The 71,563-nt window shown below is 46.7% G+C and overlaps 3 protein-coding genes across 18 annotated transcripts; 1 reads left to right on the forward strand and 2 right to left on the reverse strand.

Moving 5' to 3' along the window:
• Positions 1-19,581: 19,581 nt before the first annotated feature.
• LOC125552888 (stomatal closure-related actin-binding protein 1) lies at positions 19,582-29,399 on the reverse strand. Of its 5 annotated transcripts, none has more exons than XM_087519019.1 (9): positions 28,931-29,399; positions 28,556-28,745; positions 28,116-28,178; positions 27,234-27,540; positions 27,016-27,144; positions 26,721-26,813; positions 26,034-26,174; positions 25,278-25,332; positions 19,582-19,873 (listed from the first exon to the last, which is right to left on the reverse strand). In XM_087519019.1, exons 4-8 carry the CDS (start codon positions 27,279-27,281, stop codon positions 25,318-25,320), a joined length of 426 nt encoding a protein of 141 aa, XP_087375145.1. In that variant the 5' UTR covers positions 27,282-27,540; positions 28,116-28,178; positions 28,556-28,745; positions 28,931-29,399; the 3' UTR covers positions 19,582-19,873; positions 25,278-25,317. The 5 variants fall into 5 exon arrangements, with proteins under 5 accessions (XP_087375145.1, XP_048572555.1, XP_087375144.1 ...); XM_048716598.2 differs by lacking the exon at positions 19,582-19,873 and adding an exon at positions 22,189-23,179; XM_087519018.1 differs by lacking the exon at positions 19,582-19,873 and adding an exon at positions 22,189-23,706.
• Positions 29,400-31,472: 2,073 nt separating this feature from the next.
• On the forward strand, positions 31,473-34,541 carry LOC125527670 (uncharacterized). The gene is made up of 12 exons (XM_087519843.1): positions 31,473-31,547; positions 31,629-31,796; positions 31,908-32,056; positions 32,146-32,331; positions 32,453-32,794; positions 32,872-32,947; positions 33,025-33,287; positions 33,357-33,543; positions 33,619-33,738; positions 33,804-34,056; positions 34,132-34,208; positions 34,285-34,541. The coding sequence occupies exons 6-12, from the start codon at positions 32,891-32,893 to the stop codon at positions 34,396-34,398; spliced, it is 1,071 nt and encodes a 356-aa protein (XP_087375969.1). The 5' UTR covers positions 31,473-31,547; positions 31,629-31,796; positions 31,908-32,056; positions 32,146-32,331; positions 32,453-32,794; positions 32,872-32,890; the 3' UTR covers positions 34,399-34,541.
• A 5,313-nt stretch (positions 34,542-39,854) lies between these two features.
• LOC125552889 (uncharacterized) lies at positions 39,855-54,136 on the reverse strand. Of its 12 annotated transcripts, XR_015601652.1 has the most exons (8): positions 53,787-54,133; positions 50,048-50,173; positions 49,746-49,931; positions 49,586-49,657; positions 41,483-41,651; positions 41,191-41,298; positions 40,495-40,513; positions 39,855-40,212 (listed from the first exon to the last, which is right to left on the reverse strand). XR_015601652.1 is itself a non-coding variant. In XM_087519020.1 (7 exons), exons 3-6 carry the CDS (start codon positions 49,845-49,847, stop codon positions 40,506-40,508), a joined length of 351 nt encoding a protein of 116 aa, XP_087375146.1. In that variant the 5' UTR covers positions 49,848-49,931; positions 50,048-50,173; positions 53,787-54,133; the 3' UTR covers positions 39,855-40,212; positions 40,495-40,505. The 12 variants fall into 12 exon arrangements, 4 of the variants coding, with proteins under 4 accessions (XP_087375146.1, XP_048572559.2, XP_048572558.2 ...); XR_015601653.1 differs by lacking the exon at positions 41,191-41,298 and having other exon boundaries at positions 40,455-40,513; XR_015601651.1 differs by having other exon boundaries at positions 39,855-40,513.
• Positions 54,137-71,563: the final 17,427 nt, after the last annotated feature.

The raw sequence follows: 71,563 nt of genomic DNA on the forward strand, positions 1-71,563 counted from the left end.
ACTCGTTGTCCCGAGGCTCTTGTTGCTTGCGTTTGATCCACACTGGAGAAAACAAACAGGAGGCGGCGGCGCCTGCGAGCGGGCCAATAGAGGAGAGGGTTGTTGTCGCCCCCCAGTGTTGCGAACTGCTGCAAGCCGCGGACCGTGGAGGAAGCTGGCGGCGCTGCCGTGAGCTGTGCTGCTGCAAGGCTGATGACAAGCTGGCTTGCACGACGACGCGGCGCTGCAGGACCGAAGGAGGACGAATCCCATACAAAAATGATGAACGAATAAAATCTTCTCTATGTGAGGAGATTGAACCCCACGTGCATACCAGTTTTTATTACTCATTATTAGGAGAAAGGTGACCCTGCCGGAGTCCCTGTCGGACACCCCATGGGTGCACGAAGTAGTTTGTGTTAGAGATGGTTTCGGGTGCAGGAAGGATTAGATCAAAAAGTGGAAAGGTTGGACAAAAGAAGAGGAAGGAGAACAAGTTGGATCAAAGATGAGGAAGGAAACCTGATTTGTTGTGGAACTGCATCGATGTGCTATCGGGGACGTCTCGTGCAGAAAGAAAGAAGCAAAGTAGAGGGGAAGTAGCAGATCGATCGATGATAGAAGAAGGAGACTCGGTCTGGTGACGTATCAAGTTTTTTATAGGAGAAGGAAGGCCCAGCCCAATTTGGAAAGCGACCGACGGCCCAACAATCTTTAACGCAATCAATCTTTCCCTAATAATAAATCAGCCTTTAGTACCACCTCGTGTATATGTTTTAAATTCAAACTGAAAGCGTAAATTCACGGGAAGAAGCGTATTGTGATGGTGAACCCACGGAGTCAATCCGTGCTTTATTATTAGGGAAAGATTAGGGGCCCATGTTCCACAGGGCATCATTTCAGCCCAATGCAATTTTCGACATGTTAAAAGCCTAGTTTGTAAATTGGGCCTCCTCTGGCCCAGAGCACTTTCGGCCTCTTACTGGCCCGTAAAGTAAAAGGGCCGAGACAAAATTGACATGTATTTCGGCCTGCTAGAGGCCCGCGGGCCATTTCCATTTATACGGCCCTTGTAGGATTTTGGGTTCCGACAAAACCCTTGAGGTTCGAACACTGAGATGCACACAAAGATCTCTCCCCCTCTCTAGCTCGCACACTCTACGATCTCACGGCCTAGCTCGACGAATCCAAAGAACACAAGACACAAGATTTATACTAGTTCGGGCCACCATTGTGGTGTAATACCCTACTCCAGTGTGGTGTGGTGGATTGCCTCTTGGGATGAGGATGAACAGTTACAAGGGAAGAACAGCCTCGCGAGGAGAGGTGTTCTTGTGCTTGGATAGCTAGTGTGGTTTGGGATGATCCGAGTCTGATGAGGATCAGATCCCCCCCTACGGTGGCGGCTAGTCCTATTTATAGAAGCCCTGGTCCTCTTCCCAAATATTGAGCGGGTAGGGATCCCACAACGTCCAAATTCGAAGGGAGAGAACTAGTACAAGCTATCCTGATAAAAGTAGTCTTCGCCTGCCAAAGGCTCTGGTGGTGATGCCGTCTTGGGCTCCACGGTGACCTCCGTCCTGCCGTCCTGCTAGTGTTGGTCTTGTTGCACCGATATGGAAACCTTTTCCTGATGCCTCGGGACTCCTCGTCTGCGCTTGCCCCTTTAGCACCAAAGAGGAAACGAGGACACTGCGCGCTAGCGCCCGCCTGGCTCCAGTCGTCATGGCTTGTGTCACAGAAACCTCGTAAGGTATCCCTTGCCTTGATCTCTCCGCCCTTTGCGAGCCAGACTGGTGAGGCCGCCCCTGAGGAGGTCTTGCATCATCCGCCTCGCGAGGCTTGGACCCTCGCGATGGTCTTGAATGTTTGCTGGTGAAGATGGGCCGTACAGGGCCGCTGGTGGAGCCACGCTGCGGGTCGCAGGCAGGCAAGTCTGGGGACCCCCGTTCCCAGAACACCGACAGTAGCCCCCGGGTCCAAGGCGCGCTCGGGCTTGGCTTTGAGGCGAAGCCAAAGGGAAAGCGTGGAGCGCCCCAGGCCCCATCAGCCTGCGGCCATAGTTGGCGAGTGGCGACTGATTGGACGTGTGCGTCTCCGCTTCCGCATGCTGCCTCGGCAACTGCCCGTCTGACAAAAAGGCCGGTGCGAAATCTCCTCTCTCGCTCCTCGCTTCCGAAATCTCCAGTTCTGCTCCGATCCCCTTCCGAGCTTCCGACCAATGGCGCCCGAAAATCCCAAGGTCGATTCGTCGCCTGCCTGGTACGAGCCGGCTCTGGAGGCGCCCAATGTCTCGGTGAAGAACCTCGCTGCCACGCGCCTGCTGACAGCGAGGGAGAACAACGAGAAGGGGAAGACCGAGCTCCGGCCTGGCTCCGCCGTGCCCGAGGCATCGAAGAGCTCCATCTACCCGTTCTTCATGAGCAGCGTCGTCGCCGGCCTCGTTCCCCCCTTCTCCGACTTCTTCTACGCAGTCCTCCAACACTATGGGTTACATGCTCTCCACCTCCATCCCAACTCTGTTCTTCTCTTGTCAATCTTTGCCTTCTACTGCAAGGCGTATGTTGGGGTGATGCCATCCATGGCACTGCTGCGCCATTTCTTCTTCCTACGAATCAACGACGGCCACACCACAGGGTGCGCAAACTTCGTCGCAGCTGGCAAGGCCAACACAATCTCGAAGGCCGAAGCAAGTGGGTTATGATGGATGCCAGGTGCGTCCACCCACGGCTGAAGCTGCCAACGGAGATGCCCTAGTCTGACGAGGGGTGGTCTCGTGCGAAGCTTACTGACGACCGGGCGAAGGCGGTGCTAGAGAAGATGACCGTCGACCTGAGGCCGGGCAGCGCGAAGGCGGCGAAGCTGACGGGGGCCATGCTCCTGAGGGAGTTCCTAACGCTGCGAGTGGATCCTCTCCAGGCGCAGTCGCACCCCTAGTTGACACTCGGGGATGGAGTGGACAAGCTTTGCCTGAGCCCAGAGGCTTTGTTTGAAGGGGAGCAGGCCGTGGCTCTCCGCCTCTTGGTCGGGGACGACCAAGAGTATCCGCCGAGTGCCCACGCTCCTTTGTTCCTTCTAAAGGACAGGGCGGTGATCGCGGCCGCCATGCCCACCTTTGACGAGCGCGGCCTAGTGCCGTCGGCGCCCTCTGAAATCTCGATGGTGATGGCGACGGTGGACGTGTCTTCTGGCGATTCCCGCAGGTATGGGGAAAAGGAGGAGGATGACGAGCGTGACTCAGAGGCAGCCCCCGAGGGGATGGGGGAGACCTCCCCTTGCCCAAGGCCGACATCCTCCGCCTCCTGCCTGACAACGATAGCGAGGCCGACATCCTCCCGGAGAGGGGGGAGCCGCCCATGGTTCCGACGAAGTGCAGGTCGGCGCTGCTCTCCCGGGACAACGCTCCTGCCTGACCGCCGCCTGGAGCTGCTTCCGGTCCAGCTACTGCCCCTGCTTCTGCTCCTGGAGCCGGCGCGCCCGTGCCTCGGGCTGCGAAGCTCTCCGGCTTTAAGCTTGCGAAGCAGAGGGACTATGCCGCGGTGGACCAGTAAGTGTTCTCGTCCTACCTTGTTCTTGCTTCTGCTGCTTGTTTCTAACTCTTCTTCTTCGTCGTGCAACTAGGCCGACGCTTGTGGCAAAGAGGAGAAGGGAGGGCGGGGCGGCACTACTCGAGCCCAGATCGCCTCCTGCGGCCGCACCCCTCTCCATGAGTAAAGGCGGTGACGGCGCTCGTGCCTCTCCAGCCCGATCATCTTTGTGAGGCGGGGTGGATTGGAACATCCTCGGGAGGAGTCAGCCCCCGTGGTCCCGCTGACACCGGAGTTGCCAGCGTCCGGCTCGGGCGTTGGGGTCCCCGAGGCTCAGGAGGCTCAGGCCATGGTGATGACGACGCCTCCTCCTCCTCCTGCCGCATTGCTGTCCCCGGGTTCTTTTGCTTCTCCTGATGTCCTAGAGCAGGCTCTTTCTGCTATGGCCCTGCTGCGAGAAGATCTTCAGGGCACCGACCATCGCTTGGTGACCGGACGCCTGGAGCTGGTCTCTGGCTGGCTGCACTCCGACGCATCTGTCCGGGCGACACTGAGCCAAGCTGTTGTCGACTCCAAGAAGGACAGGAAGGACGTCGCCCAGACTATGGCCGCCCATGAGGTGGCGTTGAAGGACGTCGAGGCCGCCCAGGACCGCTGCCGGTCACTGGCGGCCGAGCTTGAGACTGTGCGGAGGGAGCGCGTGAAGGAAGCCCGAGGCCACAAGGTGGAGGAGGAGAAGATGAAAGCCCGAGAGGACGTCGTTAAGAATCACGATGCCGAACTAGAGCAGTTGAAGAAGGCACAGGCCACAGAGCGCGGCCGGCTGGAGGAGTTGGAGCAGAAGCTGAAGGCTGAGGAGGCCGAGCTTGACGCCAAGGCAAGGGTCCTGGCTGAGGACCGCTGTCGGTGTCAAAACCGGCAGATCTCGGGTAGGGGGTCCCGAACTGTGCGTCTAGGCCGGATGGTAACAGGAGGCAAGGAACACGGTGTTTTACCTAGGTTCGGGCCCTCTTGATGGAGGTAAAACCCTACGTCCTGCTTGATTAATATTGATGATATGGGTAGTACAAGAGTAGATCTACCACGAGATCAAGGAGGCTAAACCCTAAAAGCTAGTCTATGGTATGATTGTTGTATGATGAAGTTGTCCTACGGACTAAAACCCTCCGGTTTATATAGACACCGGAGAGGGTTAGGGTTACACAAAGTCGGTTACAATGGTAGGAGATCTTGAATATCCGCATCGCCAAGCTTGCCTTCCACGCCAAGGAAAGTCCCATCCGGACACGGGACGAAGTCTTAAATCTTGTATCTTCATAGTCCTGGAGTCCGGCTGAAGGTATAGTTCGGCTACCCGAACACCCCCTAATCCAGGACTCCCTGAGTAGCCCCTGAACCAGGCTTCAATGACGACGAGTCCAACGCGCAGATTGTCTTCGGCATTGCAAGGCGGGTTCCTCCTCCAAATCCTTCATAAAAGTTTGTAAACACCAAGAGTAGTGTCCGGCTCTGCAAAATAAGTTTCCACATATTGCCACAGAGAGAATAATATTAACACAAATCTAATCCGCTGATGTATTCCGCAGCGTGACATCACACTACGGCCAAGCCTTTATTCGAATCATTTTCACTTTTCCACCTCAGCGTGTTTTGCGAGGCGGTTTCCTTGGCACGTCTTGTCAAAGCAGAGATTGTGTCCCCTTCATTTATGGGATTCTCATCAATACGGACGTGGGTAACCCAATCGTGCCCGTTAGCATGTCTTCTCGATTAAAGGCGAGTCCCAAACGGTTACGGGGAGGGCTCCTGGTATTCAACCTCTTATAAAGAGAACAAGGCCTTACTCCATTTCTCCAATCTCAAAACAAGTTCGCCCATCGCCTCGAGTTCCAACACCCTAGGCTCCAGATTCCAGGCGCTTCGGACCTTCGACAATGTCCGGTTCCGACCTTCAAGGCCGATGGATGACGGAGGAGGACGTGCTAAAGTTGAGAGAGGCTAAGTTCTTGACTGCCGAAATTTTGCATAGGTTGCCTGCTCAAAGGCAGGCTATTCCCAGTCCCCAGCCCGGTGAGAGCGTAGTGTTCATGTCTCACTTCCTTCGGGGGTTAGGCTTCCCGATGGATCCCTTCGTGAGGGGGCTGATGTTCTATTATGGGCTGGAATTTCATGACTTAGCTCCGGAGTCCATCCTCCACATTTCCTCATTCATCGTTGTGTGCAAAGCGTTCCTCCGTGTTACTCCTCACTTCGGATTATGGCTCAAGACTTTTGGAGTGGAGCCGAAGATGATCGAGGGACGGCACGCAGAGTGCGGAGGCGCTGTCATAAGTAAGAATGCTGATGCTCCATGGCCCGAGGGCTCCTTTTAAGAGGAGCTCGGCTTGTGGCAACGAGAGTGGTTCTATATCACCGCTCCCAGGAGCGCCAAGTGGGTGGCGCCTCCTGCCTTTCGCTTGGGTCCCCCACCACGGCTGGCGTCATGGGTCAACAAAGGATTAGATTGGGGGTTATCCAAAGACGTGCCCTTGTTGCAGGGCCGCATTAGGGATCTCTTAGAAAGAGACCTCAACCTGGTCAAGGTGACGCAGGTCATGTTGATTCGCCGAACACTGCCCGGCAAACATCGCTCCCTTCATCTATGGGAGTTTAATCCGGAGGGACCACGAGCTCTCCAGCATTTTATGGGCGCAACGCCCGTGGAGATGTATAAAATGTTCTTCGGATCACAAGCAATGTGTCCGGATTTGACCGAGGACGCAGGTTTAAGCTGCAATCGCCCGGATACTCAAGTAAGTAACCTTGTGCCCGGACTCGCTATCCATAAAATTGTCATAAATTCGCCCCTAAAAAGAGTTGTCCTTTTAAACAGGAGTGGATAGCGAAGGCAAAACTGATCAGGTGTCCGGCTCCCCTTCCTGAGACCAGGCCGGATCCCGTGCTAGTCAGGATGTTGAAGATCGTGCCTTTGGAGGGAAGTGAGGGGAGGACAAGGAAACTACGGCCTCCTCGAAGGAGGCTGCTCCGAAGGGAAGAACCAACAATTCCTCTCCTAAGGGGAAGAACAGGGCCGCCTCTGACGACCCAGAGACCATGGCCTCAAAGCGGGGGGGAAGTCCTCGTCAGAGGGTCCGACGCCGGGGAGATCCTCGGCCGAACTACGCCCTCAAAGGGATCAGCCCTCCAGCGAGCCGTAAGTAGAGAAAGATTTTTCCTTTAGAGGGATGAGAGAAATCCTTGCTTTTTATCTGAGAAGATTAACCAAAATTTTACTTTGTAGCTCGGACCTCAGCCCTTCTCAGCAGAGCTCGTCTTCGGGGGATCTTCTTCCGGAGATGATGGAGAGTGGAACGCCTCCCCCTGCCGTACCGCCTGGCGAGGAGGGCGACCCTGAGGTGTCGTCGCGGAGGGTTTCTCCGAATCCGGCAGGGGTGGAAGGTAGCCATATGTCCCCCCAAGGTTCTCCGTGTCCGGCCTTCGATGGAGGTCATAGGACGAGTCCGGCACCGTCCGATGCACGGTCGGAGGAGCTGATGATTCTGCTGGGGCGAGCTTCTATCTCAGAGGAGCAACGTGCATTGATGGGTACGGTGATTGGAAGGATTTCGTCCGCAGAAAGCGGATTGCATGAGGCCGTCAGAAATTTGCTGACGGGTTTTGAGGTACGTTTGATAATGTACTTCTTTGTCGGTTGTGCATAAACAAGATGCGCCCTGTGTAGATAGTAGCCCCTGAGACTCTGTGCGTTGTCAAAATTGACAGCGCACAGAGGATCATAATCCCAGGTCTAAAATGTCGTATTTGTATACAGGTGGCGAAGTGTCCGGAATCGAGCCGAACTGATGATTTTGCCAAACTAAAGCGGCAACTTGACGTGGCAGATGCCGACATCGCGCTCGTCAACGAGCGGCTTGATGAGGCTCAAGGTATGCAATTCCTCGGGCGGCATCTGGTAAGAGGAGCTTTATGCCAGTATCTTACAATGTGTGTGCTTGACGCAGATGGTGCGGCCGTCGTGGAGAGTCTTCGCGCAGAACTTGCCCGAGCTAAGGAACAAGCCAGGAAAAGTGATGCGGCTGCCGAGAAGGCCCTTGAAGAGCTGAGAACCGAACAGGCTGCTCACTGCCGAAGCAAGAAGGAGATGGCCATGATGGCCGTGAAGTTAAGAAGTGCTGCTGACCGTTGCAAGTTTCTTGAGAAAGAAGACCGGGCGAGACAGGCGGACTTAGAGAAGGCCGTTACTGATGCCAAGGACGCTCGCTCTGCGATGAGAGCTGCGAAGGAGGAGCTGCGTCAGGCCGGATAGATTGCGGCTGGAAAGCCCTTTATGCTGTGGAGGAAGTTTTGCAATCTGAAGTTTGCTCCGTTGGACCGGATGTGGAGTGCAGAGGACACCTATCTGGATTTGGCAGTGAGTGCTGCTGATGCGACCGAATACTTTCGAGATCAAGAAGATTGCGAAGTGGAAAGGCTTTTCTGGTCGCAGTTCCAGAATCCAGAGCATCCACTGGCAGTGGACGATCGTCTGGCTCAATGGGCCAAACTAAATAGATTGTTCGGACTCGCCATGAAGTACATCATGGGTCATCTGTGGCCGGGGAGATCGGAGCCGAATAGTTATTTCAGCTTGGTGCAGCAATTCCTTGACGCGATGCCATGTATCAATGCGATGAAGAGGTCAGCATGCATAGAGGGCGCATGGATGGCTCTTGCCCGTGTCAAGACATACTGGGCAGAGATGGAGACCACCGTTGTTGCATCCCGAGATTCGGACAAAAGCCGAGTACCCTCCAAGCACTATTTTCAGGAAGTCCTTGAAGGCGCTCGTGTAATAGAGACGCAGTGCTCGAAGGATGCTATGTTCTGATAGCATATGTAATTATAAAGCAATATTTTGATGAATTGTAGTAGCCTTTTATACTTGTGCCTTCAAGTATTTGGAACACCTCCTGTGCGGCCGTTTTAAGATATATATATACAAAATCTGAAAGATTGCAGTCGTTGGCTTCAGCCCCCACGCACATAGTGCGGGGGTGCTCGCAGAAGGCGCATTTTCACACTTAATCCAACGTCTTGGTCCTACAAAGGAGGTGATAGCGCAGCGAGCTAGGCAACCGGACTATAATGCTTTAACACTTTCACTTAGCCATAGGAGCTTGACAATGGGACTATTTAGGTAGCCCCTGGTGGCGACTGCGCTCGCCCGAATTCGGGGCGCGTATGTGCATGGCCGGGAAACGGCCCTTCGTTAATGCGGAGGAATCCTACAGATTCCGGAGAGTCATTGAGTGGTTGACCAGTCTCACGCCATATCATGACAGTCGGTTTTCGGCTTTCTCTACTGAGGTGCTCGCCTGGCCGAACCAGGGCACAATCGCAGTAGTTCTCCTGGTGCCGCCTTAGCCGATAGAGCGGAACGTAAGGCGGCCGAACACAGGAGCCGGGCAACCCAACATTTGACCAAAATCATGACTCGGAGCTGATGCATATAAGGCCAAACTCGTGACGCCGAACACTCCCTAAGGTATTCGGTCTTTATGAGAGCGGGCGGGGTAACGCTCTGGGGTATAAGCCCCTAGTGTCCAGGTACGCGCAAGAATTCTGAAGTGGCCACATGCCAATACGCCAGCCTCCTCCTTGGTCATAGAACCAGGGGATGTGTATCAACAAGAGACAGTAAAAAAGGTTTACGCAGGGTCTTAATCTGAAAAGAATCCTTGGAACGGGTCCCTACTGCACGTCTGCGCCTATGTCTCCGTTGTGCCGTATCCTGGACGGGCGCAGCATGACGTTCATCTGTAAAAAGAGAGCAACTAAGTTGAAAAAGGGGCGTGCCGAACAAAAGTTATATGAAATAACCAAAGTGTAAAGTAAAATATGAAAAATTGAGCTTTATTGTCTCTTATTTTATACGTGTGAAGCCCCTAGTGCAGGGGTATATGGCCACTAAGCCTTTATCAACGATACTTTTGTGCCGGACTCGTCTATCCGTGTCCATGGTCTTAATGACCTGTTCCGATGTTCTGGCTGGTGAAGCCATTGTATTGTGGGGCTGTTAAAGCGGCCGCACAGTCCTCCGCTTGGGGGAGGTGTTCTCACTGCTTCCCCTTTAAGGAGATGATGCCGCGTGGACCGGGCATCTTAAGCATAAGAGATGCATAATGCGGTATTGTGTTAAAGCGGGCGAAAGCTTCGCGTCCCAGTAGTGCTTGATAGCGACTTGAGAATGGGACGATGTGGAAAGTCAGCTTTTCGCGACGGAAGTTATCGGCAGAGCCAAAAATAACCTCGAGCCGGAGAAAACCCATGCAATGGGTGTCCGGACCTGGCGTTACTCCTTGAAAGGAGGTTTTGCTGTGGTGAATTCTTTTTGGGTCTATCCCCATGTGGCGGATTGAGTCCTGATATATCAGGTTGAGTCCGCTGCCACCGTCCATAAGGACATTTGAAAACTGGAGTCCGCCAATTATTGGATCGAGTACCAGGGCAGTCCAGCCTGGGTTCCTGACACTTCTAGAATAATCCAGATGATCGAAGATGATTGGTTTTGACAACTAGTGGCGGGATTCCTTTGGGATAGGCCATGGGGCGCGTACCTTTATGGGCGCCGCACGTTTTGTTATGTGGAGTAAGTTTACTGTTTTTACTTCTTGTGGGAAATTCTTTTGTTTCCTGGTACTCTGCTTTTGGGGTTCATCCTCGTCTTCGCTTGGTGTGTCGAGCCCCTTGTGTTCAGCATTGAGTCTGCCGGATTGTTTGAAAACCCAACAATCTCTGTGGGTATGGTTAGCAGGCTTTCCGGGAGTGTTGTGTATTTGACATATCCTATCCAAGATTTTTTTAGGTTGGATAGGTCGTCCCTGTTATCTTGGAGGGGCGGCTTTTTCTGATTCTGTCATGAGCTTTTGAATCCAGCGTTGACTGCCATGCTCTTCGGACTTTTTTCCTTAGTCCGGCGATGGTCCTTATTGCGTCGCGGATTTCCGTTTCCATCCCTAGTTTCGGATGTACTTGGGTCACTGGTGCTGCATCTTGCCAACCAGCTGTCCTCTCCTGCGCAAAAGCGGGTCATGAGGCTTGTTAGTGCGGCCATTGTTCTTGGCTTTTCTTAGCCGAGGTGTCTGGCGAGCCATTCGTCTCGGACATTATGCCTAAAAGCCGCTAAGGCTTCAGCGTCCGGACAGTCGACTATCTGATTCTTTTTAGTAAGAAATCTATTCCAGAATTGCCGAGCTGACTCTCCAGGCTGTTGAGTTATGTGACTAAGATCATCTGCATCCGGAGGGCGGACATATGTCCCTTGAAAATTTGCTCGGAAAGCGTCCTCGAGCTCTTCCCAACTTCCGATTGTGTTTTCAGGAAGGCTTTTGAGCCAATGCCAGGCTGGCCCTTTAAGCTTGAGGGGTAAATATTTTATGGCGTGGAGGTCATCTCCTCTAGCCATATGTATGTGGAGGATATAATCCTCGATCCAGACTCCAGGGTCTGTTGTTCCATCATATGCCTCTATGTTTACCGGTTTGAATCCCACTGGAAATTCATAATCCAGGACCTCATCGGTGAAACATAGGGGGTGTGCGGCACCCCTGTATTTGGGTGTGCCGGATTCTGATAATGGCTTTACTGCATTACTTACGAGAGCTTGCTTTCTTGGCCCGTAAATGGACCTGGCTAGGCCATGATGCGAATCCTTAAGTGGGTCGCATGCCGGCTTAAGTGCAGCACTGCTTGCCGCTTTATGCTGGCCATGGGTCGTCTATCCGGCCATGTGGCTTTCTCATTTTTGGAATGCGAGGGCTCTAAGGCCTCCTCGTCGAATTCAGGCAGTAGCTTTCTCTTCGGATAGCTTTTAGTGCGGCGACTGTCGCCGTATTTGTCTGCGGTATTGATTATTTTACTCCATCTGATCCTGAGTGCATCTTCCGCAGTTTTTAGCTTCCGCTTCTGCTTTTTCAGGCTGCGTGCGGTTGCAACGAGCCGTTTGTGGAGGTTCTTCTGCTTCGTGGGCTTGTCCGGCATAGGGTCGTCCGGAATGCCATTTTTGCCGGGGGAGGGATGTTCGGTTTCTCTATCCGGGTTGTCCTGTTGGGACGGTTGCTCTAAGGCATGCTCGTCGTCTACCGGCTCATCCTGCTCTATGGCTGGGTCTTTATCGAGGCGGGGCTTGGGTCGGCGTTTACGCCGACGCTTTGATTGTTTTTCGAGAGATAGATCCCTCTTTCCATCCCCGTTTTCCTTGTTGTTGCTTCCTTTAGGGGTATCCACCATGTACACATCGTGAGATGAGGTGGCTGTCCAATGCCCTATAGGCGTTGGTTCTTGGTTGTCTCCTGCATCGTCGTCCATACTATCGATGTCTCCGGAGTCGAAATCGAGCATGTCGGTTAAGTCGTCGACAGTGGCTACGAAGTGGGTGGTGGGTGGGTTTTGAATTTCTTCATCGTCCGAATCCCATCCTTGCTGACCGTAGTCCGGCCAGGGCTCTCCTGATAAAGAGAGAGACTTTAGCGAATTCAGGATGTCGCCGAAGGGCGAGTGCTGAAAGATGTCTGCGGCGGTGAACTCCATTATCGGCGCCCAATCGGATTCGATCGGCAGGGGCGCGGGGGCTCGGAGTTCGGAAAGGAATCCGGCTCCTTGGAGTCACGGGCCATGCGAAGTGCGGGGCTGGAGTTCGGCTCGATCACCTCTGAGATCGCAGCCCCTGAGGCAGCGTCCAACCGCTGATCCTCGATCGGCGCAGTAGGCTCCGAATCAATGGTCGGAACCAATGCATGTGCGGCCTCCAAGGCGCTGTTCGGCGGCAGAGCTATATCATGCCCATCGAGACAGTGCGGCGCGCTTGGCTGTGGCTCGAATCCGTCGAAGATCAAGTCCCCGCGGATGTCAGCCGTGTAGTTTAGGCTTCCAAACCTGACCTGATGGCCAGGGGCGTAGCTTTCGATCTGCTCAAGGTGGCCAAGCGACTTGGCCCGCGGTGCGAAGCCGCCGAAGAAGAAGATCTGTCCGGGGAGAAAAGTCTCACCCTGGACTGCATCGTTGTTGATGATCGAAGGAGCCATCGGGCCTAAAGGCGACGACACAGAGGAACTCTCAATGAAAGCACCAATGTCGGTGTCAAAACCGGCGGATCTCGGGTAGGGGGTCCCGGACTGTGCGTCTAGGCCGGATGGTAACAGGAGGCAAGGAACATGGTGTTTTACCCAGGTTCGGGCCCTCTTGATGGAGGTAAAACCCTACGTCCTGCTTGATTAATATTGATGATATGGGTAGTACAAGAGTAGATCTACCACGAGATCAAGGAGGCTAAACCCTAAAAGCTAGCCTATGGTACGATTGTTGTATGATGAAGTTGTCCTACGGACTAAAACCCTCCGGTTTATATAGACACCGGAGAGGGTTAGGGTTACACAAAGTCGGTTACAATGGTAGGAGATCTTGAATATCCGCATCGCCAAGCTTGCCTTCCATGCCAAGGAAAGTCCCGTCCGGACACGGGACGAAGTCTTCAATCTTGTATCTTCATAGTCCTGGAGTCCGGCTGAAGGTATAGTTCGGCTACCCGAACACCCCCTAATCCAGGACTCCCTCAACCGCGCGGCCTTCAAGCTCCTTGAAGAGAGGGCTCGGATGGTGTTGAAGTCTCTCTACGAGAAGGGCTTGGACGAGCCGCTGGTTGCCGACGACGAGGGCCCCAACCAGCCGGTTCCTTATCTGGTTGATGCGCTGGAGGACATTGTGAGCGACATCGGCCCCATGGCGGAGGAAGAAGCCCGCGTTCTCTCCTCAGCCGCACTGACGCACGTCTTCAACCAAATCCACCGTCACGATCCTGTCGCCCGCCTTGACGAGCTGCTGGAGCCTGTGGAAGACGAGCATTACGTGGCTGCTGCTACAGCTGTGAAGGGTCGGGTGGAGGACCTCCTGAAGAGGTTCTGCGCCTTCACTCCTACGCCCCCGACCAGCGGTGCTACCGATCCTGCAACTCCGGCTGGTGGTGCAGATGAAGGCGACGCCGTTGGAGAAGAAGCATCCCTTGCAAGCGACAGTGGCGTCCAGGGATGACGAGACAACTTGTTGGCGGCTCCTTTCCTATTTTAGTTTCTGCAACATGCACCATGCCTCGTGGAGGCGTTAAACTCGCGTTTGATTTCAGGGGAACAATATGTCCTGTAATATTTGCTTTGGAATTCTGCGATTTCCTTTCTATTTGCTTTATGTTCTTCATCGGCAGGGCCCGACCCCGCGCATACCTCAGCCGCCGTCGGGCCGTCCGAATCGCCAGGACGGACCAAGGAGTGAGGGGCTACATGATAAGTTAGGCTCCTGAGTCGCGATGCTCAGGAGTCCCCCTTGACGCGCAAATAGCTTATAGAAAGGAGATCTGGGAGTAGGTCTAGTGTTCTGCGTCGGCAGGGCCTGACCCCGCGCATACCTCAGCCGCCATTGGGCCGACTGGATCACCAGGACGGACCAAGGAGTGAGGGGCTACGTGGTCAGTTAGGCTCCTGAGTCGCGATGCTCAGGAGTCCCCCTTGACATTCAAACGATCTTCGTACCTTAGCTCCGCTTAGGAGGGCACGCGACGACCAGGTCCTAGGGACCTGGCAGGGTGGCGTACGCTTGGGCGTGACCTGAGTGCAGCCCCCGTGCCCAGCCCCCTCGCGTGACTCTCCCGAGGGGAGGTGTTGCGACGAGGCCAGACACCGAGCCCGGAGGCTCCCTGAGGTTGATACGGCCGTGAGGCCGCCCTCAGTTGTTTATCACCTACGCAAAGCATAGCGCTTCTGTACTTGCACGGGCATAGCCGCTCCTCGGTAGTGTCGACTGCCAGCGCGGAGCATGTTGCTTCCACTGGCACGTGGAAGGGGACTCCCTACTGCGGAGAGCCCCCGGGGCGTGTACAGCCCCGCCCTGGCACGTGGCTTGCATGGCAGGTCTAGACAAGGTGTGTCTGGGCACTCATGAGCCAGCGCAGGACTCACGAGGCCCTACCTCAAGGTGGGTTGCGCCTGGTCTTGGTTCTTGATGGCTGTGGCGTTCCTGCGAGATGGTTAGACAACCTGCGCCAAATGAATTTCCTGAGGCTATCGCACGAGAAAGCCAAGCACCAACGACCCCAGGAGGTGACATGAACGGGGCCGGCCCGCCAGACAGAGCTCAGCCGTTGGATTTATCAACGCCGCTGGGACGAGCCCGAGCACAGACGTCGTGCCTAGCCCTCTTATGTGAAGGATCCTGAAGAAAGACGATCGACGCGCGGCTCCCATGGTGGGTGACAATCAAACAAGTGATATCCGTAGACAGATTACGCATGAAAAGCGACTAGCTTAGGTAAATGCGAGAACGATACATGCCACTGGGTCGGACCCGAGCGGCCTGGGGTTAATGAAGACCGAGGGGCGCCCCCAGCAGGGTGAACTAAAGATGCACGCGGATACATGCCACAGGGACAAACCCACGCGGCCTGGGGATGATGCAACCCAGGGGGTGCTCCCAGCTGAATGAACTTGGAAAAATGTCACCTGGTTTGGTTGTCGAAGGAGTGTTGGGGTAGCTGAAGACACGTAGCGAAGAAGTCGCTTCTCATGAGCTGTCGAGACCCTGAGCCTCGGGAGGCTCTAGAGGCTCGGGTGGCCTCCTGAGGACCGTCTCCATCTCCGCCAGGACTGCGTGGTGCCTGGCCTCCTGATCTGCCAGGGTGATCCGCAAGTTGCGCTTGAAGGAGGCCGCTATGCTCGCCAGGACGAACGGCATGCGAACGTAGCTGTGAGGTGGACCCTCACACCGTCCAACACACGAAGGTCAGAAACGCTCCTGAGATGCGGCCCCATTGAGCCTTGCGATGTCGATGCATACGCGCAGCTCACCACCCTCTCCTGGGTGGAGAGCAGCACCAGGTGGGCGGCGGTCACCGCGTATTGCTCTCGCTTCCTGAAGCTCCTGAGATGCCTTGGTGATGAACTCCTGAGCATCGGGCGCTCCTCGCCCGGTGTCCTCCTGAGGGAAACGTGTCGCGAAGCACGCCTCCACGTGGTGCCCAAGCGCCTCCCTCGTGATGTTGGCCAGGTCCGAGTCCCTCCAGAAGAGAGCCCCCGAGCCCTGCCCGAGGAGGGCGCCAGGAACGCCTCCCTATGCGAGGGAGGGAGGCGCCCCAGGCGCTGGCGCAGATCCTGAAGTGGCGCCGCTGGAGGTGCCACTCCCGTGAGGCCCAGTGCGGAGTAGCTGCTTCTTCTTCTTAGGGTTGGCCTCAGGGGGGTACTGCGCACCCGCGCTGTCAGGGTCTTCGATTGATGCAGCTTGGAAGGCGCGCTCGAGGGAGCACACCGCATCTCTTCCCTTGCAAGGGACTGTGATGATTCCGCCGCTTCCTGGCATCTTGAGGATGTTGTAGCCATGGTGGGTGACTGCCATGAATTTGGCCAATGCTGGGTACCCGAGGATGGCATTGTACGATAGTCGGATGTGGGCGACATTGAAGTCGAGGAGCTCGGTGTGGTAGTTATCTCGCTGACCGAAGGTGACAGGGAGGCAAACTTTCCCTATCGGGGTGGTGGAGCTGTCTGTCACTCCTGAGAAAGGCCTGGTGGGCTGGAGCTGATCGTATGGCACTTGAAGGCTGTCGAACACCTCGACGGACAGGACACTCAGCCCTGTGCCGCCGCCGATAAGGGTCTTTGTGACTTGGACATTGCTGATGACAGGTGAACAGAGCATCGGGAGGACGCCAGCGGTTGCCGCGCACTTGAGCTGGTCCACCGAGCTAAAGGTGATGGCGTACTTGGACCACCTGAGCAGGCGCGTGGCCTCGAACTTGGGGAGGGCTGCATTCACTTCACGAGAGAACTGCTTGAAGATGCGCTGGGAGGCTGAGGCCTGAGCGCCACCCAAGATGCAGGCGATGGCGCGCGGCTCCTGGAAGCCCCCAGCCCCTTCGTCTTGCTGGTGGTCGTCGTTCCTTCTTGGCGGCGGCACTGGAGGGAGACCAGGGTTGCCCTGAGGACGGTCCTCGCGAGGCTGGTCCCTCCAGGCGCCCTCACGAGGCTGGTCCTGCCAACGATCCTCGTGAGGCTGGTCGCGCCACTCCTGGCGGGGCCCACGGTCGTCCCAACATCCTCCACCTCGTCCACCTCCTCGGTCGTAGCCCCGATCGTTGCGCTCGGGGCGTCGACCGAAGCGTCCATCTCGAATGGCCCTGAGCACTTGACAATCGTTGGTGTTGTGCGTGCGCACATTGTGGAAGGCGCAGAAGGTACGGCTGCCCTTGGACGACTCGGGAATATCTCGACCGCGCTTGGTGTCTGGTTCCGCCGCGAGTACGGCCACTCCTTTGCGCTTCACGTCCTTGACCTTGGCCTTCTTCTCCTCTGGATCCGCAGCAGGGAGCTCAAGGAGGGAGAGACGCCCCTCCTCAGCTCTTGCACACTTGGTTGCTATGTTGAACAGCTCAAAGGTCATGCACAACTCCTCATGGATGGCGAGCTCCTCCTTCATCTTGATGTCGTGGACGCCATCGGAAAACGCCGAGATGATGGCCTCGTCCGTCACCTTGGGGATCTTGATACGCGCGCTGTTGAAGCGCTGGATGTACTTCTGCAGGGTTTCTCCCGGTTGTTGCTTGATGTGGTGCAGGTCACCCGCGCCCGGAGGGCGGTCGCGAGTGCCCTAGAAGTTGGCGATGAAGTGGTTGCGCATCTCATCCTAGGAGGAAATCGAGCCTGGGGGCAGGTTCAGGAGCCATGAGCGAGCTCCGTCCTTTAGAGCCATGGGAAACCAGTTCGTCGTGACCTTTTCGTCGCCGTTGACCGCCTCGATGCTCAGCTCGTAGAGCTGCAATAACTCCGCAGGGTCGGGGTGCCGTCGTAGCGAGGAGGCAGATCCGGCTTGAACTTGCCCGGCCGGACGACGCTACACAACTCCGGAGTGAAGGCGTGGTAGCCTGCCATGGCCATCGGGGCCCGTCGTGGAGGCGGAGCTTGACCTTGGCGTCCCTGTGCCACCACGGCAAGTGGCACATGGCCCTGCCGCAACAAGCGATCTCCACGTGGTGGTGCTGGAAGCGGTGGAGCGTTTTCTTACGGACGGAGAACCTCCCGGCAACTTCTTTCTTCGTGTGCGGGCACACGGCGCGGTGGATCATGCCGCCGGGCCACGCATCTTGGAGCGAGGACTCCATCTTGACGTGGGAGAGGCTGAGGTGCTCCATGAGCCGTGCGCCTCGGCGCGAAGGCGCCATCTTGGTGCTGAGGGGGCGGAGGCGCTCCGTGAGCCACATCGCCCACAGCCGGGGGCGGGCGAGGCAGCGAGAGGGATGGTGCAGGAGAGCCCCCCGCGGCGCTGACGAGCTCGGCGATGCAGTCCAACCAGTCCTCGTAGAGGTCGTCAACCAGGCGGTAGCGCAGGAGCTTGCGTGCCATGAGCAGCGCGGCCGGCGCGGCCGTGGGGGCGCGGTGAGCGTGAGATGATGAGACGGCCGGAGTCAGCGATGGGGTGATGGTGCGACCGTCTCGCCGCATAGAGGGGTGCAGTGAAGAGGCCTGCTGCTCATTTGCCGCCGGGCTAGTGGTGGCATTGGCGGCGGGTGACGGAGAGCGACGGGGAGGTCCGCCGACAGGGGCTGTCTGAGCGGCACGGGTGGCGAGAGCGGCCCGGCGCTCAGCGCGGGCCCGACGAGCGTCGGCCATGAACTTGGTGGAGTGGTGAAGCGCGGATCGATGAAGAAGAAAGCTTCAGCACACCCCTACCTGGCGCGCCAAATGTCAGATTTCGGGTTCCGGCAAAACCCTTGAGGTTCGAACACTAGGGTGCGCACAAAGATCTCTCCCCCTCTCTAGCTCGCACACTCTACGATCTCACGGCCTAGTTCGACGAACCCAAAGAATACGAGACACAAGATTTATACTGGTTCGGGACACCGTTGTGGTGTAATACCCTACTCCAGTGTGGTGTGGTGGATTGTCTCTTGGGCTGAGGATGAATAGTTACAAGGGAAGAACAGCCTCGCGAGGAGATGTGTTCTTGTGCTTGGAGAGCTATTGTGGTTTGGGATGATCCGGGTCTGATCAGGATCAGATCCCCCCTATGGTGATGGCTAGTCCTATTTATAGAGGCCTTGGTCCTCTTGCCAAATATTGAGCGGGAAGGGATCCCACAACGGCCAAGTTCGAAGGGAGACAACTAGTACAAGCTATCCTGACAAAAATAGTCTTCGCCTGCCAAAGGCTCTGGTTGTGACACCGTCTTGGGCTCCACAGTGACCTCTGTCCTGCCGTCCTGATGGCCTTGGTCTTTTTGCACCGATATGGAAACGTTTGCCTGATGCCTCGGAACTCCTCCTCTACGCTTGCCCCTTTAACACTAAAGAGGAAACGAGGACACTGCGCGCGCTGGCACCCGCCTGGCTCCAGTCGTCATGGCTTGCATCATAGAAACCTCCTGAGATGTCCCTTGCCTTGATCTCTCCGCCCCTCGCGAGCCAGCCTGGTGAGGCCGCCGCTGAGGAGGTCTTGCATCGTCCGCCTCACGAGGGTCTTGAATGTTTGCTGGTGAAGATGGGTCGTACAGGGCCGCTGGTGGAGCCATGCTACGGGCTGCAGGAAGATAAGTCTGGGGAGCCCCGTTCTCAGAACACCGACAGCCCTATCGAGCTTTTGGCCTGTTAACGGTCTGCTAAGAGCCGTTGTTACGGTGGGCCACATCATTATCCACTTAATATTATTTTGACCAGCACAATTAACGCCCGCTTTGACTACGCATGTTTGTTTGTTTGTATGGCGTCCAGGAAATGTTTGGGCGTGTTGGCCCCCGTTTAAACGATATATCATATTCAAGAATCATCCTGCTCTATGCTATCACCTCTAAAAACATACACTATACAATAAAAAGACTAAGGCATAGAAACGTAGAATAATCCTACACTATACAATAAAGAAATTACAACCGGATGTACCCATTGGGCATTATAGTTATGCACCAGTGATAATAAAGCGTACACAAACAACAAATTACATACATTGAACAAATAAAGCTCATACATCATGGACACGCATCAACAAAATTTACCATTTGAACTATAATCTATTCAGAAAATAGGGTTGGCCGGATTCAAATAGCACAAATTACAGTCTGCAAAATCTCCAATTCCTTCATGGTTACCTCAGTGTCTTTTTCATTTTTTTGACTCCCGCATCTAATACCTGCAAGTCTAGTCTCAACTTGTTGATTGTACGTTGAGAATCATGTGCACGTTGTCTTGCCACCTCTAGTTGATGCTCGAGAACATCAGCACATTCCAATTCCAATCCATAATCAATCGGTAACGGCCATGCCGCACTGCTTGCAGATCTTTGTGTTGATGCCACTTCATCCTGAAATGTTTCTATAAGTACACATGACTAGGGCAAAATATAGTTACAATAGTGAAGCGAGCAAGACAGATTATTTCGTACGTGGAAAAACAGGACTAACAATAATGTTACACGTCATGAAGCATAAGCATGTGATATTTTAAAAATTATAAAAATGGTAGTCTCTGCAGCCCGCATACAGAAATCTCACTTAGCTCACCAGAGGAGCATGATGTTGGGGCCGAATTCAAAACACAGACAGGTTACAATTTTAGACAACACGTTGTGTATAAGTAAGCAAGCAGTTGGCCATTCTGTAGCTCAATTAAAGTCTTAGGGAGCATAATGAACATCACAGGGATTCATACAAACCTACTACAGCAAGCAAAATTATGCAATCATTAGCCTATCACTACTGCAGGATGCTGCTAATGCGACACTGCGATTAGAGACCCTTCGACGAAACTGTGTGCGATGCCATAATCACAAACGATGGTGTAAAAACCCCGTCAAAAAAGTGCAAAATATTTGCGATAGAGGATGCATCAAACATGGTTCAGATTTTAGTTGCGTGTGCGATGCAGGGCATACGGTTCAGCTCAATTAACTATTTGCGATGAGAAGAAATAAAAGAAACGGGCAGCCAGATGAAGGTGTGTGCGATATATAGCATACGGTTCACTCGGATGAACTGTTTGTGATTACGCAACACAAAAGAAATGGTCAGCCAGATCAAGGTGTGTGCGATATACGGCATGCGGTTCACTCGGATGAACTATTTGCATTGAGACACGGGAACAGAAACAGTTCAACTTAACAAGATGTGTGTGATACGCGGAAAACAGGTCTGTAATCAGAAACGTCTGTGAAGACCGATAACAACACAGACGATTACTATTAACAAGCCGTTTGTGTTGTGAGAAAATGATTACTGGTATACAATTGTGAGTGATTGATGAAAACATCACCGACGGGTTCCATTGTTTAGTCCGTATGCGATGTGATTTTCTTTGTCCGCACAACATCTACGCTCTGTCTACAGAGCATCAACATATCTTTCCCTAATAATAAAGCGATTATTGCTTCTGCCTGTTAGCTCATCGTCGTGGCACTTCTACAAAAAAGTCCCTGATGTTTTTGGTAATTAAACCCGTGGTCCTTTTATTAAAGTGAAAAAACGTTTGGTTTTACAATTTTGTGCAAGAATCCCAGTAGTTTCCTGTATTCAACCCGTGGTCCTTTTAAAGTGAGAAAAGGTTCGACTGCGCGAGGAAGACGGACGGATCTAGGCGTAGCGTCGAGGGATTGGGCAGCTGGTGGATCTGGCGGCTGGTGCGGCGGTTTGCTCCAGTGGTGTCGGCGTCCCGCTCATCCAAAGAACGAGAGAGACAAGGCATGAGGAAGAGAGGGAGAGAGGAAGAAAGGAGAAGGAGAAGGATAAGGGCACAAGGTGAGGGAGGGCGGTCGCTGGTGCTGGCGCCTCCGGTGACCGGTCAGCGGGCAGGGCGGCGAGCTCCTGTTGAGGCAGCGGGGCTTGGTGCGGGCCGGTTCCTCTGGATCGATCCTTGCCTCCCCCGAGGTGTGCGGTTGCGGGCTTGGATCAGGGGTGATCCAGATGGAGAGCTGGGTGGCGGCGACCTCTCCTTCCCCAACTAATCAAATGCAGGATTGCAGGTCAAGAACAAATCAGCCAAGGATCTGTCGACGTAGCTGCCGCCCAGCACCGGCTGTCCCGCCCGACCACGCGACAGATCAAGGGACGCGAGCGAGTATGGTTCAGCTCGAGCACGCGACAGATCAAGGGACGCCTAGGAGGATGAGTTCCGTGGTTCATCAAGAGCCGGCAAGGGCAGAACGTACTCGCACATGCCCCGCTATTCCAGACCAGAGGCCTCTACATCCACCAGTAAGGATGGCAATGGGTCGGGTTTGGATCGGGTTGAACAATATCATATCCATATCGACATCCGTGAAGACAGTATTTGTCCGCCTATGAAAAAATCCATGGACGAAAAATTGTGTCCATGTCCAAACCCGATGGATATCCATACCAGTTGAATACCCATCTGGTCCTTTCAAGACATATACATAAGACATAACACAATATGCACATAAGTTGTTGCACCCATGTGTTAATGCATGTGTGAAAAAGCAAAGATGGAGGGGTCGAGGGGATATGGAGCTGCGTTGTGGCAGGACAGTGGTGCCGGCTGTTGCATTGCTCCACCATACATGAAGGTAGCGGCTGACAGCGTCGGCCGTCTCTAGGGATGCAGGAGGACTAAGAAGAGGAGACAGGGCTGATACTTAATGATGAGTCATTTAACGACAAGATAAAAGGATGAGAAGGGGCGCAGAAGTAATATTACGGTGGGGAATGAGTGTCAACTAATAAAAGTTATGGTGAAGATTGTGCAATTTGTTTTGCATGTTTTAGATAATAATGGTAAAATCTTCTACTCGTAAGGGAACAGTTGGTAGTCTCGCTTCCAGGTTTTTTTTAGTCCCACCTCCCATGGTTTATTTTGGTACCTCCTCCCACCTCTGACTAAGCCACCACAAACCAAAAAAACCTCCTGAAGCCCGAACCCGCACCTATCCACATGTGACCCTCAATAGACGTACGAAGGTTAACCTGCGACAAAAAAACTTACGACGGTTAACCAGCGACAGAAAAACCATGCGGACGCACGTAGGAGCGACGAGTCCTGTTATCGAGCGAGGTCTTCCTTTGTGGCCGCCCTACATCCCTGCGCCGCCGCGCTTCAGTCGCTGCCCTCCATCGTCGCCGCCCTCCGTCATGGTCGAGGTCGCCACCCCCGCTTCACTCGCCGTCCTCCATCCGCGTCGATCCTGGACAAGGTCGCCGCGGCCCTCCATCACTTCGCCGCCGCGCTGAACACCTCGACGATCCGGCGCTGGTCCTGGATCAGGTCGCCGCCGCCCTCCATCACTTCGCCGCCGCGCTGAACTCCTCGCCCTTGATCCAGGATCCGGCGCTGATCCTAGACGGGTATACGCGGACACGTCCAGGATCCGGCCAGAACACGTCCTGGATCCGAAAAATAGGTATACAGACCATCTCATACGTCAATCGCATCTCATACATCTCAAATGCCATACAATCGCATCTCATACATCTCACAGCCCATACATCCATCGCATGTCATACAGCCATGGCAAGTGCTTTCACAGGGATGGATCCGCCTGCGAGATTGATTTCTGTTGCACACAGTTTAGGTTTTTTTTCATGTTAAAAATAGACTCAAGTACACATGTTTACAGTTGGCAATTGGCATTTTTTTGTACCAAGGAGTATCCTGCATCCTGCACTTGAGTGAATATGGCAAAAAAGAAAACATAAACCATACAGGACCCAAGAGTATGTTTCCACTTGTGCTGAACTAAAGATAGAACAAAAACACTTGCATTCTAATAAAGTACAGAGATGTAGAAGATGTAGATGAAAGTGCCATTGCAGTATATATATGTAGAATAAAATACAATTGCAGTATATGCTAGCAACATGTTGCAGTATATATGTAGAACAATAACCCTTGCAGAATGTCAAAGATGTAGAAGAAATTACCATGTTGGTGAAGATCATCAAAGAACTACCATTTCTGTCTTCATGATTTTTGCCATTCAATAGTTGCATATGGGGAATTCAAAAAGCACGGCACGCGAACATCAACCAGAAGATGACGTAACTACAGGTATGATGCAGTCTACCATGTTTTTGTTTAGTTGCGAGACCTGAATATCTGACAGTGACAGACTGTATGCATAATGTCTTCCAGGTCTTACAAGCGGGAGAAGTGATGCAGAACACAATGCGAGCATCATACCCGTAGCTGAAATTGTTGATAATGTTTACACGATGGAATCAGGTATAATACTGTGTGAAGATTGGTTATAAATGTTGCCTCACGTGCATTTCTGAAAGTGGCAGAATGCATTTTATGTGTTGCAGTCCTTACGAGCGGGATAAATGTTGGAGACTACAATGCAAACTTCATACCCTTACATGCAAATATTCACGATATTTACACGACGGGAGCAGGTATAAGACTGTGTCAAGATTGCTGCTAATGTTTCGTGCATACCGTATATTTTGTTGATTGCTAAGATGTAGGGCGGGAACCTTCAAACGACGGGATTCCGTCGTATTCTGAGAATAATAAGGATGGTATGACTAAGCTACGAGGTGATACTCAAGGTATTCATAGGCATGCTTATACAGCTTCCAAATCGACATCTCCGGTAGCGGATCAGAGAGGTTTAGTCCATTTTCCCAGATGAGCTTAATGGGCTTTGTGGTTTTTACGCTTAACGTAATGCAGATGACAAAACTTCCGAGCAGCATGCAACAGTAGCTGTATGTAATGAAGAAAAAAACGTTGGCGAAACAAGGGAGCAGTTCAACGCATAGAGGCGTGAATCTTATCGGAAGAAAAAAGAGGAGGATATGGTCAGGTTACAAGAGGATAATCAGCCATCCCTTTCAAAGACTGGTAAGTATTTAAGCGTGATTTTGCTGACTACTCTTGGGTTTTTCTGAATACCTATAGTATGCAAATTAATCGTTATAGTAACTTGACTTCATAGATGTTCCCCGTGTTGGTTTCATAGATGTTGTATCAACATCTATCTAAGTGATTTGTACATACTTTTTTGTTCTCTAAATCTCATACCTGTTGTAAAAATGGTAGACCATAGGGATCTTATCAACGCGTGGAGGCGGGCATCTTATTGCACTAAGAAGTCAGATGGTTTTATAAACCATCTAGACGATGGGCCGATTGTTCACCGCCATACTCTATGTGATATCACAAATGTTCAACAATCTTCATATGTGATCCCTGGTACATATTTGGTGGATTTACAATGTCGTTAGTTATATGTGCGTATTTGACAATCATACTATTTGTGATTATGTTTAACTTCTCTTTGCTTTCTGAACGCCCATGCTGGATTACAATAGGAACTAATGTTGGGGCAGATCATATGTTGGGGCAGCTAATCAAACCCACGTGAGATGATAAGCACAGGAAAGTTGATCTTCGTCCCCTTTGTAATTCAAGTAAGATTATTTTATGTTACATCCTAGCATTCATGGTTCAGCCATTTTAATAAATACTAACCAAGCATGTTATATTAGATGACCCAGCTAGCTCGGTTGATACATCAATCCCGCATAATGAATCAACATATCCTCCTAAAGCTACGGGCACGTCTGATGTAATTGCAGATAAAAATATAGAAGGTAAAATGATTGTGCTTTTTCCATACTCGTTTGCTATCATGTTGTTTTTACCTTTCGCTTTTGAGAGAAACCCAAGGAAGACATCAGTAGATGACTTGAATGATACCACAGAAAATATGCAAGTAACAGAAGAAGAACGCAAAAGAGACCGTAAAATACCTTTCGCTTTTTCCATACTCGACGGAATCAAGCAGTCCTATTAGGTGGGCTGCAACTGAATACAAACAGTTCTTTCAGATATTATAGGCTAACAGTCTATTCTGGACATCGCATGTGTGTCATACACCTAACTTTTTAAGTCATGACCATAGTTGACTGCCTAACTTTTTAATGAAATCTCATATATATATATTTGAGCCAGAAAAACAAACAAATAACTTATTAAGTGTTTCAACATGCCAGAAAACAAACAAATATAATAGGACTGCTTGAAGATATATATCATCAGAGTCATAATATTAAGTCATTACATGTAATAGAAATTGCATGAGGACAAAATGCTTCGATGGAATAGTCTAAAATTATTCACAATGGATATGCAATACTCTAATACCAACTATATCCCAACCGAATGAATCTACATTCTCAAGATAGAGCAAGTAATACAATGAGTATAACAAATTGAGGACAGTGTCAAAGCACAGCATCTGGACAAGCAAGCAATAAAAGCAAAGTTGGGCAGGAAGATCTGTTGTTGTATGATGCAGTACGTAGAAGGTTGCATAGTCAAATTAAAATAAACTACCACTGGTTTTGAACAGAAAAACTGTACAGAAGTCAAGGGGAGTAATTGTATATGACATAAATAAAAGAATATATAAGGAATACAGATTCAGGCATAAGTTCCAGGTAAGCTTGGTACTAAAGTACAGAAAACAAGATAATATGTTGCTCATAAAATTATATACAATTTACCTGCTTTCTAATTCTTTGTGAACTGTTCTCTTTCTCTTTAAGTACTTTTTGAACTCTTTGTACAGCAGCTCTAGCATTTTCAATCTCCATGCGTGCATTAGTTCGTTCTTCGTCAACAATTCTCCTAGCATCTTCAGAAGCCTGTGAACGATATAGAAAGAGTGATTTGTCAAACTGAAAAAATGGGAATATACCAAGATTAAGCATACTTGATATGGATAAATGATGTTTATAAAAAATACTAAAACGACGCGCCAATCCAAGAGGAATTGGAACATGCTTTACGCACAAATCATTGCCAGCATGTTATTTTCTTAACCATGGTAAGAAAATCAGGAAGAACTCCTAAAAATTTGCTGTTCAACAAACCATCGGCAGGCCCCTGAAAATTTGTTGTGCATTTGCAAGAAAAGAACACCATTTCAAATTTGTAGTACTGTTTGATAGTCTGTTTCAGAAGTCCCAACAAAGGCAAAACTTCAGCTTGGCTTGCTTAATCATGGCAGATAATTTACATTTAAAAACGACGGAACTAAGTTTTCCTCCAAAGCCAGTAGCAAGCAGGGAAAATACACATGACATTTGATAGTACATTGTAAACAGAGAACACAATGGATCATGGTACTAAAATGTGCTTACAAAGGTCCATAGAATAAAGATACTTCCAAAGTACAAGGATCAACTCACCAGTTTTAGTGAAGTCGCTATTCTCGTGACCTCGGTTTTCTGCTGAAGCAACTCATTTTCTGTTCTGGACAGCTGAACTGCTAAAATATCCACCTATAGAAAGTGTCAAACTATTAAAGTGCTCGCAAACAAAGGGATGATTTAGGCATATATATTTAGCTGGAGACTTCTTTTAAGAAACCATATTGGTTAGTTTAGAACACTTGCAGCGTCATTAAAGATACTCTAAAAACGCACTGAGGAACAATAATCCTTCACGTGGCTGTAAATATGGTTCAAAAGAAGAAAAACCAACCATAGATACCGATTCCTCAATTTCATCCTTATATTTGCCAGCTACTTGACCTCTCAGTGACTCCAATACACTCTTTAGATTCTTCAGAAGGATGTCTCGCTCTAATAAAGCCACTTGTTTACATTTAACCTGAGAGTTAAAGCCAATGCAATAACTTAAGGTCTGTAATAACTGAACCAATTGCTAAATGAGTGTTCAGGAATCAGGAAGACCCATACCTCGTTAGATAATAATGTGGCAGTACTGAGGCCCTTCTCAAATTTCATTGCGAGCTCGCGGACTGAAAGACGCTGACGCCGATCAAGCAGATCTGCTGTCTCTTTGGCAACAGACTCCTTAAGTCATGGCGTTTCTGGCTCATCAGCAAATTTGATGACTATCCCATTCATACCATTCTTGTAGGTAGGGAATTTATTTTTGATGGCATTTACTGGGCGCAACGGCCCAGACCAGTTGTTCTGACCCTGTGTCTTCCGCCGAAAATCAAGAGTTGATGCCCGAGTCATCGATAAGTAATTCTCACCCCTAATTCCAAAAAAAACAAGCGTCAGTATCTCAAAAGATCACTGGTGGACACAATGAATAAATCATTGGTCAAAATGGTTCATACATCACCGTTTTCTGTTTTAATGACCCATCGACAAACATAAAAGATGGGAAAAGGGAACCCAAAAAATAACACCGAAATAAAAATTGTCAAACTGCAGCATGGAAGCTGATGAAAAGGCAGAAGCAAGTGGAAGAGTTCTCCCCTCCAAAAGAAAGAGAACAAAAGCCATACGAGTTCATCAAGCCTTGGGCATGTGCTACTACCAACCCTCAAGTGTTGCAGTTATAATCATCGCAAGATCGTACAGAATCACCCACTAAACTCAGGACTACAGACCTGCATTAGAAGCAACTGGGATCGGGAGAACCAACTAACTTCAACTAACAATCACGATTTGCAAAAGTGGGAGCTGAGAGAATTATGTCTCAATTAAGCTTTGCAAATCATCAACAAAATCCCAATTTGATGCTACTTTCATAGAGGAACTAAAGAGAAAGCATGCTTGGTTACTAGCAACAACATTCCATAGAATATCCACAACAAAACATACTCTTTGATTCAGATTTGTTGCTCCCATCCTCTTTCCGCACCTCCTTCTTCTCCTTCGGGAAGTCTGAACCATTAAGGGCCGAATCATCAATACAACCACCAACTAAGCAGATGATTTCTCATATTACATTCTTGAAAGGAACCATTCTACTTCCTCCGTTCCAAAATATTTGTCTTTTTAGTGATTTCAAATGGCTACCACATACGGATGTATATAGACATATTTTAGAATGTAGATTCACTCATTTTGTTCCGTATGTAGTCACTTGTTAAAATCTCTAAAAAGACAAATATTTAGAAACGGAGGGAGTAATAGAAAACACACTCTCTAAAGAATAAACACGACACCCATTTTTGTTCCATTTTATAATATGAATTGCCAGTTTTTATATTCAAATGTCATATCTGGATGTAGTATGGTTAAAAATTTGCATATGCTACCTGATTAGTTAGTGTAGGCATGAGAGTCATGCACTTCTTGTTCCAGTTTAGCTCTTGAGAAGCACATAGCACTGAATTCCTCTTCAGTAATAACTTCTCCAAGTTCCTTTCTTTTATGAAGATAATGTATCATCTTTCAAAAAGATACTGCATCATGTGAACTCTTGGATCCACTCACAACCAGAAGGGGCTGCAATTTAGAGCAGAATAATACTCAGTTAAATCAGATTTTTTAACAAAGCCCTTTAACAGAACAAAATATGGACAGTCTTGAAAAGGAATATTCATTGTGATATCTCAGTGAGGCGATGCACCTGGCGACTAACCGAATTGATGGGGAGGAGCATACGGCAGGGTCAGGGAGAGAGAGATTACCTAGACCTGGACGATCGCGCGGGAGAGGGTGGAGAGGCTCATGTTGGCGACGGTGAGGGAACCAGGAGAATGGAGGGACCCAGCGTCGCCGGTGAGCATGCCGACCTCGAGCGCCTCCTCGAGCACTTCGGGGCCGGATTGGAAGGAACAGGGTAGAGTAGGGCGTGCAAGTCCCGAGCCTCCGCGTCCGCATCCAACGGCGCCTACCACTGGCGCGAGCATGCCGAGCTCGAGGATCTCCCCGGCCACTTCTGCGATCTGATTCGAAGGGGAGGGGCGGCCTGCTAGGGAGCGGCGACGCTGGTGACAAAGGGGAGGGCAGCCTGACCAGGGAGCGCCGGCGGTGGTGACGAAGGGGAGGGGGCGGCCTGACCAGGGAGCGCTGGTTGTGGTGGAGAGAATGGGGAACAGAGGAGATTGTGAGGCAGTGGTGGGGAACTATCCAGAGAAGAATGTGAGGCGGCAGTGGAGAGGATGACTGGCGTTTTTTTTGAGAAATCTAACGTTTTTTTTCTTAATACTACTACGTAGACTACTGTACTAGGCAGTGATGGGGGAGAGATTGTCTTCTTTTTATCGGCCGTGTCTGATTTACCTCACATTATTCTAATAAAATCCATTATTTTTATAGTCATAATCATTTGATGCTTTAAAAGGTTTCCTGTATAAATAATATCTATAAAAGTTGAAAAAAATACTGGTAAAAAACACATTTGATATATCTGAATTTTAGTTGAGGAAATGAGTATGAGTAAATAAATTCAAACACAAGGCAAAAGCTTTGATGTTTTCTTGATTATTAAGAAGATTGTTAGGGCCCCGCGCTACTACTAACTAATTGGAAATTAAAATAAATAAATTTCATCCATGGTTGCTGCTGTTGGGCGTCATCATCCTCTCCAACCATGATTGTTGCTGGTCCTGGAGGGGATGAAGTTGTCCATGGTGATGGTGGCTCCCCACCCAACTCGTTCCCGCACCTCTCATCTGCTACAAAAGAAGAGAAAATTATTTGAATGAGGAAGAGAGAGAGATAGAGAGGAGTAGGAGGAGGAACTCACTGGTGGCTGCCGAAGTTGGAGCCGACGCTCGAAACCTAGATGAAGCCCGGTGACCTGCTACTGCTTGTCGTAGGACCCTTGACCATGGTGCTCGCATGTCCTCAGGAGGCCTTGTCCCAGCGAGGAGGTGCAAGTGGTTGCATCCATGGTGGATCTGGTCGCCGCCATGGACGATGTTCTGCTGGTTTCCCTCTCCTTCCAGCAACGGAGGAGGAAGGAGGGGCCGGGGAGGGGGCTGCGATGGGAGAGGTCACCGAATTTGGGGAAGGCGCCGAGGTGTGAGATCGGCGGCGGCGGTGGGCGAGGATGGGAATCACGGGTGGGAGGAGAAGGGGAATGGGAGAGTGTGGGAGAGAGGAGGGATTCAACCGAGGATATGGGGACTTCACCTACCTTTTACTTAATAGTAGCGAGGGGTATAAACCCGCTCTACCACTATCAACTTAGTAGTAGCGCGGGTTCATACCCCTCGCTACTACTATGGCATGTCCCAGGGGGGCATGATAGAGACTGCTTAGTAGTAGCGCGGGTTACTATCAACTTAGTAGTAGCGAGGGGTAAAAACACGCGCTCCAATATCTGCCGCGACATGGGATGGATCCGGCGGGTGGAGTCGCGCGGGCACCGGCTCGTCGAGGCGCGCGGCCATGCGGCGGGGGGAGGGGAGAGGGCCGAGCTGCTGGTGGGGGTGGAGAGGGCCGGTGAGGCCACCCCAAGATTTGCCGTGGCATGGGATCCGGCGGTCGGCGGGCGGAGTCGCGCGGGCGCCGGGTCGTCGAGGCACGCGGCGGGGAAGGGGAGAGGGCGAGAGGAAATGAGTGAGTGGAGGGGAGTGTGGTGAGTGAATGGTGTTAGGGTTTGGGCCCAGACGCCAGCGTGCCAGGTGGGCCATCGAGCCGGCCCGTTAGGCAACTTTATAGTGCATGGGCCGTGGAGGCCACCACGCGTTCCTGGCCGGTAAGTGCCGACCCATTTGTCCAGTTATAATGTAATCCCTCAGAAAAAAATATAATGTGGATAAGGTAATTTATATTTATTTATTAAACAGAAACAATAAAAGTATATATATTCATTAAATATTGTTCATAAAAATAAATATTTTTTATATTTATCTTTCATATACTAAGGGTACCACAACAAAACTTGGTTGATGTATAAATAAATCTACTTGGTTGAAGAAGGTTTGTTTGCATGTTTTTTTTCTTTTGTTTGACAAATTTCCATGGCCTATATAAATGATTTAAATAATTTTCATATGACTACTCATTATATATGAACATTAAAGTTTGTTGTTTTCCCCTAATTTTGTGTTAGTACAATTATTTAAATTATTTAATCAACATTTTTTCCTAATAATGTCAAATATGTTTTTTATAGAGAAAATAGTGTGTTATTATCACTACTATTTTTTCAGATATTATATATGATTATATTATGCAGTAGAAAACATCATTTATATTTCATCATATATATTTCATCGTAGATACAAAGTGATGGGTTCCGACATATGCACTGATGTAACGATGACAGACCGCACTGAAACACCACGAGAAGAGGTGCATATAGCTAACCTTCCTCTGTATGTATATTATACATGAAAACACAAAAGGTCTATTTTTATATTTTTGTTTTTTTAGAATATAGGAGACATGGATATGGACTTTGGAGATGCACAGAAAGAATCCATTGAGGGTTCATATGCGATGTTGCTGCAAGGGGACAAAAATTCACAACATAAAAATGTCGAAGAGGTTATATCTCATAACAAACCAAAAAAGATGCTAATTTACATGTTATCTCACAAGGTATTTTTTAATATTACTATCAATCTTTTTTTTGTGATATTGCCTCTTGTATTCAACTATTTTTGCTCAGTTTGATTGCTAAATTGGCTCATTTATTTATGAATTCGGCAGACTATGTTTGTACCCCTAGGGATATTACAGTCATCGAATCAATCAAGTCTGCCCCCAAGAATACCCAGTTCGTGGACATTGGAGATGCCTTGTTATCAACCGACGATTTGGAATGCCTTATAAAAGATGATATGTTCTTACATGACGGTGTAAGACCAATTGCACAAACTTTGTAATTAATAATATGAACAATATTTAATATCATAAAATGTACACATAATCTAAATGTTGATTACAGGTGATAAATGCTTACATATATTGCATGCTTGCTCACGACCATCTACAAGACAGAGCGGGTGAAAAGGTACACATTGTTAGCACGTTTGTATCTGGCCAGATAAAAGAAGACGGGGAAAGAGACATAGACCCATCAAAATATCACCACATCGTGCATCATGTTAATACTTATCTACAGCAAGACATGGTTAGTTTTTGTCTCGTTATCCATGCATATAATTATATATTGTTTTTATTATTCATATGTATAATGATTTATTAATATTTGTATCTAATTGCGACCGTGACTTGTATGATATTTACACCAGTTATTCATTCCGATTAACATACCGGGCTACCATTGGTATCTAGCAGTCTTCAATGCCAAAAAACGTGAGATTCAAGTATTTTGGACTCACTTGGTTCTCGGGTCAAACGCAATGACCTTGCTACTACGGTAACTATCTATTATTTTTATTCATCTTAACATATGTTTTTGTTTGCCTTGATCCCTACTATTTCTTATATATAAAATAGTTACTAGGACTCGAGAAGTGTCTGAAACTTGTAGAGCATAAACCGGATTTTATCAGAGGTCATAAGTGGCCCGATCTGAATGTTACAAAATGGACAGTTGTAGAGCAGTTTCATGAGGCAATACAAACCGATGGGTAAGCACTTGTTACAATTGTTTGTTTATTTGATTCATCTGTGTGGTATTCTAAAGCATTATTTTATAATACTATAGCGTATCATGTGGACTGTTTATGCTAAATTATATGGAATACTGGACATCACATGCATTATCAGACCAATTCACCCAGGTATTTCGGTTTTTATACATTATCTTGTTATTTTATCTCAAAATAATATATAAATTGTTTATATATATATCTTGTAGGAGGATATGAAACATTTTCGACAAAAATTAGCTATCATTTTGCTCAATTCAGAGCTGAATAAGCTAAAAGGAGGTCCCATATACCATCAACCTGACGATCAAGAAACTTTAGCTAATTCTGATCTCAATATATTGGACAATCCATCTGACGTAGTCAAAGACAAATGTCCTGCACCAATCACTATCATACCCACGGACCAACGTGAATTACTTGCCGGCCTCTGCAACTACATCATGTCGATCGATGATGCCGGTTGTTTGGAGTAAGTATCAGGTATCAATATTTAATGTGAGGTTGTATATTATTGTTCTTCTTACCATCCAATTTATAGGAAGGTATGGGTCCGGAGCTCGACACCCGATCCAATGGGCTTAAGTCTTAAGAAACTTCAGTGCATACTTAACATAGAGCAGCCCATGGACAATGATTGCTTCAACACAGCCGTGCGTATGCTGACATGTGACGAGGGAGTATTGTTCACATACCCTCCTGTGCACTACATGGATCTACGATTTTGTGTAAGTTATTATAACTCTTCATTCTATGTGTCATTAGCATCAACATGTTGAAGAAATATTTCTTTTTTTACTTAGTCCATGATGCTAGAGTCAACACGAGGTCAGAAGTTTTGCGAGAAGGAAACTATCCAGACGTTGGCAACATTATTTGATAGCTGGCCTGGGATGGACAACGACATCTCATCGTGCAACAAGGTAAGTAAAGTATTTTGTCCATTGTTATCATGGTTTATTGTTGTTTCTAATAGCTCCACTTGTAGATTTATCTTCCCTATGCATCCATCGGCCGATACATCTTGTACGTCATCGAGAAAGAGGCACGTCGTCTATATATTCTGGATCTTATTCAAACATCACAATCGTTAGAAGAAAAAGAATTGAGGCATGCACTGAAATTAAAAAGTTTTGCAAGGGCTTTCAAAGAAACACTCGAAATAAAGCTGCTTGGTTGGAATTATGATATATCTAAATGGCAATGTTTATTTCCGTTCGGTGTTCCAACGAGTATAGACGGATAATGAATTCATAACAAAAATATTTACTTTTGTTATCACTATATTCTATACATTATTAATCTAAAGTTTTGCAGGAATGTGTCTGGCTATTTTGTTTTTCATTTTATGCTCTGGTGGAACGATAAAGAATTGGTCAAGCCGATTTGCACGGTGAGTATTGTCAGTTACATGTTTTAAGACCTTCAGCGTGAAATTTTCATACTAAATAAATGTATTGTTTGTGCAGGATGGGTATGAATTGAGGAAGCAGTTTTTATTACACTTGCTAAAACATCGTGGGAATGAAGCTAAAGGAAACTTTCCTGATATTGTGAAAGAATTACTTAAGCGCATCATCTAGATATTAATAGTTTTGTAATAGATGTTTAGTTGGAACATCGCTTGGTTTGTTACATGGACATGTCGTTAATTTTTCTTCATGTTATCAATTTACATTGCAAAAATGAACTTTAGTTATTAAATAATTGTATTTGTGTTTTATTGTTTGTACGTGTGGAATTTAACATGTAACTCTTGTAAACTATTTCAAAAGCCCGTGGCAACGCACGGGCACTCTACTAGTTACACTAGGACATGTGAATGTGGGGTAGGGATAGCAGAATATTACCCATTAAGTCAGACTATCGGGTCGGGTTTAGGTATATCCACGGATAGAAGATTATGTCCATGCCCTACCCATGAGTAATCGGGTCGGGTTTGGGCGCTACCCATGGGCGCAAAAGCATATCCAAACCCTGTCCATACGGGTCGGATATCCATGGGTATCCATGTCCATGGATAAAATTGCCATCCTTAGACGAACCCATGGCCAAATTGTTGACTGTGTTGCGGTGGCCGTCTGTCGAAGGAGGGGAAGCAGATCCAAGGCGACGAAGGACGGTGTAGCGGGAACAGCTCTGGTGCGGAGGACGATGACGACGTTGGAGCGGCAGGAGTGAGGCGCAGGACGGCATGGTTGAACTGGCTCGGTTACGACGCACGTTGGCGTCCTGGAGGTAGCTTGGCTTCGGCTTCAACTATTAGCCGTGGAGGGCGTTGCGGTTGCGGTTGCGATGGACGATGACGTCTGGGTATCGGCTCCGGCGTGATGGAGGAGGGCGGCGGTTGATAGGTGGGATGGGTGGCGAGCGAAGGACGCTAGGGTTTTGCGGCTGGTGGAGAGGTAGTTTTGGTGCCCACGGGGTACGAATGGAGAATCGGACGGGCGAGCGGGGGGGGGGGGGGACGGGGAGCTAAGAGGGAACCATGTTTCGGTTTGGGATGCGCATGTTCTGTTTTTTTAACAGATGGGACGCACTTGTTTGAAATTTGGAGAAAGTACAAACTTTGCCCCCCCCCCTCTTAAATTTCGGACCTACTGCGGGTCGGGGGTAAGACGGTAATCCCAAGTGTCCCAAATAGTGGGCGGGAGCAATTGCGGCCAAGCGCATGTGTGTTTAGGTGACCACGGTGTATGAATGTTTTTCGAAGGCGGTTGCGTAGCGTCTAGATGAAGTTACAAACCTACCCCAATTTAGACCTTTGGACATCGGATCGGTAGAAAAGTAATTTCCTTCTACCAAACATTGATCTCACACGGTTTTGGACGAGTAGAGGCTCTTTTGGCGCTTTGTTCGAAATTTTGAAACAGAAGCATTCACGTTTAGAGTACTCTTGAACTTTGAGGATTGACCTAAATAGACAACGTTAAATTTAACCTTGTATGTTTGAAAACTTCATTAAATTATGCGCTTCTTTTTGAAATTTTGACTCTTGAAATTCCTATAATTACGATTATTTTGAAATGGAGGAGGTAATTTGAATCTATTTTGTACACGACTATATATGCTATTATGTACAAAAGCAGAGCAAAGATTGGTGCTCCCATAAGTTAGGTATGATTTACAAATGCCATGATCTCGAATTCAAATAATTGAATGGATTTCATGTTGAATTCGAATTTTTAAAACCACCTTAAGTTGTATTCAAGTGTATGATAGTTCTTAGCTAGCTATTTAGAGTGTTCATTGTGTAGCTTTTGTGTGTATAATGTGCTTTACACACATAATATGAACTATACTCATGTTTATATTCTAATTGCTAAAGTGATGCATTGTCTAGAGTTTAAAATACTGACTCTATGGATCAATCATGTCAAATAACAATATAGACATGCTCAAATTCGAAAGAATATATATGTCTGGTGAATCAATGACCGATCCTTATAAATATCATGATCACATCCTAATATTTGGATACAATTTATATTTGTAATCAATGTGTATGTCAGCCTTTTACGTGTAGTTTCGCTCTCCATGGGCCCCTCCTCACACACGTGCTAACTTTCTCTCACACATACGTGCAAACGGTGTATATCCATCGGGGTCTCTCACACATGCTCACACGCACTCTCTCGAGGTGTCTTTCTCGCACACATGCTCTCGATATCACCCTCCCTCCCTCTCGCAACCATTTACGACTGTTTTCACTAACCTTTATCACAAGAACTCTTCTTCTCACACGCATACGCATGCACGATCCCCATTGACCCTTTCTCTATACATAGACCTATCTACGTGTCTCCCGCACGCACATTATCTTTACGCCTATCTCGCACGCACTGTCTCCACCTCTCTTTCTAATTGACGAATATGATTCCAGCAGAGCATTCTATAGAATGCCTCTTAAAGTTAGGTTGGATGAATGGTAATATCAGAGACAAGGGGTTACCTTAGTCTGAGGACCTAGGATTACAAATCCTAGACGGCTTTGTGAGTGGACACAGAGTCCTTCACGGCTCTGGTATCTTTGTCTTGTACGACTAGTCCTCCATGTGTCTTCCTGAATGCGTCACGGGCCGACCAATGTGACGCGGGATGGAACCGACCCAAGGGCCTCACCTCGGCCCACCGGACCTCACGCGGTGACACACTTGTGCCCCTAGGTCTCGTTATCTTCTCACACCCACACATACCAACACAGACACCGCACAAACTATTTCTCCTCAAGCCTCTATCCCCTCCCCCTTGCATGTACACACTCAAGGGCATCTCTCGCCGTGACATCCTATTTGTCTCTCTCTCTAGACCTCTCTCATTTCTCGTGATATCTCTCCCACGTCACCCTCTGCCGGCCCCTCAATCCATGCATCTCTCAAATACGTACACATACCCTTTCTAGGTCGCCAAATACGTCAACTACACATTCACACATGTTACATCTTATCACGTACCCTATTGATCTAAAAAGCCTTCTCTTCACGTTTATTTCACATATAACATTTCTTTTGAATAGAACCACACAAAGTGTGACCAAAAATTTATTTTAGAATTTCTACATATATACAACATTACAAAATTATATGAAGTATGAAAATTCATTTATATTGCATGGTGCACCCAATGATATTTATTCCGCACTGTGATTTTTTATATTTTTATAATATATATAAAATTAGTCATAATAAAGAGAAACGAAGAGCATCTCTCTCTCCATCGCACACACCCCCTCTACGCCCCTTTCACGTACGCACACAAACTATCTCTAGATACTCTAAAAGTACGCCCCCGCACGTTCACATATGTTTTATCTTTCTCTCATGATATATACAACGACGATCATTGTATTTGAAGCGAAAACAAGATACGTACATTGGACTTTAGAATCCACTCATTACGGTCACCATTTATGTTTTGTGATTATTATAGTCACAAACTAACCGTACAACTCTATATTTGTTCAAGACACGACTAGTTGACCAGTTAAACGCTTCACGTGGCACCTCTAGTGTTGCATCGCATTGTCTCACTACCATTGGGCCCACCTGTCGGTGTGTATAAGAATAAAAACAAATGATAAAAAATATTGGATGGGGGTATTCGAAGTCATGACCACGGACACAGCGGACAAGGTGGCCTTGTACTGGTATGTTGAGCCGTCTGTCTTAACACACAGGAGCTAGCGTGATGATTATACACACGCACGTATGCACATGAACTGCATGCATGCAACACTCACACGTACACACACAGCTATACAACACCCACACGTACACACACACACGCACGCAACATTCACACGCACGCACGCATGTATGCACACCACACGGCCAACACACACGCTCACGCTTAAGTGCTCAACCTACACGTACATGCGCACACATCAGGCCCTTACACAACCAAGGGGTTCCCGCGCACGGGTTGGAGTCTTATCGTGCCTACGTAAATTTATGGTTATCTTACTTTTTTCCTCTACGAACTGATAAGTGGGACCCACAAGGAACGTGGTCAATTTAACCAGTCAACATAGTGCCACGCAGATTATTTGGCCTGTCAATAGAGTGCAATCCGATGCCGAACGGTTAGCAAGTGACTGTATAATCACCATAAAACATATATAATGACCGTAATGAGCGTATTCTGAAATCTGGTGACCGTATTACGCTTTTCGCTTGGAAACACTGACAGCTAGTGTATTTATCTCTTCTCTCGCTCTCTCTGTGGAGCCGAGTAGGCCAACATGGCAGTGCCTAAATTAGTGGACACCACCCCATTATTGTTGTATTGGTTTCGTAACAACAAAAAAGCATTCACGTCTACCGTACAAACTGTAGATATGAAGACGAATACAAATATTTGAATCCATTTTATGCCCAGCTTCTCTCTGTAGGCCCTCCAAAAGTACATCTCTACATGTTCTTGCTTGTTACACCTAACAACTATGCAATACAACACTACTACACTCTAACACAATAAATCATATGTTTTTAGTTTTACTAGATCTCGTATTGTTACTTAATTATTCAGTTTGCATACATTAAAATTACCTTTAAAATGTATGGCTAGTATCATTTAGTGATATGAAAGGTCAGACTACACACACACAAAAAAGGCCCAGTACACATTCAAGCATTTCACATCTTTCTCTCGCTCTCCGTGTCAAACCGACTATGCCAAACTACCCTGTCTACCGCGCGAGAAAAATCCCGCCCTCGGCTGTTTAATCGGGTTTGTATCGATGGATCGTGCGAAACATCGAAACTATAGTAGTACATGAAAATGTACACAATACCATGGCATGTGTCAGATTTAACTGTGGACTGTGGTAACACCAAATTCAGTTAAGAAGATAGCATTATAACTAACACGTAATTCAGTTCTTGTTTTTTAACCAAATATTCAGTCGACCCTTCAGGGTCATCTAGTACACAAAATATTAACATTTACTATCAACCAAGAGTTTACTAAAGAACTTCAAGCTACCTGAATAAAAAAATTCAAGATATGGATGTTATTGGTATCTTTATCGAGAATGTCGATACTCTTTTGATAGATGGAAATATCTGTTGTTTCCACAGAAAACCGGATCATATTTTCTGGGTGAGCACCTCAAATTTTCAATAAAAAAACCCTGATCAACATAACATTTTTATACCTGATCTGGCAACTAAATTGAGCGTGGGTCAATGGCGGAGGCAGGAAAACTTAATCAAGGGGGGCAACTTGATGTTAAGTCATGTTGGGGAGGGCCAAAGCCAACAAAATCATGATAATACACAGAATTAGCAGCAGGTAATCACTTGTGTAGTGGAAAATTCTGCTTGTTGGCCTGGGCCGGGGCCCGTGCTGGCACCCCCCTGCCTCCGCCACTGGTGTGGGTTATCTAATTTAATCCATTGGTATTTTCCTCATAGAACATACTGAACATATACAGGTAGCTAGAGAGAACTAAAACTGAAATTAAGATATATTGAGCTAGGTGATTTCCCTTATCCAGAGCATAAATGCCATATTATACTTAATTTAAGCTATGCATGACTAAGGAAAATAAATGCTTTATTATACATAAATCATCAGAGTTGAGCGTCTCGGCAATACTACAGTGGAAGAGATGACCGACAGACTGATGAAATAGAAGATTTATGTCTTCGTTGTATGAACCCCTAGAGAGGCTAATGTAGCACTTAAAATTGTTAAGAACTAACAGTGTCAGGAAGTGCTTTATCTTATCAAATGAATCACATCTCAGTACACCATGTAATTGCCGCAGAGCTTTCTTGCATTTTAGCATTTGTGTCCTATGTGTTACTGCTGACGTGTAATAAATAATAGTGGTGTGTAAGGAAGTTGGATAAATCTTGTTACCACTGAAGGATCTTGAGCAGCGACAATGCCTCCTGCCATGACAACCAAATGAATCATTAAACACTAACCAAGTAAGCCAAATAAGTGAGAATTTGCAGTATGACTGAAGATGTGTATTGTGCCGAGTGCCCGCATAATTGCAAACAAACCCAACTGGACAAAGATAGTCCTCACAAATACGATACATAATGCAGCGAGGAGTGTGTGCCATTTCCACCAGAGCAATGGAGCTTGAAAAGGATCAAATATGAAACGGAAATGTTGATAACTTTACTTAGTCGCAGAGACTGAAGCAAAAAAAATCCACAGCTTACCCTTTTTCTAGTCAAGAACCTGCAGTCAAGAATGCAACTGAGTAAAACAATGGTGTAATGATTAACAAATAATTTGGTATACAGGTATACAGCCTGATGGCACTGGCTATTATGAAGGTGAATATTATGCAATCAAAATTTTCTGCCATGAAACAGGGGACATAATATTTCTTAAAGAAATGAGCCAATCTGAACAAATCTGAGTATTACAAAATTATTATAAGCAGATCTACAACATGCATGTCCTGATGTCCATACACAGCCTATCTCCAACTAAAATTTTGCACCATCCTGTTGAACATGGAATTCTTTGGCCCACCTCTCTCCTACAAAGGCATGAAATTAACCCCATTTAGCAGGAAACAATAATTTTCCTATGCACGCTTAATCTTGGGCATGAGAAACTCCTGATCGACTAAATAAGTATTTAGGTGTACAGGCTTTTCACCAATTTCGTTATAAGAGGATAATCAACTTCTCAACTTTGTGGTAAAATGTACTCCCTCCGTTCCAAAATAGATGACTCAATTTTGTACTAACTTTATACAAAGTTGAGTCATCTATTTTGAAACGGAGGGAGTAACTGAGTAGGTTTTGTTGAAAGAAGAAATACAACACACCACGTTCTTAGGATCAATTGTTTAAAAACAGAATATATACACAATCAAGTTTTGCTCTGTCTTGCAATATACTAACCAAGGGAAACAAAATTTTCCATCTGACTTGAAACTGAATAGATAAAATACCACTCCTCTCCCACTCCACACCCCAATGAGACACTTTCTCAGTTCAACAGTGTACAACCTGTAGATCCAAATTATGGAGACCATGGTTGAAGTGCCATCAATACTGACTGTACCTCGTTACAATACATGCATAGCAACTACCTGGAATACCTAGCAACTTAAAATATATGCTTGAATGAAGCTGCAGAATGAAACAAAAAAGGGAGACAAGAGTGAGAGCAGAGGGGAAAGAGGAGGCAAACCTGAACCGCCTCGGCATCCTTGCTCCTGCTCCTGCTGTGCCGGGAAGGAGAAGGTTGCGGGATGCAGGAGATGCGTGCACAAGCTGCAGGTGTCGGTGCCCCACCTTCTGAGGCCGCCGCACCACTGCACTGTGCATGCTCCTCGACGAAGAGTCAGAGCGCAGCCGAACTAAATCTCACAATCCACCATAAAGTTTGGCTCAAGATCACGGTCGCCTAACTAAATCCAATTTGTTCCAAATTTATTAAAGATTCATTTATCCACCAACATAATGATCACCATGCTCATCTATTAGACCTAAAATCTCATAATCCACCAAACATCTTTGACTATCTTCTCAAGACACAACCACCTAACTAAATCCAACTAAAATCACAGAGAAATTTGGTTCAATATCACAATCACCTAACTAAATCCAAAATTTTCAAGATTAATTAATACACCGAACATCTTTGACTATATCCTCAAGATCACAATCAACTAACTAATCCATCAAAAATCTCATAATCCATCATAAAATTTGGTTGAAGATCACAATTGCCTGACTAAATTCAAACTTTTTCAAGTTTATTAAAAAATTATTTATCCATCAATAAAACAACCAACATGCTCACCTACTAGTAGACCTATATTCACATAATCTACCGAACATCTTTTACTAGCTTGTCAAGATCCCAATCACCTAACTATATCCAACCAAAACCTCATAATCCACCGTAAAAATTGCTCAAAAGATCACAATCACCTAACTAAATCCAAATTGTTCCAAACTAAATTAAATATCTGTTTATTCACCAATATAGTAATCACCATGCTCATCTACTAGACCTAAAATCTCATAATCCACCAAACATTTTTGATTATCATCTCACGACACAATCACCTATCTAAATCCAACTAAAATCTCATAATCTAGCGTGAAATTTGGTTCAGTATCACAACCACCTAACTAAATCCAAATTGTTCAAGATTAATTAATCCACCAAACATCTTTGACTATCTCAAGATCACAATCAACTAACTAGTCCATAAAAAATCTCCTAATCTCTACTCTTATAGAAAACAGAGTTGGTGATGATGGTGTGCCTGCCATCCTGCAATATAGGCCATCCGATTTATATCCGACGGATAGGAAGGAAACTATGGCAATTTTACAAAAATATACCCACACCCCTCTCCACATTTGCAAATAAGGCCTTCCCTCGTTCATCCTTTTCTCCCACAAGATAAACTACTCGTACAAATGCATCTTGATTTTCCGTGCAACGCATGGGCATCTTGCTAGTCCACCATAAAATTTGGTTCAAGATCACAATCGCCTAACTAAATCCAAATTGTTCCAAATTTATTAAAGATTTATTTATCCACTAATATAATAATCAACATGCTCACCTAGTACACCTAAATTCATATAATCCACCGAACATCTTTTACTAGCTCGTCAAATCACAATAAACTAACTAAATCCAACCAAAACCTTATAATCCATCATAAATTAGGTTAAAAGATCACAGTCACCTAACTAAATTCAAATTGTTCCAAACTAAATTAAATATCTATTTATCCACCAATATAATAATCACCATGCTCATCTACTAGACCTAAAATCTCATAATCCACGAAACATCTTTGATTATCATCTCAAGACACAATCACCTAACTAAATCCAACTAAAATCTCATTAATCACAAAGTTCAAGATTAATTAATCCACCAAACATCTTTGACTATTGTTAAAAAAAACTATCTCCTCAAGATCACAATCAACTAAATCCATTGAAAAATCTCGTAATCCATCATGAAATTTGTCCAAGATCACAATCGCCTAACTAATTCCAAATTGCTCCATGTTTACTAAAGAAGCCGCTACTTCCTTGAGATTGAGGTTTCTTTTACCTCTAATGGCTTCTTTATTTCCTAAGAGAAGTATATTCAAGATCTTCTTGCTTGTGTTGCTCTTATTGATTAGCACACTACTGAGACTGCTATGGAGCTCAACATCCACCTTTGTGTCCACCTCCGCTCCCTGGAAGTCCAGATGAGCATCCGTTGCCTGGTGGCGGGTTGCTATGTGTGCTGTCTTGATCCCACATCCCGTGTTCCCTTGCTGGATGCCACCATAACCGCACGCTCAAGCACCAACAATGGCGAGCAAGAGCTCAGACAATCGACGCATACCTGAATTTTACCCACGAGACGTGCACGAGAACACGGCGCTACCTATCGTCAAGGTCAAGGGCGCACAGTAGGGGAATGTGGGATGCTTAATCAAGTGCGTGACACAAAATCCACAAACAGGACAAGGACACCAAGCCGGACCCACATGCACGTAAGATGCTGGGTCAAGTCCATCTACTACCACTACCCCCAGTCTCTCCGCCTTTATTGCCTTGTTTACTAGTTATTTTCAGTAGTGGTATCATCGCCTTAAGTCACTTGTGTGGCCCTCATCTCTATCCACCAATATAATAATCAAAATGCTCACCTAAATTCACATAATCCATCGAACATCTTTTACTAACTTGTCAAAATTACAATCACCTAACTAAATCCAACCAAAACCATATAATCCATCGTAAAATTAGGCTGAAAGATCAGAATCACCGAACTAAATCCAAATTGTTCCAAACTAAATTAAATATTTGTTTATCCACCAATATAATAATCACTATGCTCATCTATTACACCTAAAATCTCATAATCCACCAAAAAAATTATTATATTCTCAAGACACAATCACCTAACTAAATCCAACTAAAATCTCATTAATCACAAAGAAATTTGATTCAATATCACAATCACCTAACTAAATCCAAATTGTTCAAGATTAAATAATCCACCGAGCATCTTTGACTATCTCCTCAAGATCACAATCAACGAAATCTCGTAACCCATCATGAAATTTGTTCAAGATCACAATTGCCTAACTAATTCCAAATTGCTCCATGTTTACTAAAGAGTAAAGAAGTCACTACTTCCTTGAGATTGAGGTTTCTTTTACCTCTAATGGCTTCTTTATTTCCTAAGAGAAGTATATTCAGGATCTTCTTGCTTGTGCTGCTCTTATTGATTAGCACACTATTGAGACTGCTATGGAGCTCAACATCCACCTTTGTGTCCACCTTCGCTCCCTGGAAGTCCGGATGGGCATCCATTGCCTGGTGGCGGGTTGCTATGTGTGCTGTCTTGATCCCACATCCCTTGTTCCCTTGCTGGATGCCACCATAACCACACGCTCAAGCACCACCAATGGCGAGCAAGAGCTCGGACAATCGGCGCATACCTGGATTTTACCCACGAGACACGCCCGAGAACACGGCGCTACCTATCGTCAAGGTCAAGGGCGCACAGTAGGAGAACGTGGGATGCTTAATCAAGTGCGTGACACAAAACCCGCAAACAGAACAAGGACACCAAGCCAGACCAGTGCGGAACGGAGAGTGCACAGGCATGTAAGATGTCAAGTCCATCTACCGCCACTACCCCTAGCCTCTCCGCCTTTATTGCCTTGTTTACTAGTTATTTTCAGTAGTGGCATCATCGCGTTAAGTCACTTGTGTGGCCCTCATCTCTATCCACCAATATAATAATCAAAATGCTCACCTACTAGATCTAAATTCACATAATCCATCAAACATCTTTTACCAGTTTGTCAAAATTAATCACCTAACTAAATCCAGCCAAAACCTTATAATCCAACGTAAAATTAGGTTAAAAGATCAAAACCACCGAACTAAATCCAAATTGTTCCAATTATATTAAATATCTGTTTATCCACCAATATAATAATCACCATGCTCATCTATTACACCTAAAATCTCATCATCCATCAAAAAATCTTTGATTATATTCTCAAGACACAGTCACCTAACAAAATCCAACTTAAATCTCATAAAACCAAATCCAAATTGTTCAAGATTAATTAATCCACCGAACATCTTTAACTATCTCCTCAAGATCACAATCAACGAAATCTGTTGAAAGTCTCGTAATCCACCATGAAATTTGTTCAAGATCACAATCGCCTAACTCATCCAAATTTCACCATGTTTACTGAAGAACAATTTATCCACCAATGTAATAATCAACATGCTCACCTACTAGAACCAGAATTCACATAAGGCACCGAACATCTTTTACTAGCTCGTTAAAATCATAATCACCTAACTAAATCCAACCAAAACCTTATAATCCACGATAAAATTAGGTTAAAAAATCACAATCACCTAAACAAATCCAAATTAAATTACATATATGTTTATCCACCAATATAATAATCACCATGCTCATCTATTAGACCTAAAATCTCATAATCCACCAAACATTTTTTACTATCTTCTCAAGACACAATCACCTAACTAAATCCAACTAAAATCTCATAAATCACGGAGAAATTTGGTTCAATATCACAATCACCTAATTAAATCCAAATTATTGAAGATTAGATAAATACACCGGACATCTTTGACTAGCACGCACGCCTATCTTCTCTTCTCGAGAGGATGAAATCAATCTGGCTAGAGTGTTGACCACTACTAAAAGCAACTCGATGTGATTCTCTCTTTTTAAAGAGGGTGTTAGCTACGATCATGTCGTAGGCTAGAGCAAAGCTTAAGACATCTTCTCCTTGATTCCTGATGCCATAGCCAAAGCCCCCATGCACCCCTTCAAAATCTGTGTTAGATGTACCCACGTGGACATTGAGGGTCTCCTATGAAGAGCTTCTCGCCAATCGGTACACTCCTGACCATGTCTTCCAGGCCTTCCCAGAACTCCCTCTTGGTGTTCTCATTGTGGCCTACTTGCAGGGCATATGCGCTAATAACATTGAGAACTAAGTCCCCAGCTAACAGCTTGACCAGGATAATCATGTCCCCACATCTCTTGACGTCTACCACTCCATACTTGAGGCTCTTGTTGATCAAGATGCCTACGCCATTTCTGTTTGTAACTGTCCCGTTGTACCACAGCTTAAGCTGGTATCCTACACCTCCTTCACCTTCTGTCCCCTCCATTTGGTTTCTTGGACACAAAGGATATCAACACCTCTCCTCACCGCTGCATCAACTAGCTCTCCAAGCTTCCCTGTCAGAGACTCTACGTTCCAGCTACCTAAGCGGATCCTACTAGGCTCGGCTAGCTTCCTTACCCTTCGCACTCGTTGAGTCAAATGTGAAGACCCTTGCTCATTTTCCACTACATCAGGGCGCCGATGTAGCGCGCCACTAAGGATGCGACGACCTGATCCTCGCTCACTTGCCACTGTATCCAAATCAAGCTACGGCATGCCACCGAAGGGGTGACAATCCGGCCCTTGCCCATTTGACACCACACCCAGGTTCCGGTGTGGCACGTCGTTGAGAGGGTTACGTCCAACGAAAATCTTTTGGGTTTCATCTCCATAAGAGTGACTGAGTTTTTATGTTGGCTCGTCAAGCCTATCACAACCCTCCTCCTTTACCAGGGCTTGGACCGGCTATGTTGAAAAAACATAGGCGGAGTTGGTTCAATATCACAATCACCTAACTAAATCCAAATTGTTCAAGATTAATTAATCCACCGAACATCTTTGACATCTCCCTAAGATCACGATCTACTAAATAAATCCATTGAAAATCTCGTAATCCACCGTGAATTTTTTTCAAGATCACAATCGCCTAACTAAATCCAAATTGCTCCATGTTTACTAAAGATCCATTAATATCCACCAATATAATAACCACCATGCTCACTTACTAGAACAAAATTAACATAATTCACCAAACATCTTTGACTATCTCGTCAAGATCACTGTCACCTAACTAAATCCAACAAAACCGCAAAATACACCATGAATTTGGTTGAAAGATCACAATCACCTAACTAAATCCAAATTGTTCCAAACTAAATTAAAGATTTGTTTATGCACCAATATAATAAGGGGCCTGCTACGCGTCGGCCTATGGATATTTTTAACAACAGATGTCTTATTGCGAAGACATTTGCAACAGAGGTTATGTTGTGTTTTTTTTGGCAAACTAGGTTGTGTTTGTGGTATTTATTTTGCATCATGGGTTGTGTTGCAGATTTTTTTTTGCAGCATGGGTCGTGTTGTGGGATTTGTTTTGCAACATAAGTCATGTTGCGGGATCTAGCCCCTGTGGGATTTAGCTCTTAGTCGATTTGCAAAAAGGGGCTAGTTGTAGAATCTCTTTCTAAAACAATGGACCAGGTGCTCTTGACTGTCTAATGAAGCCCATCCAACAGACATGGAGGCGGTGGACGCTCGCATAAGATCTGTCGGTTGAAGGGAATCATTTCCCTTATAATAATCACCATGCTCATTTAACATACCTAAATTCTCATAATCCACCACACATTTTAACCATCTTATCAAGACACAATCACCTAAGTAAATCCACCCACAATCAAATAAATCACCGACAAATTTGGTTCAATGTCACAATCACCGAACTAAGTCCAAATTGTTCATGATTAATTAATCCATCGAACATCTTTGACTATCTCCTCAAGATCTCAATTAACTAATTAAATCCATTTAAAATTTTCGTAATTACCATGAAATTTGGTTCAAGATCACACTAGCCTAACTAAATCCAAATTACTCCAAGTTTATTAAATATCTTATCCACCAATATAATAACCATCATGCTCACTACTAGACATAGATTCTTACATAATCCATCAAACATCTTGTCCAACATCGTCTAAGATGGTTTGGGCATATTCAGCGCAGGCCTCCAGAAGCCCCAGTGCATAGCGGACGGCTAAAGCGTGCGGAGAAAGTCAAGAGAGGGCGGGGCAGACCGAATTTGACATGGGAGGAGTCCGTTAAGAGAGACCTGAAGGATTGGAGTATCACTAAAGAGCTAGCTATGGACAAGGGTGCGTGGAAGCTTGCTATCCATGTGCCAGAGCCATGAGTTGGTTGCGAGATCTTATGGGTTTCACCTCTAGCCTACCCCAACTTGTTTGGGATTGAAGGCTTTGTTGTTGTTGTTGTTGTTGTTGTTGTAATCCATCAAACATCTTTGACTATCTCATCAAGATCACAATCACCTAACTAAATCCAACCCAAACATCAAAATCCACCGTGAATTTGGTTAAAAGATCACAATCACCAAACTAAATTAAAGGTCTGTTTATCCACCAATATAATAGTTATCATGCTCACATACTAGACATAAAATCTTAAAATCCACCCAACATCTTTGACCATCTTCCCAAGATCATAATAACTTAACTAAATCCACCTAAAATCACATAAATCATTGTGAAATTCGGTTCTATATCACAATAGCCTAATAAATCCAAATTGTTCAAGATTAATCAATCCATCGAATATCTTTCAGTATCTCCTCAAGATCACAATCAACCAACTAAATCTTTCTAAAATCTCGTAATCCATCATGAAATTTGGTTCGAGATCACAATCGCCTAACTAAATCCAAATTTTCTCAAGTTTACTTATTCACCAATATAATAACCACCATGCTCACCTACTAGACCTAAATTCACATAATCCACCGAACATCTTTTACGAGCTCGTCAAGATCACAGTCACCTAACAAAATCCAATCAAAACCTCATAATCCACCGTGAGATTTGGTTTAAGATCGCAATCACTTAAATAAATCCAAAATGTTCCAAACAAAATTAAAGATCTATTTATCAACCAATATAATAATCACCACGCTCATCTACCATACCTAAAATCTCATAATCCACAAAACATTTTTACTATCTTCTCAAGATTAAATCACGTAACTAAATCCACCTAAAATCTCATAATCCATCATAAATATGGTTCAATATCACAATCACCTAACTAAATCCAAATTGCCCAAGATTAATTAATCCACCGAACATCTTTGACTATCTCCTCAAGATCAAAATGAACTAAATAAATGCATCAAAATCTCATAATCCACCATGAAATTTGGTTCAAGATCATAATCACCTAACTAAATCCAAATTGCTTCAAGTTTATTAAAGATCCATTTACCCACCAATATAATAACCACCATGCTCATTTACTAGATATAAATTTTCACAATCTATTGAACATCTTTGACTATCTCGTCAAGAAAGCAGCCAGCTTACCTTGTTGTTAGCAATTTGCATCTGGAATTGCTCAACACAACTAGAGATAGTGCCAAATGAGCCAGCATCAGCCTGCAGAAGGTCACATGACAAGTATGGTTGAATAAATGGATGCACAGCTAAATGTGAAGTCCTGACCATAAAAAAGATATCACAGTACCTCTGCAAAAACATCACTTATCAACTGCTCAGCTCTGCTTATCTGGTCAGGAGTGCCCGAAAGATCAGCCAATCTTGTCCGTGACCCGGGTTGAACATCCATGTCCCTTGTTACTTGGATCTTTGCCCCTGAATGAAGTTGGATATGCTTTATAGTTTCTCTAGCATTTCCAATGATAACACCAACCTAAAAGAAGTTATGAACATTATCAGTTAGCAGAGCAAAAAAAACTGCACTTCATGCAACCTGTTATCAACTACAAGAATGCAAAAACCAAACAAGTAAACTCCCAAGTAGCATACCTTCCATTTGGGATATCAATCTTTTTTGTTGTACTACCACTCTGGTATAGTGGTATCCACCACCATATGAAGAATACTGATGTGCATTTCCTTGAGAAGATAAGTGTGGGATGGAAGAACCATGGCCTGGAAACAAAACAACAACTCATTATATTATTGATAGATGCAGATCTGTTGAGTGAGAAGAACAACCTTCATGTGGACAACATAAAACGGGACAATAATGTCAGTACATAAGTAACAAACTAATAACTTTTAGAGCTGACTAAAAAAGTAAAAATATTACTGGAAATCGAGCTGACTAAAAATATTAGTGGAAATCACATCATCTATGCACTACATGAGATAATCAAATATTTGGCTCTGTGCCGATAGACAATCATCAATTCAGTATGTTACTATTTTTTGTATGTTAAAAAGGAACCACAAAAACTATTGTCATTTGTTGCATCTAGCAGACAGGGGCCAGTTCCATGAGACGTTGAATAAAATATTACATGATATAGCAGAATCAAACTATGGATACATATTTTATTTGAGCTGGGCATAAAAGGATTGTTGTATCAGTTCCAGCCTCTTATAGCTTCTGTTTGTCATCTAGATATTTAGGATGTTTGGTCTGATGATCTCCCCTACATTTGCTTGTTTAAACAAACAGGAATTAAAGTTTATGGAATGCAAGAAAAAATAGTTTGTAATTGAATCTGTGATTCTGTGAATGCGAAGGTGCATTCTTACAAATTATCCGCGCATGTTAGTTCCCCTGGCTGCATTATACAGACAACCCTGGTGGTGGTCGTCTGAGCATGCAAATAACAGGGACCGAGCTTGAGAGAAGATTACCAAGGGCGGTGGGCGTCTACTCAAGAACAGCTTTGACAAGTGCATCATACATTGGTGAGCACTGAGTACCAACTACCAAAATCCCCTATGTGCTAATAATGTCTGCTAATGATGTAATTGCATAAGCTTTTATATGATGGTTCTCAGTACTAGGTTTGGAACTGGTTTTATTTATATGTAACTACATCTCTATGTGAAATTGGGATTGCTGAATTTGTCGGGTTCCGCTACTAGTTCGAACTGCCCGGTCTTCTCCTGCCGCCGTGGCCCTCCCTGCTGCCTTATCTGCCCTCCTCTTCAACCTAGAGTGTCCTGAAGCCTCAAGTATTAATGCTACCGATGACAAAGATACAACAATTACCTTGTGTTTTGTACAGAAGTTTTAAATTGTTTTCATGCTCATAATTGTGTGGATGGTTGAACTGATTCAGGGGGGAGGGGGGGGGGGGGGTTGATTAGATCATTGCAAAAGAGAGGGAGGGAGGGAGAAGTTTACCATGACACAACAAAAACTGTGGGCCCACCTTACTAGCTTGAACCGAGGAGGTAGATATTGCAGGCTTTAACGAGTAACCACGACTAGCTGATTCACAAGATGATTTTTAAGCAAAATTGGTAGTAATAGCTAAAACCTGTTTAGAAGCACAACTACAGTATGTGCACTTAATAAAATACAAGTCAGTTTTGCTTGTGCTTTACTTTCTGTTTACGTTTTCCAGAAATTTACAAGGAATGGCACATGTCGTCTATAATATGTCCCTTTTGTGTGAATGTTCAACTAGGAGTAGTTTCATCTCGAGCACTGCAATAATACATGCTACTCTCAGCGACTACTAACATGAAGTTGCACTCAGACTCTCGCATATACTAAAGAGGCACTGTCAGTAAAAGTATCACAGTTTAGTTTTTTTACGGCCTATAGATTTATTTATATGGACAATACTGATCTGAAGAATAACACTGTAGATTCCTCTGTTACTTCTGCTAATGTGACTGTACAATCACTCCCTTTCAAACTTTTTGTAGGGAAACTACAACATGCATTTTTCTCACCTGAACATTAAATTAAGGAATGCAGAAGGTTCAGGGCTTGTGCGAATTATTGAAATTTTATATTTGTGGACAATGGAGAAACGCCTAAATGAGGCGGTAGAGTAGAATTTACACTCGTTGTTGCAGTGCGACTTTTGGGCATCCTTAGCATGATAAGCCCAAACACGAAGATTAGACGCCACCTTGAATTTGTCTGGCTGTTAACTTGTGGTCATCAAACACATTTATATTGTGCTCCGTCCATATGCTCTAGAGCAAACAAGCAATGATAGTGGACTGCAGTTTCTGGGGTATCACGTCCATTTAAACTGAAGGTGCAAGTTCGGGCCGGCCTTCCTTTTTTCCTTCAGATCTTTCTGTGTTAAGAATTTTACTGTTATAATTATACCATTATATATTTATTTTAGATACATGTTCAAAGATTATTTTATTTCACCCGAAAATACAGAGGATGCGGGAAAATAACAATTTCTCTATTTCCTGAAATCATTGTCTGAATTTGTTTACCATGTTTTCTCTATTTCCTTCCTTACAACAGTGTCAAAAATGGAACAAATAAAGTCTTGAGTAACTAAAGGCCATTCTGATTCCGGTATGGTAAATATTCGATGGATGACAAAGGGTCCCGGGGGAGCTCTTTTGTGTTGACGACACTCAGCATATTTTGCAAATATCCTCTGAGTTCACCATCCATGTGCCACAAGTCATATTTTCTGGTGCTATAAGTATAAAAAAGGTTAATACTTTGTTTTATTACCCCTTTGTGGTGTTGTTCCTGTACCTTTTGGCCTAAGAAGGCTATCTGAAACACTGAGACACATAAAGCTAAACATTTGGAGTATTGGAGTATGATTAAGTAGTCCAGTCAGCGTTACTAACCCCCACTTGAGCTTGGCTGTATTTCCTGGCTTAATGTTTGAGATTCTATATATAGCAAAAGTATGTGCAGAATTTTATGCAAGTTTGAAAGCCAATCAATTCCATGATTTGAGATGCAAAGTGACCCCTATTCTGAATTGGTCTTTGGATCCCAAATATAACTCCGATGAACATACAAGGAAATTTTAGTTGTGAAACGACACTTAGACATGCCATATTGCTATATGAGGGTGTTGCTATGTACAATTATAGATGCTTGCATTTGACTTCCGCTTTGATGTAACAATATACATGTAGTTTGTTGTCAATACTGTTGGAAGACCTTGTTCTAAAGTTTATGCCCAACATTTAAATTTGTGTTTTCATATTTTCTACTGAAATATATACCCTTGTATTTTGGTAGTTTTGCGGAGTACCGATGATGTCCTTTTTGTACATATGAAACCCTACAATATCTTTAGAGCATGGAGGAGTTCGTTTGTGCTGCCAACCCTCACCATATTCTGCAAATATCACCGACTTCACCATCCATGAGTGGCAAGTCATGTTTTCTATTTTCTGGTGTTATAAGTAAAAAAATGTTCATATTTGATGGATGAGACGGTACAATGTATTTAGAACATCTAATCCACACATGTCTATAACTTTGAGCCTTGGATGAATAATTGATGATTGAAGTGGGAACATGGGTGGTACCATAATCATGAAAGGCGTCTCCACGAGTTGATGCTACACGATATGAGGCTACAAGGTGACTCTGATTGCATCTTCAAATCAATGGACGAAAGGGAGTAAATAATAAACAGGGTCAATTTGAAAAAATATCAATCAAGATAATATCTTCTTTGTGAGACGGTTATTAAAATTGACCATCAATTTGTGTCTACTTTATCATATTATGAGCCTACGGGCACTCTACTAGTCTAGTTAGGATTTGGCTGGCAGGGAGGGGGGATGAGCTTACTTCGCGGCGAACTGGAGCTGGTACAGGCTTGAGCATCGACGTTATCGCCGTCGAAGCAGGAGCCGAGGAGCGCCGGGATGGCGGCGGCGTCCAGGTCGTCGTAGAGATGCGCGTCCGCCCCCACAACCCACGACGTTGCCGCGCCGCTGGGCCGCATCCCCGAAAATCCACGAACTACTCTCTCTATAGGCTATAGGCCGCCTTGCGTGCCCCGGCTCCCTCGTCGAACCCGGCGGCGGATGGCTACGCGGCGGCGATCTGGGAGCGTTCCCCGGCCGTCTCGGTCTCGTACGGGAGCGCGATGGGTACGCGGAGCGGGCCGCACTTGACGTGTAACCCTGGGTCGTCCGGGCGAGGGACTGGCCCGTACTTTTGTGGGCCTGGTCCACATAGGGGGAGACAGATGGGCTTTGGAAGCGGGGACTCGGTGAGTACTACCGAGGTGAGGGGAGACAGATGGGCTTTGGAAGCGCACACAAGTCTCGGAAGCGATAGCTAACATCCAAGGGGGATATAAGTCTAAGCCTTTGTTTGGGCTACAGCTTCTGATTCTCAGATTCTAGGATCCTAAAATCAGAAGCTCAAACAAACATGTCAGATTTCCATATAGCTTCCTAGAATCCGATTCCAAAAATGAACTACCAGCGAAGGGAATCCGAAAGCAGCGATTTTGATGATTCGTCCGATTCTGCAGCTTCCCGCAAAACAAAACGGTTCGTTTTGTGCCCCGCGGGCTGGGTCAACGACGCCCAACCCCCCTCGTCTCGTCTCCCTCCCATGGCGACCACGACGGCGACAATCGCGACGTAGGAGGTGTGCCTGCTGCGGCTGGAGGATCAGGCGGAGCCCGGCGGCGGCAGCGCCTGGGAGTACCTCGCCTGCAGGTTCCGCATGCGCGGCTCCGCCCCTCGGCCTCGCCCGCAGGCTTCCCTCGCGGCCCGCCCCCATCTTCTGGCCACCAAGCTCTGCCTCCATCGCCACTTCGCCAGCACAGTCGGCTCCAGGATGGGCGGATCTGACTCCACCATCCCCGTCCCTCGCCATATTCCGACCAAGGAGCCGCGTCTCCGCCGCTGCGACGCGCCGCCCCGATCTCCGCGTACGCCAGCCCCGTCGGCTCCAGGATAGGCAGATCCGGCGCCTCCATGTCTGCCAGCCCCATCGGCTCCAGGATAGGCAGATCCGGCGCCTCCATGTCTGCCCGCCCCGTACTCCGGCAACCAAACCCCACCTCCGCCTCTGCTGCTCGAGCTCCGCCCCCAATCTCTGCTCTGTTCTTGGCCTTGGGTAAACAAACAGTACATTCGGGGCTGCAGCTGCTTCAGATTTTCAGGGCAAACAAACAGTCTGCTTCAGATTTCCAGAATCTGCAGCTACAGCTGATTCTCAGAATCCAAGCCGAAGCTGATTTTCAAGAATCCGTAGCCCAAACAAAGGGGGCCTAAACCCAAGGGAGATGAGATTCTTGCACTCCCCGCGCCACAGATCCCATTGAGCCCGCCCCCAAAGCAGGACCCGAAACGGGCTCGGGTGGACATAGCAGATGACAAGGGAAATCAACTCCAGAGCAGCATCGGGAGACTGGGCAACGACACAGAAGCAACATCGGCGGGCTCCCGAGGGGAGTACCGCCGGGCACAATGAGTATCTTGAGCTGGAACTGCCGCGGTGCGGGCAAAGCCGCGACAGTCTGAGAACTTCGCAATTTAGCGAAGAAGTTTGTCCCTACCCTGCTTTGTATCGTCGAAACTCAGCTAGATAGAGCTCGGGTAGAAAATTTAGCAAATTCTCTTGGTTTTGATATTTCCTTTGCTGTTAGTAGCCAGGGCCGGAGCGGAGGCCTTGGCATTTTCTGGAACAATCCAATAAAAGTCGAAATTTTGGGTTACTCGGTGTATCATATTGACTGCTCTATAGATGAACCAGGTACTGATAAATGGCGTGCATCTTGCTTCTATGGAGAGGCATGTACACACCTGAGGCACCAAACATGTGACACCATGAAGGGAATAGCAAGTTTGAGCGAGCTCCCGTGGGTGTGTATAGGCGATTTTAATGAAGTCCTATGTCCAAATGAACAAGAAGGTATTGGAGAATGAAGCAATGCTCAAATTCAGGGTTTTCGTGATGCGGTCAATGCTTGCATGTTAATGGATTTGGGCTATGAAGGCAATTTCTGGACGTTTGAGAAAAAAGTGACCGGGGGAAGCTATACAAGGGTTCGACTGGACCGGGCCCTGGTGTCGGCCGAGCTTAGTGCACAACACCCGGAGGCTAATCTCAAACACTTAACGGCAGCTGGCTCAGACCACTGCCCGATTCTGTTGAACCTGAGAGGAGATCGGGGACGGCCTCCTGCTAAACCTCCATTCAGGTACGAGGTGATGTGGGAGTCTCATGACTCGTGGAAAGATATTATCATCCAACAATGGAGCCAGGAGCAGGTTTCCTTAACTATGGAGGGACTCAGGGAGAAATTAGAAGCAATATCAAGCAACCTGGGGCGATGGAACAGGGAAACTTTTGGATCTGTCCGAAAAGAAATAAAACACCTCAACGCTGAGCTGCATCATTTGAGGGGGGAGCCAACCAGGGTAGGACCGACGCATGCCGAGCTGAAAATAAATGAGAAACTTGTTGAACTATACCATCAGGAAGAAATCATGTGGAGGCAACGGTCACGTATACAGTGGCTAGCGGAGGGTGACAAGAATACACGCTTCTTCCATATGAGAGCCAGCATGCGGAGGAAGAAAAACATGATTAAAGCACTGGCCAATGCTCTTGGAGTGATGGTTGAGGACAAAGCAGAACTAAAAGGTATGGTGTCTAACTTCTATAAAAATCTCTACACTTCCGAGGGAGTTACAGGGATCGATCAAGTATTACAACATGTTCCTGTCAAGGTTACTGAAGCCATGAACGGACAGCTCACATCACCATACACAAATGAAGAAGTGAAAATTGCACTCTTTCAGATGTTCCCCACTAAGGCGCCGGGGCCGGATGGATTTCCAGCACATTTTTATCAGCGGCACTGGGACCTATGTGGGGAGGAGGTAACTAAGGCAGTATTGAGGATTGTTAGAGGGGAGGAGAGTGCAGCATGTGTGAATGACACGGTACTGGTTCTCATCCCCAAGGTGATCAATCCAACTCTTCTATCCCAATTTCGCCCTATTAGCTTGTGTAATGTTATTTACAAAATAGCTTCAAAGGTCGTAGCAAACAGGCTTAAAGTGCTTCTACCAGACACCATCTCTGAAGAGCAATCTGCGTTTGTTCCGGGAAGACTGATAACTGATAACATTATATGTGCATATGAATGTCTACATTTTATGAAGTGAAGCAAGGCGAAGTCAAATAGCTATTGTGCGCTGAAACTGGATATGATGAAAGCTTATGACAGACTTGAATGGTCTTATCTCCAAGCGATTATGATAAAGCTAGGGTTCAACCAAGTATGGGTGGACACAGTTATGGGGATGATCAGCTCTGTTTCATTCTCGGTTCAGTTTAATGGTGAGAGGCTTGAGAATTTTTTGCTGTCTCGTGGCATCCGACAGGGAGACCCGATCTCCTCCTACCTCTTCTTGATCGCAGCAGAGGGCCTTTCGTGTGTTTTAAAGTCCAGTTCTTGATCATCAGCACCCAGTGGGATCAAGGTGGCACCCACAGCTCCGGCTGTTAACCACCTTCTCTTCGCCAATGATAGCCTGTTGTTGTTCAAGTCAAGTGTGGAGGGGGCGGCAGAGGTGTAAAACCTGATGGATATGTATTGTAATGCCTCAGGACAGAGGGTAAATCATGATAAATCCTCTATATTCTTTAGCAAAGGGTGCCCGCAACATGTAAGGGATAGTATCAAAAATACTCTCAACGTTCAGAATGAATCATTGAGCGACCGATACTTGGGAATGCCAACAGATGTGGGACAGTCAAAGATGGGTACCTTCAGATATCTTCGAGACAGGGTTTGGGAGAAGGTGAAATGATGGATGCAAAAATTGCTGTCAACAGCGGGTAAGGAGGTACTCATTAAGGCGGTGGCTCAAGCATTGCCGGTCTACTCTATGGCTTGCTTCAGGTTCCCACGAGGCCTATGTGAGAATATCACATCTATTATTCGTCAGTTTTGGTGGGGAAGCAAAGCGGGCAAGAGGAAGCCTAATTGGGTCGCTTGGGATGTCATGACGAGACCAAAACACTTGGGTGGTCTCGGTTTCCGCGATATGGAGATCTTCAATCTTGCTCTACTAGCCAGACAAGCCTGGCGTGTCCTTGTTGGGGAACATAGCAGAATTTTAAAATTTTCTACGCATCACCAAGATCAATCTATGGAGTCATCTAGCAACGAGGGAGAGGAGAGTGCATCTACATACCTTGTATATCGCGAGCGGAAGCGTTCAAGAGAACGGGGTTGATGGAGTCGTACTCGTCGTGATCCAAATCACCGATGACCTAGCGCCGAACGGACGGCACCTCCGCGTTCAACACACGTACGGTTGGGAAGATGTCTCCTCCTTCTTCATCCAGCAAGGGGAAGGAGAGGTTGATGGAGATCCAGCAGCACGACGACGTGGTGGTGGAAGCAGCGGTGATCTCGGCAGGGCTTCGCCAAGCTCCAACGAGAGAGAGAGAGAGAGGTGTTACGAGGGGAGAGGGAGGGGTCAGGGACTTGGGTACGGCTGCCCTCCCTCCCCCCACTATATATAGGGCCCCTAGGGGGGGCGCCGGCCCTAGGAGATGGGATCTCCAAGGGGGGTGGCGGCCAAGGGGGGGGGACTTGCCCCCCAAGCCAAGTGGGGCGCCCCCACCCCTAGGGTTTCCAACCCTAGGCGCAGGATAGGTGGCCCCACCCGGTGGACCCCCGCGACCCTTCCGGTGGTCCCGGTACAATACCGATTACCCCCGAAACTTTCCCGTTGGCCGAAACTGGACTTCCTATATGTAAATCTTCACCTCCGGACCATTCTGGAACTCCTCGTGACGTCCCGGATCTCATCCGGGACTCCGAACAACTTTCGGGTTACCACATACTAATATCTCTACAACCCTAGCGTCACCGAACCTTAAGTGTGTAGACCCTACGGGTTCGGGAGACACGCAGACATGACCGAGATGACTCTCCAGTCAATAACCAACAGCGGGATCTGGATACCCATGTTGGCTCCCACGTGTTCCACGATGATCTCATCGGATGAACCACGATGTCGAGGATTCAATCAATCCCGTATTCAATTCCCTTTGTCAATCGGTACGTTACTTGCCCGAGATTCGATCGTTGGTATCCCAATACCTCATTCAATCTCGTTACCGGCAAGTCACTTTACTCGTACCGTAATGCATGATCCCGTGACCAAACACTTGGTCACATTGAGCTCATTATGATGATGCATTACCGAGTGGGCCCAGAGATACCTCTCCGTCATACGGAGTGACAAATCCCAGTCTCGATCCGTGTCAACCCAACAGATACTTTCGGGGATACCTGTAGTATACCTTTATAGTCACCCAGTTACATTGTGACGTTTGGTACACCCAAAGCACTCCTACAGCATCCGGGAGTTACACGATCTCATGGTCTAAGGAAATGATACTTGACATTGGAAAAGCTCTAGCAAACGAACTACACGATCTTGTGCTATGCTTAGGATTGGGTCTTGTCCATCACATCATTCTCCTAATGATGTGATCCCGTTATCAATGACATCCAATGTCCATAGTCAGGAAACCATGACTATCTATTGATCAACGAGCTAGTTAACTAGAGGCTCACTAGGGACATGTTGTGGTCTATGTATTCACACATGTATTATGATTTCCGGATAACACAATTATAGCATGAATAATAGACAAATATCATGAACAAGGAAATATAATAATAATCACTTTATTATTGCCTCTAGGGCATATTTCCAACAGTCTCCCACTTGCACTAGAGTCAATAATCTAGTTACATTGTGATGAATCGAACACCCATAGAGTTCTGGTGTTGATCATGTTTTGCTCGCGGAAGAGGTTTAGTCAACGGATCTGCGACATTCAGATCCGTATGCACTTTGCAAATATCTATGTCTCCATCTTGAACATTTTCACGAATGGAGTTGAAGCGACGCTTGATGTGCCTGGTCTTCTTGTGAAACCTGGGCTCCTTGGCAAGGGCAATAGCTCCAGTGTTGTCACATAAGAGAGTGATCGGCCCCGACGCATTGGGTATGACTCCTAGGTCGGTGATGAACTCCTTCATCCAGATTGCTTCATGCGCTGCCTTCGAGGCTGCCATGTACTCCGCTTCACATGTAGATCCCGCCACGACGCTTTGCTTGCAACTGCACCAGCTTACTGCCCCACCATTCAAAATATACACGTATCTGGTTTGTGACTTAGAGTCATCCAGATCTGTGTCGAAGCTAGCGTCGATGTAACCCTTTACGACGAGCTCCTCGTCACCTCCATATACGAGAAACATATCCTTAGTCCTTTTCAGGTACTTTAGGATGTTCTTGACCGCTTTCCAGTGTTCCATGCCGGGATTACTTTGGTACCTTCCTACCAAACTTACGGCAAGGTTTACATCAGGTCTGGTACACAGCATGGCATACATGATAGACCCTATGGCTGAGGCATAGGGGACGACACTCATCTTTTCTCTATATTCTGCCATGGTTGGACATTGAGCTGAGCTCAATTTCACACCTTGCAACACAGGCAAGAACCCCTTCTTGGACTGATCCATATTGAACTTCTTCAATATCTTATCAAGGTATGTGCTTTGTGAAAGACCTATGAGGCGTCTCGATCTATCTCTATAGATCTTGATGCCTAATATGTAAGCAGCTTCTCCAAGGTCCTTCATTGAAAAACACTTATTCAAGTAGGCCTTAATACTGTCCAAAAGTTCGATATCATTTCCCATCAAAAGTATGTCATCCACATATAATATGAGAAATGCTACAGAGCTCCCACTCACTTTCTTGTAAACGCAGGCTTCTCCATAAGTCTGCATAAACCCAAACGCTTTGATCATTTCATTAAAGCGAATGTTCCAACTCCGAGATGCTTGCACCAGCCCATAGATGGAGCGATGGAGCTTGCATACCTTGTTAGCATTCTTAGGATCGACAAAACCTTCTGGCTGCATCATATACAATTCTTCCTTAAGAAAGTCATTAAGGAATGCCGTTTTGACGTCCATTTGCCATATCTCATAATCATACTATGCGGCAATTGCTAACATGATTCGGACGGACTTCAGTTTCGCTACGGGTAAGAAGGTCTCATCGTAGTCAACCCCTTGAACTTGTCGATAACCTTTAGCGACAAGTCGAGCCTTATAGATGGTAACATTACCATCCGCGTCTGTCTTCTTCTTAAAGATCCATTTATTCTCTATCACTCGCCGATCATTGGGCAAGTCTGTCAAAGTCCATACTTTGTTTTCATACATGGATCCTATCTCGGATTGCATGGCTTCAAGCCATTTGTTGGAATCTGGGCCTGCCATTGCTTCTTCATAGTTCGAAGGTTCACCGTTGTCTAACAACATGATTTCCAGGACAGGGTTGCCATACCATTCTGGTGTGGAACGTGTCCTTGTGGACCTTCGAAGTTCAGTAGCAACTTGATCCGAAGTACCTTGGTCATCATCATTAACTTCCTCTCTAGTCGGTGTAGGCACCACAGGAACATCTTCCTGAGCTGCGCTACTTTCCAGTTCAAGAGGCAGTACTTCATCGAGTTCTACTTTCCTCCCACTTACTTCTCTCGAGAGAAACTCTTTCTCCAGAAAGGACCCGTTCTTGGCAACAAAGATCTTGCCTTCGGATCTGAGGTAGAAGGTATACCCAATGGTTTCCTTAGGGTATCCTATGAAGACGCATTTTTCCGACTTGGGTTCGAGATTTTCAGGTTGAAGTTTCTTGACATAAGCATCACATCCCCAAACTTTTAGAAACGACAGCTTAGGTTTCTTCCCAAACCATAATTCATACGGTGTCATCTCAACGGATTTAGACGGTGCCCTATTTAAAGTGAATGTAGCTGTTTCTAGAGAGTATCCCCAAAATGATAGCGGTAAATTAGTGAGTGACATCATAGATCGCACCATATCCAATAGAGTGCGATTACGATGTTCGGACACACCGTTACGTTGAGGCGTTCCAGGTGGCATGAGTTGTGAAACGATTCCACATTTCCTTAAGTGCGTACCAAATTCATGACTTAAATATTCTCCCCCACGATCTGATCGTAAGAATTTTATCTTTCGTTCACGTTGATTCTCTACCTCATTCTGAAATTCCTTGAACTTTTCAAAGGTCTCAGACTTGTGTTTCATCAAAAAGACATACCCATATCTACTTAAGTCATCAGTGAGAGTGAGAACATAGCGATAGCCATCGCGAGCCTCAACGCTCATTGGACCGCACACATCAGTATGTATAATTTCCAATAAGTTGGTTGCTAGCTCCATTGTTCCGGAGAACAGAGTCTTGGTCATTTTACCCATGAGGCATGGTTCGCATGTGTCAAATGATTCGAAATCAAGAGACTCCAAAAGTCCATCTGTATGGAGCTTCTTCATGCGTTTGACACCGATGTGACCAAGGCGGCAGTGCCACAGATATGTGGGACTATCATTATAAATCTTACATCTTTTGGTATTCACACTATGAATATGTGCAACATCACGTTCGAGATTCATTTAGAATAAACCATTGACCAGTGGGGCATGACCATAAAACATATCTCTCATATAAATAGAACAACCATTATTCTCAGATTTAAATGAGTAGCCATCTCGTATTAAATGAGATCCAGATACAGTGTTCATGCTCAAAGATGGCACTAAATAACAATTATTGAGGTTTAAAACTAATCCCGTAGGTAAATGTAGAGATAGCGTGCCGACGGCGATCACATCGACCTTGGAACCATTCCCGACGCGCATCGTCACCTCGTCCTTCGCCAGTCTCCGCTTATTCCGCAGCTCCTGTTTTGAGTTACAAATGTGAGCAACCACACCGGTATCAAATACCCAGGAGCTACTACGAGTACTGGTAAGGTACACATCAATTACATGTATATAACATATACCTTTAGTGTTGCCGGCCTTCTTGTCCGCTAAGTATTTGGGGCAGTTCCGCTTCCAGTGTCCCTTTCCCTTGCAATAAAAGCACTCAGTCTCAGGTTTGGGTCCATTCTTTGACTTCTTCCCGGCAACTGGTTTACCAGGTGCGGCAACTCCCTTGCCATCCTTCTTGAAGTTCTTCTTACCCTTGCCTTTCTTGAAACTAGTGGTTTAATTAACCATCAACACTTGATGTTCCTTTTTGATTTCCACCTCCGCTGATTTCAGCATTGAAAATACTTCAGGAATAGTTTTCACCATCCCCTGCATATTGTAGTTCATCACAAAGCTCTTGTAGCTAGGTGGGAGCGACTGAAGGATTCTGTTAATGACCGCCTCGTCCGGGAGGTTAATGTCCAGCTGGGACAAGCGATTGTGCAACCCAGACATTTTGAGTATGTGCTCACTGACAGAACTATTTTCCTCCATCTTACAACTGTAGAACTTGTCGGAGACTTCATATCTCTCGACCCGGGCATGAGCTTGGAAAACCATTTTCAGCTCTTCGAACATCTCATATGCTCCGTGTCGCTCAAAACGCTTTTGGAGCCCCGGTTTTAAGTTGTAAAGCATGCTGCACTGAACGAGGGAGTAATCATCAGCACGTGACTGCCAAGCGTTCATAACGTCTTGGTTCTCTGGGATGGGTGCATCACCTAGCAGTGCTTCTAGGACATATGCTTTCCTGGCAGCTATGAGGATGATCCTCAGGTTCCGGACCCAGTCCGTATAGTTGCTGCCATCATCTTTCAGCTTGGTTTTCTCTAGGAACGCGTTGAAGTTGAGGTTGACATGAGCGTTGGTCATTTGATCTACAAGACATTTTGCAAAGGTTTTTAGACTAAGTTCAAGATAATTAAGTTCATCTAATCAAATTATTTAATGAACTCCCACTCAGACAGACATCCCTCTAGTCATCTGAGTGATACATGATCCGAGTCAACTAGGCCGTGTCCGATCATCACGTGAGACGAACTAGTCATCATCGGTGAACATCCCCATGTTGATCATATCTTCCATACGACTCATGTTCGAACTTTCGGTCTCTTGTGTTCCGAGGCCATGTCTGTACATGCTAGGCTCGTCAAGTCAACCTAAGTGTTTTGCATGTGTAAATCTGGCTTACACCCGTTGTATGTGAACGTTAGAATCTATCACACCCGATCATCACGTGGTGCTTCGAGACAACGAACTTTTGCAACGGCGCACAGTTAGGGGGAACACTTTCTTGAAATTATTGTGAGGGATCATCTTATTTACTACCGTCGTTCTAAGCAAATAAGAAGCAAAAAACATGATAAACATCACATGCAATCAAATAGTGACATGATATGGCGAATATCATTTGCTCCTTTTGATCTCCATCTTCGGGGCGCCATGATCATCATCGTCACCGGCTTGACACCATGATCTCCATCATCGTGTCTTCATGAAGTTGTCTCATCATCTATTACTTCTACTACTATGGCTAACGGTTTAGCAATAAAGTAAAGTAATTACATGACGTTTATGTTGACTCGCAGGTCATAAATAAATTAAGACAACTCCTATGGCTCCTACCGGTTGTCATACTCATCGACATGCAAGTTGTGATTCCTATTACAAGAACGTGATCAATCTCATACATCACATATATCATTCATCACATCCTTTTGGCCATAGCACATCACATGGCACATGCTACAAAAACAAGTTAGACGTCCTCTAATTGTTGTTGCAAGTTTTTACATGGCTGCTATAGGTTTCTAGCAAGAACGTTTCTTACCTACGCCAAAACCATAACGTGATATGCCAATTTCTATTTACCCTTCATAAGGACCCTTTTCATCGAATCCGACCCGACTAAAGTGGGAGAGACAGACACCCGCTAGCCACCTTATGCAACTAGTGCATGTCAGTCGGTGGAACCAGTCTCACGTAAGCGTACGTGTAAGGTCGGTCCGGGCCGCTTCATCCCACAATGCCGCCGAATCAAGATAAGACTAGTAACGGCAAGTAAATTGACAAAATCAACGCCCACAACAACTTGTGTTCTACTCGTGCATAGAAACTACGCATAGACCTAGCTCTGATACCACTGTTGGGGAACGTGGCAGAATTTTAAAATTTTCTACGCATCACCAAGATCAATCTATGGAGTCATCTAGCAACGAGGGAGAGGGGAGTGCATCTACATACCCTTGTAGATCGTGAGCGGAAGCGTTCAAGAGAACGGGGTTGATGGAGTCGTACTCGTCGTGATCCAAATCACCGATGACCTAGCGCCGAACGGACGGCACCTCCGCGTTCAACACACGTACGGTTGGGAAGACGTCTCCTCCTTGTTGATCCAGCAAGGGGAAGGAGAGGTTGATGGAGATCCAGCAGCACGACGGCGTGGTGGTGGAAGCAGCGGTGACCTCGGCAGGGCTTCGCCAAGCTCCAACAAGAGAGAGAGAGAGAGAGGTGTTACGAGGGGAGAGGGAGGGGCCAGGGACTTGGGTACGGCTGCCCTCCCTTCCCCGACTATATATAGGGCCCCTAGGGGGGGCGCCGGCCCTAGGAGATGGGATCTCCAAGGGGGGGCGGCGGCCAAGGGGGGGGACTTGCCCCCCAAGCCAAGTGGGGCGCCCCCCGCCCCTAGGGTTTCCAACCCTAGGCGCAGGGGGAGGCCCATGGGGGGCGCACCAGCCCACCAGGGGCTGGTTCCCCTCCCACTTCAGCCCATGGGGCCCTCCGGGATAGGTGGCCCCACCCAGTGGACCCCCGGGACCCTTCCGGTGGTCCTGGTACAATACCGATTACCCCCGAAACTTTCCCGATGGCCGAAACTGGACTTCCTATATATAAATCTTCACCTCCGGACCATTCTGGAACTCCTCGTGACGTCCGGGATCTCATCCGGGACTCCGAACAACTTTCGGGTTACCGCATACTAATATCTCTACAACCCTAGTGTCACCGAACCTTAAGTGTGTAGACCCTACGGGTTCGGGAGACACGCAGACATGACCGAGATGACTCTCTGGTCAATAACCAACAGCGGGATCTGGATACCCATGTTGGCTCCCATGTGTTCCACGATGATCTCATCGGATGAACCACGATGTCGAGGATTCAATCAATCCCGTATTCAATTCCCTTTGTCAATCGGTACGTTACTTTCCCGAGATTTGATCGTCGGTATCCCAATACCTCGTTCAATCTCGTTACCGGAAAGTCACTTTACTCGTACCGTAATGCATGATCCCGTGACCAAACACTTGGTCACATTGAGCTCATTATGATGATGCATTACCGAGTGGGCCCAGAGATACCTCTCCGTCATACGGAGTGACAAATCCCAGTCCTTATTCGTGTCAACCCAACAGATACTTTCGGGGATACCTGTAGTATACCTTTATAGTCACCCAGTTACGTTGTGACGTTTGGTAGACCCAAAGCACTCCTACGGCATCCGGGAGTTACACGATCTCATGGTCTAAGGAAATGATACTTGACATTGGAAAAGCTCTAGCAAACGAACTACACGATCTTATGCTATGCTTGGGATTGGGTCTTGTCCCTCACATCATTCTCCTAATGATGTGATCCCGTTATCAATGACATCCAATGTCCATAGTCAGGAAACCATGACTATCTATTGATCAACGAGCTAGTTAACTAGAGGCTCACTAGGGACATGTTGTGGTCTATGTATTCACACATGTATTATGATTTCCGGATAACACAATTATAGCATGAATAATAGACAATTATCATGAACAAGGAAATATAATAATAATCACTTTATTATTGCCTCTAGGGAATATTTCCAACAGTCCTTACCGAGCCTGAATCTCTGAGTGCGAGAATACTTAAGGCGGCATACTTCCTGGAGACCACGTTGCTCGAGGCTGAACTTGGCGGGAGGCCGTCTCAAATATGGAGGGGGTTTTTGGACGGACGGGATATGCTGAGACTTGGTATAATCTGAAGAATCGGGAACGGGCAAACCACACATATATGGAGCCATAACTGGTTGCCTCAACCAGGTATGATGAGACCCATCTCTTCGAGGATCCCAACGCCACCGATCATGGTCTCTGAATTGATCTCTACGGCAACTGCAACATGGAACGAATCACTGGTCAGGTCGGTTTTCTTACCAATCGATGCGGAGGCAGTTCTTAGTATTCCTCTCTGTACAAGGAATATAAATGATTTTTGGGCTTGGAGTGGTGAGAAGAAGGGATACTTTTCAGTTAAATCGGCTTATAGGCTGATCATGAACACCAAGCTTGCAAGGGAATCTTGGATAGATGAGGAGGAAGGTACCTCGCGGGCAGGGCAGGATAGCAGCGCTTGGTCAGCACTCTGGAAGGTCAATTTGCCACCTAAGATCAAATTCTTCTATGGCGTTTGGCTAGAAGTTCCATCCCGACAGCTGATGTGCTAGCTCATAGACACATGGGTGACTCGCCGGCATGTAAACTTTGTGGTGCCATGGATTCGTGGAGACACACAATGCTTGATTGCACACACGCTCGCTGTGTATGGGTGTTTACGGAAGATGAATGGATCCAGATGATGTGCCAACACACAGCCGAAGACCCACGTGAGTGGTTGTTCTCTCTGAATGAAGCGCTGACCACAGATCAGTATATGAGGATGGCAATTACATTGTGGGCTGTTTGGAGTTCTAAGAGGAAAGCAGTCTATGAGGATCTACATCAATCTCCCATGTCAACACACATGTTTATACATCGATACATCAGTAATTTCCAGGTTCAGCCCCATGCCACACCAATCAGAAATAGTACCCAGCCACAAAGACCGAAGAGATGGTTACGACCACCTAGCAACATGTCCAAGCTTAATGTTGATGCAGCCGTGACAGAGAGACGAGGGGTTGGAGCCATCGCCGCTATAGCCAGGGACGAGAATGGCATGTTCCTGGGAGCTTCTTCGTTGGGATTCAGAGCTATCACCAATCCAACTACCCTTGAAGCGCTGGCGGTACGGGAGGCTTTGGCTCTTTCCGAAGATCTCCAACTTCAGAATATCCATGTGGCTTCTGATTGTAAGGAGGTTATTGATAACATCAAGCAAAAGAGCGGAGCGGAATATGGAGCGATTGTGCATGAAATCTTAGTTTATTCTACTAGCTTTAATTCTTGCAATTTTGTTCATGAAAATAGGAGCTCCAATATGGAGGCTCACAATTTAGCGAAGCATGCTTTGAATTTAGGGATGGGCCGCCGTGTGTGGTTAGGCCATCCCGGGAACCTCTCTTTCGTCCTGGTCCAACTGGTGACGACGTAATAAAGCTTCGTAAATTGTCTAAAAAAAGGTGTGTGAAGCCCTAAAAAAAGTGAGGCATGTGTGTTTTCTCAAAAAAAAAAGATGAGGTGTGTGTTACTCAAAAAAGTGAGGTTCTATCTCAACTCCCGCGTCTCCTCCCCAAATTCCTCCACGGAGTGTGGCCTCTTCCACCGCTTTCCTTCCTTTCTCCTGCCTTTCAGTCTCATTGCGCCACCCTGTGAGTGTAGGATCACTTTGGGTCCAAGTCGGTGAGCAGGGGACGAGGCGACTCTGGCACCCCGGATCAGAACAACCAGTTTACCATGTATTGCCAGCCCAGAGACCATGTCCTCTGGCAACACACAACATCTTGGTATAGAAAACAACCGCTTTATTGATGCTAGCGGCTCATAGTTTACATTACAATAGGTGTCGAGGCCAAGCGGCAAACACGGTGCGACTGAACAATATGTACATTATTTAGTGAACATAAAGGGGCCTCGATCATAACTACGTGGCAGCGGAACAATGTCGTAGCGGAAACTCCATAGCACAGGGACACCGATGTGGACACGATCTAGACTCGAGCAGCACTCCTTTCCAACGAGACTTTCCTGAAATCTGGCATGACACGCCAGGTCAGTACATGGAATGTACTTGCAAGCTCACACCAGGCATAATCATAATGACAATCAATATCATGATAATTAACCAATTAATAATGCGATAATGCTGTGATCATGCTCTTGCGAGAAAAGTCCCTCGGGACTGGCTTACCAACCGTGGTCGTTCTTGGATCACACACGTACCACCATCGTGGTCCTGAATAGGGTATCTCGTGATCCTTACGGCGATCACAACCACGACCAATACTTGATCTCGAACATCTCGGTGGCTTTCCACCATCATCAACAGTGCAAAGTTCATAACTTAGTGTGCAAAATTTATTAAATGTTGACCCATGGTGTGACCTACTACGAGCGTGTCCATAACCGTGGACTCGGCTATCGATAGATTATTACACTCTGCAGAGGTAGCACAATGTACCCACACCACGGAACCCATGGCCTCGTACTCCCATTCGGGTGGACCAACGACATTCCGACGAAACCCCTCCATTGCCATGACACTCTCCCGGCCACTCCGACAGAATCCCCACTGGGCTAGTCCTGGGTGGCCCCGTGTCTACCAAAGACACAATGACCACCGCCGTGGCCAAAACGACCCCACAAGGGAACCCGGTACCATAATCTCAACAACGGGCACACAAGGTTATGTATGTTTACCGGGCCAGGGTAAGCAAGCCCATAACTTTCCCTAGTTGGAGGCACCGACCAGAGGCATGACAACGGACCGAATCAAGGCCCCCATAAGGCAAATGTGGTTGCACTGGGAAAAACTCGATTCAGTGGCACCATGACCCGGCCAATGATATATTCAAGTTGAGTTATATTCAGGTTCAACTTAAAGTAAAAATAACCGGCGTCATGATATGCCATGAAATGCAATGCTAACATATGCATCACATATTAACGAAAATGACTGAGTCAACCATCTTCACACTAAGCATAATCATCAACAACTTATGCCACTTTTCTAGTTAGGATAAACCTTACTTTAAACAGAATATTTTCTAGCCAATTTTTATTATTTGGCTCAGGCAAGAAAATAACTTTAAGTAATTACTCATATGCATAACAATATTATTCTCTCATCACCACAAATAAATCCTAGTTTATTTACCAACTAAGTTAGTTTCAAACATTCTGTAACTCAAGCATATTAACTAAAACAAGCACTTAACAAGATATAAATAACATAATAGTTATTTAAATGCATGGATTAAATCTTTCATTCAAGTAAGAAAAATCATAAATATTGAAATGGCACCATGAACATGTTGTTAGTGTAGATGAGGTTAACAAGCCTTCTGGTGATCCTAAGACAAGCCTCGCCCTCTGAAAATAATTTTAAACACAAGAAGAAAGTATCAAGAACCCTTCTGAAAATCACCAGAAATTCTAGATAGCTCAGAAAAATCTCATTTTTGGTGATCTGCTAGATTTCTTTGCAAAGAACACAATGCAAAAAGAATCAATTCATTTGGACTTATGGTTGAACAGTTATAGCTGTTTGAAGCTCTCTGGAAATTAATTGAATTTGAATTTAAATAAAACAGACTAGGGGGTGACGTCGAAGGCATAAAGCCTCGGGGCGCCACCACTCGTACCGCTTCGCGCGTGTACAGAGTGGCTGACTAGCGGGCCCCGCTAGTTAGGCGAGGGGGAGAGGGAGGGGGAAACAGAGGGGGTTGCGGCTTCACCGGAGCTCTCGCCGGCGACGAGGGCTCCTTAGCCAAAATGAGAGGGAGGGATTGAGAGAGGGGATGGAGGCGCACCTGCCCGTACCCGTAGCGTAGCTAGGGGTGGTCAGACGGCGTCAGAATCGACCTCGCAAGCGGAGGCAGAGAGCAGAGCTCGCTGGAGACGAAGACGACGGCGAGCAAAGGCAACTCCAGGGGCTCCAAGTGGATGGAACGGCTTCACCGAAGAGAGGCGGAGGCTCTGGAAGGGTCGCCCTGGCCTGGGAGGGGCTGGAGCTACCGCGACGACCCGAGGGGATCTCCGGTGAGCTCGAGCTCGGGGACGGCGGCCCGCGGCCTGCCCGGCCGGGCTACGGCTATCTACGCGTTTGTGGAGTGTGTGGGAGTGGAGGATGGTGCTCGAGGAGGCTGGGGGTGGCTCCTTTTATAGGCGAGCGTCGGAGGGGTGGATCGGGCTCCGCTGGCGACACCTGGACACTGCGCCCGGTGACGAGCGGCGTCCGTGAGAGGGGGAGAAGGCGACGCAACTCACGTGGGGACTGTGGGCGAATGGGGACGAGCACGGGATCAAGAGGAAGGCGACGAGCACAGTGCAGAGCACACTGTGGTGTTGGCCAGACCGCGCCCGTGCTCGCTGCGGCGAGCTCCAGCGTCAGCGAGTGCCAGGGGGAGTTAAGGGAGTTGAGATGAAGATGGTGGCGAAGTTTGGCGCGCTTTGGCAGTCGGGGAAGCGAGCACGCGCGAAACAGAGCGCGTGACGACACTCAGAGCGCGTCGACACGCATGCTGGCATCATGGACACGCGTGGTCACCACGTGAACTCTTCCCTCAGGCCAACCAACGTCCAAAGATCATGTCTGGCTTGTTGTTGGTGGTAGTTCTGAAGATTACCACGCTTTGGTTTGGCTCCAGATGTAGTAGAAAATATTTCACACGTTTGGTAAGCTTCTGATCAGTAACTTTGAGAGGTTACTGAGGTTAAATGGCTGGGAGTTGGAGGTTGTGCTTTGGAGGCTAGCAATCATCTACTAAGGTGATGATGCACAAGAAAAATCAGGCACA

The sequence above is a fragment of the Triticum urartu genome, chromosome 4A, assembly GCF_056163025.1.
Source record: "Triticum urartu cultivar PI428250 chromosome 4A, HENAU_Tu73, whole genome shotgun sequence".
Lineage (NCBI taxonomy): Eukaryota > Viridiplantae > Streptophyta > Magnoliopsida > Poales > Poaceae > Triticum > Triticum urartu.

Coding starts and splice junctions, on each gene's coding strand:
- LOC125552889 (XM_048716600.2), bottom strand. CDS start 49,847: ATGGATGTTCAACCCGGGTCACGGACAAGATTGGCTGATCTTTCGGGC. Junction 41,652..49,585: donor TGCAAATTGCTAACAACAAG/GTAAGCTGGCTG, acceptor TGTGAGATTTAG/TTCGGCTGCGCTCTGACTCT. Junction 40,821..41,482: donor AGGATGCCGAGGCGGTTCAG/GTTTGCCTCCTC, acceptor ATGCCTTTGTAG/GAGAGAGGTGGGCCAAAGAA.
- LOC125552888 (XM_087519019.1), bottom strand. CDS start 27,281: ATGAAATTTGAGAAGGGCCTCAGTACTGCCACATTATTATCTAACGAG. Junction 26,814..27,015: donor TTGAGGAATCGGTATCTATG/GTTGGTTTTTCT, acceptor CACTTTCTATAG/GTGGATATTTTAGCAGTTCA. Junction 26,175..26,720: donor TAGCGACTTCACTAAAACTG/GTGAGTTGATCC, acceptor TATCGTTCACAG/GCTTCTGAAGATGCTAGGAG.
- LOC125527670 (XM_087519843.1), top strand. CDS start 32,891: ATGCTAAATTATATGGAATACTGGACATCACATGCATTATCAGACCAA. Junction 33,544..33,618: donor ACATGGATCTACGATTTTGT/GTAAGTTATTAT, acceptor TTTTTTACTTAG/TCCATGATGCTAGAGTCAAC. Junction 34,057..34,131: donor TGTTCCAACGAGTATAGACG/GATAATGAATTC, acceptor TAAAGTTTTGCA/GGAATGTGTCTGGCTATTTT.